This window comes from Hyaena hyaena, unplaced genomic scaffold, assembly GCF_003009895.1.
Source record: "Hyaena hyaena isolate Hyena2069 unplaced genomic scaffold, ASM300989v1 scaffold_376, whole genome shotgun sequence".
NCBI lineage: Eukaryota > Metazoa > Chordata > Mammalia > Carnivora > Hyaenidae > Hyaena > Hyaena hyaena.
In genome coordinates this window covers 425,683-490,824 of record NW_024081008.1, presented here as the reverse complement: position 1 = coordinate 490,824, position 65,142 = coordinate 425,683, and the positions used below count along the sequence as shown (strand labels likewise).

Genomic DNA, 65,142 nt, shown 5'->3' with positions numbered 1-65,142 from the left:
GATTTTACATTATCACTTTGTACTTTAGTTATTTATTAATGTATATGTTAATTCTTTTTGTAATACCTGGTATCTTTCTCATGTTCAAATTCTGAGAAAATCAGGTTAGGTATTTCTACAACTGCAGTTTTTGCTGGCATATGGAAAAGTAAGATTGAGGCCTTGCGGAGACTCAGGCTGCGTTACACATGCCCCGCCCAGCTCTGGAGAATATGCATAGTTGCAGAATACGTGGATACTTGGTTCTTGAAAGTAAAATTATAGATCCAAAGTCATTTATCCACCTAATTTTCTTAGTGCGTGGGGATTACGTGTTCTCAGTGAATTTTAACTATAAGGTCTAATTCTGTTTCCTTTCAAAGGTAATAATAGATAAGACAGTGACTGTAAATTTCCTTAGGAGACATGCAACCCCGCTGTGTCCCCCAGGGAAGCATCAGAGTTTCAGCGACCTTACCCCCTTGGGGAAGTAGTGCCCCCAGCTACCGCGCCCGCACACACAAGTACTTTTCTTCCTTTCCCTCATAGTGGGATGTGGGCTTTGCCATATGCTGTGCGAAATCACATCAGAAGTTTTGCTTCAGGTCCATGTGAGCCTTATTAATACGCAGTAACACATCTCATTGTATAAAATCATTGTTCATTTATTAAAATGTATCTCAGAAAAGAACGCATTCTGTGTGTATTTATTGTTACTGGAAATAAAAGCGTTACATAAAGGTGGATGCTAAGGTTCTCACCTTCTTGCCACCCCCTGCCCCTGATGGCCCTGATGAGTGCAGTGGTGGAAGTTTGAGGTGGGGGGAGCGTGTGTGCCAAGGGGCTTCTGTAGCTGCGAACACGCCCCACCTGTCCCTCGAGGCGGACACCCCAGTGCGCTAGAACAGAGTACAGCGAGACCTCAGATGCATCATAGGTTGGTGAGATACCTCCAGGCCCTAAGTGAGCTTAGAAAGAATAGACCAAGGGTCCACCCACAAGCCACAAATGACAGCAGCAGAAGCTGAATGTACAGGGCCAAGCACGTGGCTTTCCCTGCTCACTGGTCACAGGGACCAGCCAGCTTCCTGGAGCAAGCCTCCTCCCTGACCTCGTCAGCCCAAACGCTTGGGGGAAGCTGGTGAAGGGGTCCACAGCCTGAGAGACCACGTGGTACCGTGAAAAGACATGTTCACTATTGACATTCATTTCTAGTCCCTGTAAAGTTTCTTCATTCTGCACAGGCCCCTTCTCCATCATCTCTCTGGCTTTCATTTCCTGTGTGGTGGTTGTTTACTAACGACCTCGGCTCCCGGACCCCCTCTTCTGGGTCTACTATCCAGGTGAAAGCAGACAGAGTTCCTCCTAGGAAACCCAACCCTCGAAAAGCCAGCTCTGTCCCTGTCCCACAGTACTGCAGAAGGCCAGTGGCAGGTGAATTTCCAAGGCTCCCTGGTGCCCCCTGGCGAATCCTGGGTCCAGACTTCCTGCTCCAGACATGTTCTCATCTTTCCAACTCCCCATCTGCCACCGGCTCCCCGCAGTTCACTCTGCTCTCAAATCTGGATTCATCCCCTTCTAATCCCCTAGATGCAAGACTTAAAAGTTTAACACAAAGGTGTCCTAGGGATTTGGCCCGTTGCCAGGTGTTGGGTTTGCTGCCATCAAATTAGAGGTCTCCCCCTCTTGGTCAATATTTTAATACTTGAAGGGCCTCCAGGGACACTTTGCTCTTAAGTCATGGACCATATTGCTTAATAGTCGCAGTCCGATGTATTGGCATTTGAAATACTTTCCCTAAATTTTGAACCTGCTTCAATTTGCTCTTTCCCCTCCCCTCACATAGGAGAAAAAATGAGAAAAGCCCCTCAATGACAAAATTTAATCTCCATACTTAGAGAAAATAAATTGCAAAGAACTTTTAAACGAGCAGTTTGTCTCCTTTCCAATCACCAAGGGTCACTTAATGCTGTGCCATAGCCTCTCATGCATTTACGATAATTGATACGGAATATGTTCCATCAAGAACTACTCGTAGCAATTTAGCCAATGCACAGATTTTAATTGACTTATATATTTTCCAAAAAAATAATTCTAAAAAGTAATCCTAAAAGTAATATGACCGTAGAGTCAAAATAATGTTTATAAAGTGTTTTGAAGTTTTTGAAACTATAAAATATTGAATTTTTAGCAATGTGGCACTAAACCAGTTTACTTAATGAAGCCTAATGAATTAAAACTGCAGGCTATATTTTTAAATGCTTGTATAAAACCCATGTTTCCAGGATAAAATTTCTTGCACATACTAAATTTTATAATTTTAAAGACATCTATAAAACTTGATGAAACTAGAGCCAAGATAGTGAACTTAATAATATTCATGAAAAAACTTAAGAAATCTGTGAGAGCCGTCTTAAAATAGAATTTAGGCATTAATATTAAAGAGATCACTCTAGTATTTATGGTGTTCGTTTCCACTGCACCTGATAAATATTTTTGCAGTTCCTCCAAGTTCAGGGCTTGTATAGCCTGATTTTGCGGTCGTGTTAATTAGTGAATCTTCCCTGGGAAGTTAATTACCCTTCCCTAACCCTGACCAAAATGTATGCTGTAAACTGAGTTAAATTTTTTAATCAAGAAAAGGCTTTCCCTGTGGGCTTTTCAGATTTGAAAATCCAATTAGCCTTAATATTTTCCTTTTAGAGATTAACCACCCTTTATGTTATGAAACATTAATTGGAATTCAAACTATTTATAGCTCTTTTTAAACAAAGTTTTAACAAATCAATAAATTTTTTTGTTTCTTTACAAATAGTATTGACCTTGTATCTATTCCTGAAGGAATAAAATGTTACTATAGTATTCTTCCATTTAAATATAGTTCATGTTTCTCTTACAAGCACAAACTAACAAACACTCTTATTTCCAGGAAGTTTTACCAAAAAAATTATTCAATAGTTTAAAGTATCTAAAATTCTTCCATGGATAAGTGAAATACTGGCACTCCCACCAATCATTTTTGTAAAGGGGTATCTGCCAGCAATATACAGTGTCAGTCAGTGTTCTTCAAACTTGCTTCCAGAAATGTACCATCTAGGGTGCCAGGTAGAGATAACAGATTCCAGGACCTCATTCTTGGATATTTGGATCTAATAAGTTCTAGATTCGGGTCCTGGGAACACCTATTTTCAGCAAGCACTGCAAATAATTCTTATCAGTGAGCAAGTCAGGAAGCACACTGGGGTAGAGGTGGAGAAGCCAGCTCTCGGTTCTACTACGGAGAGTGGTTTAAAAGCTGTACAAGCTTGGGACGGGCAGGTGTCTCGGCTGGTTAAGTGTCTGACTCTTGATTTCGACTCAGGTCATGATCTCTTGGTCATGACCTCAAGGTTGTGAGATCAAGCCCCGCATTGAGCCCCACGTCAGGCTCTGTGCTGAGGGTGGAACCTGCTTAAGATTCTCTCCCTCCCTCTCCCTCCCCCGCTGCCCTTTTCCCTCACTTGTGTGGTCTGTAAAATATAAAAATATAAAATTTTTTTAAAAAAGCTGCTTAAGCTTGACAAAAGTTCTTAAACATTCTGTGCCCCAGTTTCCTTGTCAATAAAATTGGGCTACTAGCTGTACCTCCCACAAAATGTTGTGATGATTACATAAAACAATGCACGTGACATGCGTGACATAGTGCTTGTGAATAGGAAATGTCCAATAAACCTCTGGTCTCCTTTCTCTGTTTTCTTGCTTGATTTCAGCAGAACCACCTTCCCCCAACTCCTGAACATGCTGCCGCACTCTCACATCCTACAGTTAGAGATAAGGTTTTAAATCTGAAAAGTACCACTTGTATGTCGGCAGAAGGAATGGACGGCACGACACACAGGTTACCTTTGACTTGGCCATAAATACTCCCTCTTGCTTCAACCAAGAGTTTCTCACTGACTGTTTCACCCCACAAGCACTTCCTGGGCCGCTGCTGTGCGTCACCGCCACGCGGGGCGCATGGGCTTGGGGGGTGCGATAAAGAGCAAGAAAGTCACGTGTTCCCTGTTCTCCTTGAGCTCACGGAGTGTCCTCCAGCTTCTACTAGTTTTTCCAGACTTGATTTTTGGCCCCATTTTCATTTCTCTTTCTCCTCTTCTCCCTTCTCTCGCCCTCTCTCTGCCCTGAGCCTCACTGAGTTCCTTGGTTTCCTTATCACCCTGCGCAGATGAGAATTCCCTTTTGCTCCCAGACCCACAGCAGTCAAGTTCAATCCCGGCCCCCAGGGCTGACACCAGACAGAGAGTGATGCCCACTCGCCTGCACACGCGTGAGCAGAGGGTCCGACAGCCCAGATCACAGAACCCCAGGGTAGGCGTCACATGGGTAAGGGCTCTCAGCAGTCCACAGGGGGTCTCAAATCTACTATTTTATTTGCACAAATGCAATGTAGAAAAATGTGTAAATTCTTTGGATGAACAAAATGAAAGTTTTTCTCAATAACTTCCTACCCTGGGATATGTATCCAGCCCTCTATAACCCGTCACAGACCACACTCAGTACAACTTTAATGTTTCTTCACCTGGCAAACAGAGAGTGTATCGTCTGTTCCCCAAGTATACATCCTCACCAAAGTAACAGGGAGCATGCAGAGGTCGGCTTACAGACATTTAGAGACACAGCATGAGCACGGCCAGTCAGGAAACTTCCACTCAGGTACAGTGATCCCTTTCATCAATAATTTACGAGCCCTCCTTGATCCCACAGAGGTAATTAGTGCAGCATCAGGCAGTAAAGGAAAGCAGAGGCGAGCAGTATCAACCCCACAGGATCCAGGACGCCAGGAGTCTACACCAGCAGGGTCTGCAGCTGGCGGGAGGGAAGGAGGGGTCCCACCAGCAGCTGCTGCGAACTACCCCTCCCCAGTCCCCGCTGGGCAGCCACCCACCCCTCTGGCCCTAAGGGGGCCACATGGCAAAATGCGGCCAGGGGTTGACACCTATGTCTCTGGGGGAGAGAACCGGAAGGAACAGGAGGGTACCCTGTGGGGAGGAAGCTGGACTCCCTTCTGTCCAGTCCGCAGAAGACACCCTCAGCTCCAAGTGGGGACCCACGCTGCTTCTCTGCTGTTACACAGGGACTTTCTGGAGCAGGAAGACCCTGATTCTTAACGAAGACTGCTTCTTCCTGCCCCTTCTCCTTGGAGCACCTTCCTTCCTTCAGCTGGGCCCAGGGGCCCTCGGCGCTTCTGCACAGCAGCAGCTTCAGGATCTGAACGGAAAGGCACCGGGTATGAAAGAGTCACCCCCGAAAGGCCCCTCGCTGGGGCCTCTGCGCCTGTAACCATGACCTGCGGCCACCTAACAGGCTAATTTCACGGCTTAACACCACCCCACCGCCCCCGATTCTGCGGGCCGGGGGTGCGGGCCTAACACCACCTGACACCCCCCCCGATTCTGCGGGCCGGGGGTGCGGGCCTAACACCACCTGACACACACACACCCCGGTTCTGCGGGCCGGGGGTGCGGGCCTAACACCACCTGACACACCCCCCGATTCTGCGGGCCGGGGGTGCGGGCCTAACACCACCTGACACACACCCCGATTCTGCGGGCCGGGGGTGCGGGCCTAACGCCCCCCACCCCGCGGGCTCTGCGGTGCTCCACACGGCGGTGGCCGGAGAGGCTCCCCCGGCTTCAGGCCGCACAGGCAGTGCGTGGGGCCTGCTGCCGGAGGCCGCCTCCATCCTCGGCCTGCGACCTCTCCCCGCCGCCGTGCTGTCCCCTGCGGGAGCGCCTCCCCCGTGTGACCACACTGAAAACGATACTGATCCAAACTCTTAGAAATTGCCCACCCAGCTTCTCGGCGTCACATCGAGCCCGGGGCAGTCACGTGCACTGCCCCCCCCCCCCCGCCCCAGGCCTGACTCTCCCGAGCGACAGCAGAGTGACCCGGCCTCGGCCGCCCCACACGCCACTTGTCACATGGGTCGAGGCAGCTCACAGAACCGCAGATTCGAGGGCCGGGATGTGAACTCCAAAGCGAAGAGCAGAGAGGCGCTGGAAAGGGTGCAGAAGCCGAGAACGCTTCCCGGGCGGCGGGGTCGGCAACTGCCGCCCCAGCAAGTCCGACTGGGAGCTGTCAGGGGGGAAGCCCTTGCCCGCGAGGACGCGGCCTCCGGCCAGGCCCCTGCCCCCGGCGGCCACGCTGCCTCACGCCCCTGCCCGCGTACCCGCTTCCCGCACCCGCGCGAGGCAGGGACGGCCGTTCGCGCCGACCCCGTCCGCCTCTCGCTTGGCCACGCTTCGCAACGTCAAAACCGGCCAAAAGTGACCTGATGACGACATCCCCAAATTGCCACCGCCGACCACACCTGCCCACCTGCCGGCAGCTTATCTGCACTCCGCCTCCCCTCCTCGCGGTGGAGCCCCCGCCGCGGAATGCCCTCCAAGGCCCCAGGCCCCCAGGGCGCGGCCTCCTCAACACGCTCACCCGCGGCGACGCTTACGTCACACGCCAGGCAGAGTAAGGGCCAGGCCAGAGTGATTATAAACAGGAGAGACGGTAGTAAGTGTTAGGGAAATGTGGTCTCCGGGCTTCTCAAAACAGTACTCGCCCTTCTTCCCGTGGTGATGGGAGGTGATAAAGTGGCTGCAGGAGGCGCGAAGGACCAGGAGGGCAGCCGCCTCTGGACCGCGGGGGCCGAGGGGAATGGAGCGTGCAGGTGAGGGTCTCCTGTAGGTGCGTGTTCTTGGTCCCCTCCCCCTGTGAGATCACACGCCCGTCACCGGTGGTCCTTCCTCCTTCCATTTCCCCACGTCTGTGGATCATTCCTGTCAGCGCACAAAGTGGCACCATTTACCTTCCAGCAACTGGCCCGTTTCTCTGTATGCATCCATTTCTTATCTTTCCTCTCTCAGGCTTTTGCCAATTATTTCACCAAAACTGCTTTTGTCAAGACCCCCGGCAGCCTCTGGATACTTCTCTCACTTGACCTGTAAGTACCTTTCTTACCCAGTTCTTCACTCACTCCTTGCTAATACAGTTTCCTAGTGGGGCTTCCAGAAGGTCACCCTCTTCTGGCTTTCCCTCCGCCTCGCCCTGGCTCAGTCTGCCCTGCCTGCCCCCCTTCTCTCGACCATCTGCTGTGCCAGTGCCCCAGGGATCTGCTCCTACGACTTCTCATCTTCTCCCTCCATGCTAACTCGCCGGGTGATCTCATCCAAGGTCAATACCATCCATTTGCTGATGGCTTCCAAACAAACAGTTCTAAGCCACGCCTCTTCCAAAGTTCATATACTAAAGTTCCTGTGTATTTTCTTCTTGCATATTATATTAAGCTTTCCAAAGCTAAACCCCCACTTTCTTACAACCCAGACCCTTGGTGATAGCATCTCTATCTTTCCATTTTCTCAGGCCAAAGGTTTTGCAGACACCCTAAACTCTCCTTGCTCACACCTTATGTTCCATCCGTCAGGAATTCCTATAGGCTCTCCCTTCAGAAAACAACCAGAACCATCATTTCCTTTGTCTCCACCTGGGCCACCACCATCTCTGATGTGGATTATTAGAACAGCCTTTCAACTAGTCTCTCTGCTTCCAATCTTACACCCCTACAGCCTGTTCTCAACACAATGGCCAGGTGATACTATTAAGATCTATGTAGATCACATTTTTCACTCTTCTGTCCCAAACCTTCCAATGGCTCCAAATTTCTCTAAGAAAACCAAAGTCCATGCAGTGGACCCACTCCCTGTTCTCTCTCTGACCTCCACTCTTACTAGTTTCTCCCCTCCACTTACTCAGCACGGGCGGCTCTTCCTCATGGCTTTTACAAGGCAGCTTCCTTTGCTGGAAGGCTCTTCCCCCAGCCTCTCCCCCGTTCCCCTTCAAAGCGCAGCGCAAATGTCTCCTTCTCAATGATGCTTGCCCTAATACTCTATTTTAAACCTGCAACCACACGCCTTCTCCCAGAGCCCCTGACCCCTGACAGTCTTCTGCTCTTCTTTTACCCCATGGCACTGTTCACCTTCTGATACACATACAGTTCTATTTCAGGTCTTTGCTTAAGTTCCGCTGAGGCAGGGATCTTTGTCTATTTTCTTCATTGCTTTATCTCTTTATCTACTCTACTGGGTACATAATATGTGCCTAATAAATATTTGTCGAGAGGTGCCTGGCTGGCTAGGTCAATGAAGCATATGATTCCAGGGTTATGAGTTCAAGCCCCATATTGGGTGTAGAGCTTAAAGAAAGAAAGAAAGGAAAGAAAGGAAAGAAAGAAACAAAGAAAGACCAAAACAGTTGAATAACTAAATGAGGTATTGGAACTATGCATATATTGTCTGTACCCGTACCAGAACCAATGCCAAAATAAACTCAAATACATCACAGAGCAGTTTGATAACCAACATTAACTATTCTGACATGACAACAAAGATAAATCATATCTTTCCTACAACCAGTTTCAGGTCAAAGTGTCAAATTATCAAAAGTCATAGTCTTTTTAAACCAAAATTTTTGTCTTATACTTTTACTTGTCCTGTATTTGTGAATATCTGAGAGGTTTAAAAATGAGTTTTGCACTATGAAAACTGAACAGGTCCTTCCTCTTTCACCCCTAATTCCCTTCAGTAGGAATGTGGTGTGTGGAGCGAGGCGCTGTCATGAAGCTATTCGGCATCTTACTGACTGTCCACCTCTGAGAAATGGGGGTGATAGTCATGTCTTCACCACAGACCGCTCTGAGAGCTGGGTCAGCAGATGCAGAGGCCTTGTGGCAGGGTCAGCCCATCACAGCAGCATGTAAGGGTTAGCTTTTAGTACTGAAACTCTAATTTTGAAATTTATTGTCAAATATACTTCTATGGGTTTTTAACTTGGAGTGCAGATTCAAAGATAGGGGGAAGGGTATGAAGTAACATAATTTTTCAATAGTAGCTAAGTAAGCTAATAAATTATATACTTAATATTAAAGAAACCAATATATTTGTATTATACCTAATGTTTATTTCATTCTAAACCTTCTGAGGGGGAGAACCGCTCTATTAAAAATACAGTGGCCCCAAGTCACAAATAGAGCTCAGTCCGTCTCAGGGATATGCAGTAAACACTTAATGGTAACACTTCAGAATTCTCAAAAAGGGTATTCAGTGTTTTGTTCTGGTATCTCTTGGCAAAGGAAACCGTGTTTTTGGCCATCATGTCTTCCAGTAGTGGAGGCTGCGTATACAACTGCTATTTGCAAGGTTAAATCTATTTAAAGCCAAGGACTCATTTAGCCTCTCCTATGAACATTTTATCCCTTGACTAAATGCATTCATCAAAAACAGCATAGATTTGTAGCTCTGCTATTTCATAGCTTAATGGATTTTTGTTTGATTACTGTATTGATTTTTTAAAGATGTAAATATGCGTGGCCTACTTGCTGAAATGCTTTTTCTTAAATGGAATAAAATTCAGAGCACTGTTTTCTGTTTTCCCCTTTTTTGTCCTTGTTCCTTTTTCACCACGTTAGAAAGACAAATCAAAGAAACATCTGATACGCAGGCTGAGTCGGCACAGCCACGTGACACTCTCGAGGCAAGCAGAGCCCCAGGTGTGACCTCTGACTTGATACAGAAGGTGATTTTGCAGTCAGAGACTAGCAGGTGCTGGACAAGGAAGTGCCACATACAAAGTCATCTACCTGGAATCTTTAGATGCGCCATCCCTAGGCTGCCAGAGAGAGGTTGTACCCACTGGGAAGTCCATCATAAGGAAAGGGCAAGTCATTAGAGGTCCTGTTCACAAGAGTTATGGACTCTGCAGCCACCCAATAAGAGACACCAGAATTAAGAGTGTGCACAGAGTGGGGTGCGTGCTTGTAGCGTGAGGCTGGGGAAGCAGCAATGGCCACCCTGGCCTCTGTGAACTCGTCTGTCACCTGACCAACTGTGGGCAGGTGTGGGAGTGGATAGGGACTGGATATGGGTGTCCATCAGCCAAACTCAAGGAAAGCTGATCTAGACCAAAGGGACCATCAGAAAAGTTACAATAGAGGTTGCCCTTCACCTGGATAGCTCAGTCATTAGAGTGTTGGACTCGACTTCAGCTCAGGTCATGATCTCATGGTTCATGAGTTCAAGCCCCATGCTGGGCTCTGTGCTGACAGCGAGCAGTCTGCTTGGGATTCTCTCTCTCTCTCTCTCTCTCTCTCTCTGCCCAACCCCTGTCTGCACTCATGCTTGTGCGCTCTCTCTCAAAATAAATAAATAAGCTTTAAAAAGATGTAGGTTGCCTTTTTTGGGAGCCTCTGGTGAAGAAAGGGTTGGGCTCTGACCCATCAGAAGCCCTAAGAAGCAGTGGCAGTAAGACTGGTGATAGTGGTTACTGAAGGGCAAGGTTGATGTTCGTGATGAAAGCAGCAAAATGACCAGCCAGGAGATCCAAGGCAGACGTCGAAGCTACACATTCCAGTGAGAGCCGCGGTACACAGGGCACGGTGACAGGTACCTTAGGTCTACTTCTCGGCGGCCATACCACACTCTCCTCTAGGAGTGAAGAGGGGAGCAGTCTGAGGCAGGGTGGTCACCACGCTGTCTGAAGATGTACAACCAGTAAGATGACCCCACGACAGAGCCTACAACCATCTCCCTGGGACCACACTGCCTCTCTGCAGATTTGTATTAACCAGATTATCAAACTGATCACAACGCCCACTTTAAGGAAACCACATTTGGTCAATGTTTTCTATCTTATTAATGGAACAAATTTAGCCATGGTTCAACATTACAAGGTTATCATCTGTGAGAATTATTATTGAAAAGGGAGCCCTTCATTAACCAGAATGTCTCAAAGCTTGAGAATGATTGAACTACATTATCGATCAATTCTGCAGATGAAGAGTCTACTAGCTGACTGTAAATTAAAAATACGCTTGCTCCAGAGAGATAAAAACAGCCAATACAACTTTACTGCTGTTTTGATTTCTCCTTTGCTTTTCTATTATTTAGAGAAGCACAATTGATTTTTATTTCCTCTTTCAAATTACCTTAGTCAAGAAACAATGAGAGATAGGATCCCTGTAAGGGTTTTTGATTTGTTCACATGACTGGAAAATCAGTTTGCTGATTTGCAAAATGTAGGAATGCTTTCCAGTCATATGAGGTCAAGATATAAAATACACTTGGAGGAAAAATGCTAGTAATTGCTAATAGGACTGTTATTAAAATAACATAATAGGATAATTTCTACGTTTTGTAAAAGCTACCCTGCCTAAACTGAAAGCTATCACAAAGGGCCGTGAAGGGAACACGTGACCCGTCACGAGGTCATGGCGGGCGCACACATCAGTGTTAGGACCCGGAGGCGTGCTCACGCGGCGGCAACGCGGGGCCTCCGCGACCCTCTCGCCTCCCCGCCCTCCCCTCGCGAGCGGCACGTGCGGGCTGGGGCTGGCCGGGAGCAGCGCCCGGGCTACCGAAGAGCAGAAGAGGAAGAGCAGCCCGCGCGCGCTCCCTGCCGCTGGGCAACGGCGCGCCCCGAATCCGGGGGTCCCCGCCAACCACGCGGTGCGCCAGGAGCGCGGCAGGGCGGCCCGCTTCCCACCTTGCTGCCCCGCCAGGCGGCGCCCGGCCTGAGGCTGGGAGGGCGGCGTTCTGCTGCTCTGCTGCTGGCGGAGGCTGGCGTTTCGCCTCCGTGTCCTGTCGGGACAGTCGCAAGACCTGCCCAGACTCAAGGAGGACAAACAGCCTCCTTCTACTGACGGGGCAGCGCAAGGTCACACGGGGACAGCGGGGCGGTGGGGAGGGGAGGCTGCGGCGTCTTCGGAACATCTAATCTTCCACGATCTCACACCTCTTTTGATCTGTATCCAGGGGTGTCCCCACCACACCAAACTGCCCCACAGGGACAGTAACAAGGAAGAATCACACAGCGCGTGACTTTAAACCCTCTTGTTCAAGGCTGGATTCTGTGCATCTGAGGAAACGTCTCATACAGCCATGTTGTAGGGAATCTGTGCTGCTTTTCCTAAGCATGCGGATTTAATTATGCTCAGAAAACTGGCCCAACCTCCTTCTTTTTTAAGAGAGAAAGTTGACAGAGTATTAAATCAGACCATGATGTGCATCTCAGGCCATCTGCAAAGACGTGATAGACCCAGACACTTCTAACGCGGACGCTGCTAGAAATTTGTGTTGCTCAGTCCTGACAGCCGCTCGGCCGTCAGGCCCGGCTTCCCACCACCCAGTAGGCGACTCCACTGTCCTCACCAACTTCCAGCGCTGGCCCACATACTCCAACCCACCTTCCTGCCAGACAGGAGCCGCTCATTCCTCAGAACGTGGCACAACCTAAAAACACCCAGACCCCTCACCTTCCCTCACCACCCTCCTTCTCCGCTAAGCAAACAATACAAATGGACAAAAGTCCCCACATGTATAAAAGCCCAGAGAAAAGGTGTAAGCGGGAGCAGAGAACTCGGCTGGGTGAGCAAACAAAAGAACACCGCCTTGTAAGACTCAGAAGCTGTAAATGAGACGCTGGAATGGAAAAGAACAAAAGGCAGCTGGACGATAGGCAGAGGTTCCTGAGGAAGAGGGTGAGAGGGCGGGGTTCATCCTCCAGATGGGCATCTTGAAGCAGCGAAGAGGAGGGGCCGGGGGAGGGGGTGACACGGGTACCAGTCCTTTCTATGGCCAAAAGATGTCAAGAACCAGGGCTCGGCGGAAATGGAATGGAACAGTGTGGAGAAAACACTAAAGAAAGAAAATTGAAAAGACTGATGAGATTTGGGGCTAGGGGAGAAGCAGGCCATCTGCGTCGGAGCGTCCCGCGGAGCCTTTCTGTGGGAGCTGTAAGCAGCTCCCTGTGCGTGAGCTTAGGTCGAATCAAATGACCTTCGATGTCCTTGCCTCCCTGAGAAAGTTGTGCCTCATGCTTGTGAAGAGTGCCTTGAAATAATAGTTATTACTTTAGTCAGTGATGCTGCAAAACCATTTTGTTCTCTGCATAAAACAAAACTCACGTTTGGCTTTCTTTATGGCATAATTTAAAATACTGTCCGAAGTGCACATGCATGAGTGGAAACAAGTGTAATCGAATGGCCAACACAGAGAATGCCGGGTGACACCCGTCTTCCTGACTGTCCCTACAGTGCTCTGCTGTCATGCTGGCAATGAACTACAAGGCAATCACTAGGTTTCTGCATCTGCGCAGGAAAGAATCTTCTTCTTTTCATTACTCTCAGTGCTGAGGCTGTGTCTTTTGGGTTTTCATTGTCGCTTTGTTTTCTAAGGTTCCTTACCTGACTTCTGCTCATTTTCATTTGATATTACTGTTTTCAGGAAAAAAGGAAATAGTAAATAATTGTGACTTAGTTGACAAACTAAGTGTAAAAAGTGGCTAAAAATGTTTTCATGTAGAGCTCGGTTCCTGTGAAAGAACGGCAGCTCTTACACACAGTAAGCACGACACCTTTAAACACAAAACAGAGCAGAAGTGAACACCTCACCTCGCCGACAAGGGGCCATTTCAAGGGGGTATGATGCTGGCAGGACCCTCACTGAGCAAATTTTTTAAAAATTCAAAACAAATTTAGGACTTATTCAATCATAAGTCATTGATACAGGCCATAAAGTCCACATGGTAGAGCCTCAAATTTTTGTTGAATAAACAATGGTAATTAAAACAGATAAACAACAGACTTCATGCCCAGAAGGAGGAAAATGATACTCCAGTTATTGTGTCATGGGGAGATCTCATTTCATACCTACAACACTGCAGATCACAACTGGGAAGACAGGAAATTCTCAGGGATGCTGACATTCCAGTGTTTGAACTGCATCTCCCGTACAGACCTTCCACTCTGTGGGTCACCCTGGCTCCTGTCATAATATTTGGAACACTGGGTATCAGTTTTCCACAGAGCTCTTCGAAAACACAACACAGCATCAGGGCCACGGTATTTCTACCTGGTGGGGTAACTCTATTACCTACATTAGATTGTAACACGATTGTAAACTGTGGTAAGACCATACTCCCTGTCTTCCAGAAATACACTTTGAAGCAGATAGAGATAAATGAAAAATAAAGTTCAAAGTGTTCCAAGAAAAACAGTCAAATTGTAACGACCTATGTGACGGATGGGATCATCTCTCAGGAATCAAACTTTCAAATTCTTTTCTTTTGCATCCCCTCGACCCCTCTTCAGAGCTCCTCATCCGCACATGATGGGCATTTCCTCTCCAATCCATTTGATGAAACTTCCAGGAAGAATGACTGTCCACCATCTCTCAAACTTGGGTCTCCTGTTTGTCTCAGAAGCGTTCCAAAGCCAAGGGCTGTGTTCTGGTTTTAAGGTTCAAAGGCTTTAAGTTTTCATATGGACAAGCGCTGATTCTGAGTAACCTACCTAGTGAGTTATGAAGGATTAATAAAATTCGATGTTCATAAACCAAAATTAGCACATCATGAGTTCACGGAGCATCTTGACTTCACACAATACTTAGAAACTGCAGACTTCCTCAATGTGTATGTGCATACGCTCATCACTGGAATGCCCAAAATTAGAGGAAAAATTGTTACTTTTTAAGTTATTTTGTGAGAGACAGAGACACCATAAGCAGGGAGGGGCAAAGAGAGAGGGAGAGAGAATCCCAAGCAGGCTCTGTGCTGTCAATAGAGCTAGATGCGGGGCTCTAACTCAAGAAACTCTGAGATCATGACCTGAGCTGAAACCAAGGTCGGATGCTCAACCGACTGAGCCACCCCAGCCCCCCAAATTGTTACTGTTGAATCGTATGTGTTGGTTTGACCTGGCTATAGTTTTTGACTGCCGTTAACTTACTATCTGTAAAAATTTCACTTTTAATGTTGTTTTTATCCTTTAGTGATTGATAGTTCCTTTTTTTGTTGTTATTTTGTTCACTTTCACTGTGGAACTCTCTTGCTCACTAGGGAGCACGGGGAGAGCTGTGAGTCAGGGAAGGGTTTTAAATGGAAGTGAAGTGGCTCCGAATCAACAGCACCTCAGAACCACTGCCCCTGGAGAGCTCACTTCCTGCTCGTAGATGTGAAGCTGCATTGGTGCCCTGTGTCTGCTCTGACGACACAAACGTCGTGGCTTACAACCACACAGATCTATTCTCTTATGGTTCTGGAGTTCAGAATTCCAAAGCCAGAGTCTGGGGGTTAAAATTCATTTCCTTGGTTTTCCAGTTTCTAGAGGGCTCCTTGGTGCATGGCTCCCTTCTCCCCTTCAAAGTCAGCAGGGAATGGTCTTCTGCTCACACTGAATCACCCTGATAGTCTCCTCCTCCCTCCTTGACTTATGAGGACAACCGTAATTAAAGTGGGCCCACCAGAGAGTCCAGAACAATCACCCCATCTCAAGATCTGAGATCCCGAATCGCACATGGGAGTCCATTCTGCCATGGAGTAGGGTAACATGTTCACATGCTCTGAGAATTCGGATATTCTCCCGCCTACTACGGAAATACAGTTAGCCAGCATATTCCTGGTACCTAAGAATATTTTCTGTTGCCAGAACTATCATTATGGCTGGTGGAGATGAGCTCCCGAAATCCTGAAAGGGCAGTTAATTTGGAACAAGTGAAACAAATTTATGAAAGAGACTAGAAAGCGTGCAAGTGGTACTATTATTTTCACAGTCCAGGTGCAACTGGCATTGGAGGCATTTCCTGGTCAACCGGAAACTTAACTGCCATCCAGCACGTGGCTTCTGGAGAAGAAATGCATCTTGGCCTTCCAAAGCCACCTCCTAAATGAACCTGCAGATACTAGTCATTTCTAAAGCAGACGGTACTGGGAGAAAAGTGACCCATGAGGCCACTGTGCCTACTTACACAGGACTCCGAATCGCGTAATTCCTGATGGTGCCTCAGGAAGACTTAAACGAAGGGTGCTGTGGTACAGAGGCTCATTCCATTACAACTTATTCTATCCTACTGTAAGCCAACCTCCATTTTAGGAACCACACTTCCAAAGGTGAAAGCGAGCATGGCCTCTCACTCTCCACACTAGTCCAGCAGGAGTAACAATGGGAAGTCAAGGTCATTCATCAGTTGTGGGACTGAGGCCGCCTGGATGAGTTACTATAATGACAATGCTCTGTTGGCGAGGGGAGAAGGCTGATGAAAGAAAAAGGCAGATAATCAAAGGGGCTGGAATAAATTATTGCCTGCTTTAATGATTTCGCCTCAAGCAGGCAGTGCCCTCAAGGGCTATTGCTTAAAAATAGTAATAACAACAAAATAACAAGTTTTCCATTTCAATGTGGCAAAATTCCCTATTTTCAGCAGCTCAGAAAAAATGGCTTGAAACAGCATGAAATGACATGCCTGAAACGCCAGGCGTCAGTCTCCCTGACCGCGAAAGGAGGGACACTTATTTGAACAGAAATGAGAATTTCTATTTCCCTTGCAGCCTTTTTTGCAGACGCTGCATATTTCTTCTTAAATAATGGACAGTAAAGCAAATTGCTTTCATCTCTTGAAGGGATTCTTTCTTTCTTAAATGACTTTGAACGTTTTCTCCCGTTTATGAGCATTCATACAGATAAGCATATTTTAAAAACTGACCAGAATGGAACCGTAAACCTATTTGGGAAAGCAACTGATTGTCACTATGGCAACAATGAATGGGTCTGACATTTAGTCCTTCCATTATTCTCTGTTGCTATGGTAATGAAACCTTGTATTCTGACACCATTTCCAAATTCTATTAAAATAAAGCCCCTCTCACCTCAGAGAAGGAGGAAGGGCCAGAACTATCAATGCACAAGATGTATGAGAATGTTTTCTGGTACTGGGACACAGATGATGTGAGACACACTTTGTTGCACTTTAATCAAACTGGGAAAAACATGCTTAAAAGGTGGAAAAAGTACAGAGGCAAAAACTCATTAAGTACAACAAAAGTAAAGCAAATTTTTGTTATTAAAAATCAGCTTTTGGGACACCTGGGTGGCTCAGTCATTTGGGTGTCCGACTTTGGCTCACGTCATGATCTCGTGGTTTGTGGGTTCAAGCCCTGCATTGGACTCTGTGCTGACAGCTCAGAGCCTGGGGCTGCTTCAGATTCTGTGTCTCCCTTTCTCTCTGCCCCTCCCCTCCTCACACTCTGTCTCTCTCTCAAAAGTAAACATTAAAATTTTTTTTTAAAGTCAGCTTTTTGGGGCACCTGGTTGGCTCAGTCAATAGAGTCTGAGATTTTTGATCCTAGGATTGTGAATTTGATTTAAGTAATTGAGAGATTACTTAAAAAGAAAAATAAATAAAACCTTCAGGAGAACTGCAAGATGGCAGAGAAGTAGGGAGCGCCATGCGTTTCACTTGCACCCATCTCTCAAACAGAGAAGGCCTGAAGTCATAGGACACTGAGCCACAGGAGTGTGGGAAGACAAAGAGACAGAATACACTGGGAAGGAAACCCCGTAAGTGCGTGAGTGCGAACTGGGGAAGATACGGAACCGGCCTGCGTGCAGCTGCGGGGAGTGATGAGCCCGGCGAGTCCAGGGGAAAGGAAAGAGAAGCTGAGATTGCTCATAGAACCGTCTCTGGAGAAGAGAAACAGCTCGGCTTGGAAAGAGAGTGTTTTTTAGCTCTGGCTGGGGGGCTGACTTTGAACTAGGTGCCCCCCGTCCCAGAAGGCGCCAGGAAAAACTGCTCTGCAGCGCTCCCGGCACCGGCCCCGCCAGCGGCGCGGACTCTGCGGACCTGAAGCCGCTACCTTCCCCGCACGCTCATGAAACACACCGAGGCCTCGGATCTCAGGTTGTATCCCTACTTGACCCTGCAGATCTGAGGCTACGACACTTCCCCCACCCCCCACTCAACCCCTGGCAGCAGGGAAGCAGCGACCTGCGGGACTGTTTTGGGCGGTATAAACAACGCCCACGGACTGGAACCTGGAAATGAGGCCAGGCGTGGGGCATAGAACTCAGCCCACCTTGGCTACGTCCTCAGCACAGGGAGATCGGACCCGAAGAAGTGATTTGCAACGCTTGGTTGAGAAGGGACTGGAGCGACGCCATTCTTCTCCCCACAACACCAAGGGGGGCCTCAGGGAGCAGCCAGCAGGTCATAGTGGAGGTGAGACTAGCCTACACCAACCACGCCCAGCCCTCCAGAGAGCTGTTTTGTTGTTGTTTTTACCTGAGCCTGGGGTTGCCTGTTTGTTGGTTTTGTCTGTGCATTTGTGTACCTTTGTTCCCTCTGTGCTTGTCTGTTTTCTTTTTCCAGGGCTACCTCAAGAAACAAGCCAAGGTACACATGGTGGAGAGTCCCAAATACCTCTACTAGTAGAGAAACAAAATAACCAAACTCTCAACAAGAGAAACCAAGAGACACCATTCGAAGAACACTTTCTGAACAGACAGGCCCTGAACAGTCAAAGAGCTCTCTTTAATACAGCAAAATTCCCATGGGCAGAGTGTACAACAAGCTTTTAAAATTAACAAGAGATAGAAAGCTAACCAAAATGACGAAACGGAATAACTCTCTTCCAAAGAAATTCCAGGAATAAATGACAGCTAAAGAACTGCTCAAAGCAGATAATAAGCAATATAACTGAACAAGAATTTAGAACAATAATCATAAAATTAATCGCTGGGCTTGAAAAAAGCATGGAAGACATCAGAGAAACGATTGCTACAAACACTATGGAGGTCAAAAATAGTTATAACGAATTTAAAAATGCTATAAATGAGATACATAATAAAATGGAGGTGTCCAATGCACGGGCTGAAGAGGCAGAAGGGAGAATAAGTGATTTAGAAGACACAATTATAGAAAAAGAGGAAACTGAGAAAAAGAGAGATAAACTGATCCAGGAACATGAAAGAAGAGTTCGAGAGTTCAGCGATACAATCAAAGGGAACAATATCCATATCATAGGAATCCCAGAAGAGAAAGGGAGAGGGAAAGGTGCTGAAGGAGTCCTTGAACAAATTATAGCAGAGAACTTCCCCAACCTGGGGAGAGAAGTAGATGTTGAAATCCAAGAGGCACAGAGAACTCCCCTCAGACGTAACTTGAATTGATCTTCTGCACAACATATCGTAGTGAAACTGGCAAAATATAAGGACAAAGAGAGAATGTTGAAAGCAGCTAGGGAGAAAAGGGCCCTCACATACAAAGGGAGACCTATCAGAGTGGCGACAGACTTATCTACTAAAACTTGGCAGGCCAGAAAGGAATGGCAGGAAATCTTCAATATGATGAACAGAAAAAATATGCAGCCTAGAATCCTCTATCCAGCAAGCTTGTCATTCAGAATAGAAGGAGAGATAAAAGTCTTTCCAAATAAACAAAAATTGAAAGAATTCGTCACCAATAAACCAGCTCTACAAGAAATCCTGAGGGGGACTCTCTGAGGGAAATATTTAAGGAACGCAAGATACCAGACACCATCACAAGCATAAATCCCACAAAGGACAAGATGACTCTAAACCCATATTTTTCAATAATAACACTGAATGTAAATGGACTAAATGCCCCAATCAAAAGACATAGGTTAGCAGAATGGATAAAAATACAATATCCATTTATTTGCTGTCTTTTAGAAACTCATTTTAGACCTGAGGACACCTTCAGATTGAAAGTAAGGGGATGGAGAAAAATCTATCATGCTACTGGAAGTAAAAAAAAAAGCTGGAGTAGCTCTACTTCTATCAAACAAACTGGACTTTAAAGTAAATACAGTAACAAGGGATGAAGAAGGGCATTATATAATAATTACCGGGTCTATCCATCAGGAAGAACTAACAATTATAAATGTCTATGCACCAAGTATGAAAGCACCGAAATATTTAAAACAATCACAAACAGAAACACTCTTATGGATAAGAATGGGCTAATAGCAGGGGACTTTAATACTCCACTTACAGCAATGGATGGATTAACTAGACAGAAAATCACTAACCTTCATACTTTTTTTCAGAGGGGCTAGAAAACCATCAAAACAACCTCCTTGAACTCAACCACAGCAATTTCTTACTTGACCCATCCCCAAAGGCAAGGGAATCAAGAGCAAAAATGAACTATTGGGGCCTCATCAAGATTAAAAGCTTGTGCACAGCAAAGGAAACAATCCATAAAACTAACAGGCAACCGATGGAATGGGAAAAGATAGTTGCAAATGACATATCAGATAAAGGGCTAGTATCCAAAATCTATAAGGAACTCAACAAACTCCACACTCAAAAAAACAATCCAGTGAAGAAATGGGCAGAAGATATGAACAGACACTTCTCCAAAGATTACATCCAGATTGCCAACAGACACATGAAACGATGCTCAGCATCCCTCCTCATCAGGGAATTACAAATCAAAATCACACTGAGATACCACCTCATGCCGGTCAGAGTGGCTAAAATGAGCAAATCGGAGGATTCTAGATGCTGGCGAAGGCGTGGAGAAACGGGCACCCTCCTACACTGTTGGTGGGAATGTAAACTGGTACAGCCCCTCTGGAAAACAGTGTGGAGGTTCCTCAAAAACTTAACAATAGAACTCCCCTTGGACCCAGCAATAGTACTGCTAGGAATTTACCCAAGGGATGCAGGAGTGCTGATGCATAGGGGCACATGTACCCCAAGGTTCATAGCAACATTCTCAACAATAGCCAAAACATGGAAAGAGCCTAAGTGTCCATCAATGGATGAATGGATCAAGAAGATGTGGTTTATCTATACCATGGAATACTACATGGCAATGAGAAAGAATGAAATCTGGCCATGTGTAGCAACATGGATGGACCTTGAGGGTGTTATGCTGAGCGAAATAAGTCAGGCAGAGAAGGACAGATACCATATGTTTGCACGTATAGGAGGATTAGGAGGAACTTAACGGAGGACCGTGGGGGAGAAGAAGGGGAAAAATAGTGGGGGAGAGGGAGGGAGGCAAACCATGAGAGACTCTTGAATGCTGAGAACAATGCTGAGAACAATGCTGAGGACCGTGGGGGAGAAGAAGGGGAAAAATAGTGGGGGAGAGGGAGGGAGGCAAACCATGAGAGACTCTTGAATGCTGAGAACCAACTGAGAACTGATCCCCTGTGAAAAGGGGATGATGGGCATGGAGGAGGGCACTTGTGGGGATGAGCACTGGGTGTTACATGGAAACCAACTTGACAATAAACTATTAAAAAAATTTACAATACATACATACAATAAAATCTTAATAAAATCATTTCAGAAATGAATGAATAAATAAAACCTTCAAAAAATCAGCCTTTTGTCTTAAACACATTTATAAGATTTATAAGATTCTGAAATTTCTAATATATTGAAATTCAACATCGAATATTAATGGATAAAGAGAATTTTTAGAAGAAATACATAGTAAGATAATGGCAACTGAGGGTCACAAAAGTTAGTAGAGAAATTACTTGGGGTTTTGAGGGGTTTCTGTGTTTAAGAAGAAAATATTATCTGAGGTCACCTGGGTGGCTCTATTGTTTAAACCTCCAAGTTCAGCTCAGGTCATGGTCTTGTGGTCTGTGAGTTTGAGCCCTGTGTCAGGCTCTATGCTGACATCTCAAAGCCTGGAGCCTGCTTCAAAGTCTGTCTCTCTTTCTCTGCCCCTCCCTTGCTCACAATCTGTTTCAGTCTCTCTCTCTCTCAAATATAAACTTTTTTTTTTTTAAATTAAAAAGACATTATCTGATCTATTATACATCAACTTTGAAATCTAGTATTAGGAACCAGTATATTATTAGATTGTTAAGTTATTATATGCAACAGTGGAAACATGCTTCAGCTACACAGTTTTGATACAAGAGAAAAGAGTAGGGAGGGATATGGAAGGAAAAGTGGGGGAGGGAGGAGCGCGTGAGAATGCCATGTAGGAGAAGGGGGGTAATAAAAGGGAAAGGGAGTGATCACGTAACAGAGCTAAGGGTAGTATAAGAACCAAAACCAGGAAGAGGTAGAGGATCTGGAGACGGCAAAGATCCTGAGAGGGTTACAGGCACATTATCAGCAGCTCTGTACGTTGCCACTGACTTCTGAAAGGATTTTCAGCTCTACGGTAACTCAGAAAAGTTGCTCACTGCTCACAGGGGATACTTCCTCTGTATCCCTACCGGCTCAGTAAGGCTTTGGCTGGGGCTGGCGCCAGCGGAGGCGCCCCCGTGGCAGCCCTCCCTTGCTGTGTGACCTGGCAGAAGCTTCCTCACTGTTCTGAGCCTCAGCTTCCTTTTCCATAAAAGGATATGTGGGGTGCCTGGATGGCTCAGCCAGTAGAGCGTCCAACTTTTGATTTCTGCTCAGGTCATGATCTCAGGGTTGTAGGACTGAGCCCCCATGTCAGGCTCTGCACTGAGCACGGAGCCTGCTTGAGATTCTCCCCCCCCCCCACTTCCTCTGGCCCTCTCCCCACTCGTTCTCTCTCTAAAAAAAAAAAATAGAATAAAATAAAATGAAATGGTATGTCCTGAATTCCATGCCTTAGTTTCCCTAATTGTAAGCCCCTTCAAAGAGATGATATGTGCAAAATACTTCACACTGTCAAGCAGCAGCTGCTACATTTCCTGCTGGGAATTAAAGGAATGGGCAGGGGCAGAGTCTGCGAAAGACACAACATGAGTGTATTCTGTCTTAGGTTTTTTTGTCTTTTGTTTTCCAAGTCATGAAGGGTTTGAGAAATCAAGTAATTTGATAGAGAAGAACATGCTCTCTGGAGTAGCCACAGGGAGGGGGCTTGGGCTGGAGTCCCCCGTCCCCTCCGCCCCCCCACCTCCACTGACCATGGGCCTGGCCTCAGGTGGCCAGAGGAGTCATATAGCATTCTGCTGCCTGTTTTTTGTAAGATGGTGATAAAAAGGTAACGCCCTGAGGCCAGAAATGAAGGGCAGAGCTTATAAATGAAAGTATGATAATTAAGAGTCTTCTGGACCCATGTCTTTATGAAGTCAGAGATTACTCTGAAACATGATCGATCCCCCCATACGGACGCCCCATATCCATCCTGTTAACTGTGGTTTCAATTTCTATTTTCACTTCTTGGCCTTGCAGATGTAGTGTGGTGCACTGAAGGGCATTAAGAAGTGTGTTTGGGAATAGGGGACAGGCTAAAATCTGAGGTGCTCTCTGTTCCTGGATCTTGTGAAATGTTTTTTTTTTTTTTCTGTGCCCCTTCTGACCTTTGTTCTTGCTTGTATATGAACCCAAAAAGTCTGGCCAAGAATCACAGCTCCTGTCTTTTAAAAATTTAAATGAGGGGCGCCTGGCTGCCTCAGTCTGTAGAGAATGTGACTCTTGATCTCAGGGTCAGGAGTTCAAGCCCTGAATTGCACACAGAGATTATTTAAAATTAGAAAATAAATGAGCTGAGTAACTGAAAGCAAGTTTTCTAGGCCCACCCAGCATCCTATTTACATTTGTGTCATCGTTATTGTGTATTGAGCACAGACAAGTAATGTGAACAGGAAAAAAGTCAAGACAAGACTTAAGTCTGCCTGTGGACAGCACAGCGGTGGTGTTTGGAAGGCATTCGGTGGACAGTGGTGAAGTGAGGTCAAAGCAGTGCACCACGTGGCCCGTCCAGAGCAGGTCCCGGGCAGCTCCCGACCACTGACAAATGCCCTAAGGCCACTGCTCAGAGGAACTACATGACCTCGGTCCATTCCACAAGCCCAAATCCAGATAGGTTTGGGAGCGAACAGTAAATCCATGGTCCGTGTGAGGTGCTGGGGTAAGAGTCACATGACACGACCCTAGCCTTTGAGGAGCTTCTAGCACAGTCCAAACACGTTAGGAAAAGAAAGTATCCTGTGGGTGAGTGAGTGTTATCCCGACTGCACAAAAATCTTTCCAAATGTTTTGGCCACCTTCAAATCTCCTGGCCGGTTGCAGGAACAGCCACTTTGGGGGGTGGGTTACAGGATGGGGTTTGAGTGTAGACTACCTGGGTTTACACTGAGGTCGGCTACTGACTATCCGTGCAGCTTTGGAAAGATACCTAACATCACTTGTACTTAGTTTCCTCATCTAAAAAGTGTGACGAAGCGTAGCCACAAAGGGTCGTTAACTAGATTCATGTCAGTTAACTAGATTCATGTCTATGAAGCCCTTAGAACAGTGATTGGCACAGAATAGTATTCGGTACTTATTTCTGAAGTGAAATGAGGAAAGAGACCTGGTCAGTGGATGAAAAGTCCCCACCCTCAAAACTCTGTGTAATTCTTACCAAAGCAACTCAAGAATGAGTGTGCATAAACTGGTGCAGCCCCTCTGGAAAAGAGTATGAAGGTTCCCCAAACGATTAAAAATACAACCACCATGTGACTCAGCAATTGTACTACTAGGTATTTATCCAAGGGATGCAGGTGTGCTGTTTCAAAGGGCACATGCACCCTAATGTTTATAGCAGCGCTATCAACAATAGCCAAAGTATGGAAAGAGCCCACATCTCCATCGATGGATGAATGGATAAAGAAAATGTGGTGTGTATGTATTAGTCATCAAATAGAATGAAATCCCGCCATTTGCAACAACGTGGATCGAACCAGAGGGTGTTATGCTAAGTGAAGTTAGTCAGAGAAAGACAAATATATGACTTCACTCATATGAGGACTTTAAGATACAAAACAGATGAACATAAGGGAAGAGAAGCAAAAATAATATAAAAAACAGGGAAGGGGACGAAACATAAAAGACTCTTAAATACGGAGAACACACTGAGAGTTGTTGGAGGGGTTGTGGGTGGGGAGATGGGCTAAATGGGCAAAGGGCATTGAGGAGGACACGTGTTGGGATGAGCCCTGGGTGTTCTATAGGGAATGAACACCTGGACTCTACTTCTGAAATCATCACTGCACTGTATGCTAGCTAACTTGGATGTAAATTAAAAATGAAAGTAAATAGGGGCACCTGGGTGACTCAGTCGGTTAAGCGTCCGACTTCGGCTCAGGTCATGATCTCATGGTTCGTGGGTTCAAGCCCCACGTCGGGCTCTGTGCTGACAGCTAGCTCAGAGCCTGGAGCCTGTTTCAGATTCTGTATCTCCCCCTCTCTCTCTCTGAACCCCCCCGTTCGTGCTGTCTCTCTCCCTCTCAGAAATAAATAAAACATAAAAAAAATTTAAAAAACTAAGGTAAATAAATAAAAAAATTAAAATTAAAAAAGAATTGCATGCATAAAAATGAACCAAGAGGTTACAAAAACTGAGTCATTTCTTAAAGTGAGAATGCAATATGATTCATCTTTACTACTAAAATGAAATTTTTGCACGCGAAAAGGGCTAGATCAGCTTCACTAAACATTCAGTATACAAATACATATATACTAAACATTCAGTATATGTTTGGAATGGGGTGATTTAAAATATAAGCTATTTTGCATGAATAAAGCTCATTCTGCAGGGGATTCGAAGATACAGATGCTCATCCCACAAAACTGTTACAGCTGTCTTCAACAAGAGGGCTCTCTGACTGCCAAACAGAAAGAGAAACCACAAGTGTATGTATATACACCAGAAGTGAATTTCTTAAAAGGGCTCCAAACAGAAAGTCACCAGGGCACACATTTCAACTTGCAAAAATAGATTTGTAATTAATCTGTTTCTCCCCTGGGCAACTCCATGTCCACGAGCACAGGGATGAAAGCTGGGATGATCTTCAGAAAAAGTACCGTGAGTGATTTCCTACCAAGCACTGACCTGCACTATTTCATCGGCTACGCAGGAGAGACCAAACCTCCCACCAGAAACAAAACTGGCAACGGACCCACAGGTGATGCTGGTTGGAATGCTGGGACCCATCTGACATCTGGAGATTTGATACCAGACTGATCTTGGAAATGAAAATCTGCCATCCCTACCTCTTCAAATAGCTTGAGTTCTAACAATTCCTATTTTCCACCATTATGAAAAACAAAATCCATAGGAACTATTGGCTTTCCATTCAATGTAAAGTTTTTAGAAGCACAAAATTTGCCAGTGAAAAGCTTTCAATGTCATTTTAGAAACCATTATAATTTAACTGATAGATGATGAGAATTGCAAGCAATTGGGCGACACCACAGAGGACAGAACAGAGTGAGCTTTATTGTGTTGGTGTTCAGTTCGAATCAGCAAACACGTGTTCGCCAACCTAAATAACAGGTGGTGTTAGGTGCTACAGATAAAAGGGAAGAAGGTAATAGCAATTCAGTGGAAATCTAAATCAGACTATTTATATTCATAAAACGCCTGTAAAAAATGACAAGTTGATCTGTTCTAAGGTTGTCAAGGAAGAGCAGGTGTTGAAGAACAAGACCATGTCACAAGGACAGGACAGGAGGAAGACATGTGCAAAGGCAAAAATGGGGAGTAAAAACAGCACAACACAGTCCCCGCTGATATAAAACGTAGGTTAGAACACGTCCGCTGGATTACTTTTATGTTAACTAAACTGCATTCACAGGAGAGACAGCACAAATGATTTTCTTCTTTCCCTTTGATTAAACAACAAGCAACGAAATAGAAATATTTTAAGTACTATATTCTCATTCTCAGACCTTTAATAAGCTGTGGCCAAGCACAGCCTACAATACTCTTGTCTAATAGAAATATAAACGCATGGGGCACCTGGGTGGCTCAGCCAGTTAAGTATCGGACTTTGGCTCAGGTCATGATCTCGCGGCTTGTGGGTTCGAGCCCCACATCGGGTGCTGTGCTGGCAGCTCAGAGCCTGGAGTCTGTTTCAGATTCTGTCTCTCTCTCTCTCTCTCTCTCTTTCTGCCCGTCCCCTGCTCATGTTCTGTCTCTGTCTGTCTCAAAAATAAATAAAAACTATAAAAAGTTTTTCTAAAAAGAAATAATGCAAACACATATAGAAGATTAAATTTTCTATTAACCTCATTCTAAAAAGAAAGAAAGAAATCAATTATTAAAATTAATTTTAATAATATAGTTTCCTTAACCCAATTATGAAAACTGTTATAATTTAACTTATAATCAATATGACAATTGTTGATTAGACACGGTACATTTTTGTACTAAATCTTTGAAATCCTGTATATATTTTAGTGTTACAGTACATCTCAATTCAGATGCTATTTTTTTTATTGGAAATACTCCATCTGCATAGAGATTTCAAAAAATTTATAATTGAAAAAGGAAATTCACATAACTCAAGTTTTCCAAACGAACTTAGAAGTTATCCAGTCACTGGATTGACTAAATTCCATTTTTAAAGGAAAGTTATTTAAGTAAGAACTAATTCAGGTATTCAGTTGCCCTAGCCACATTTCAGGTGCTGATCTGGCTAGTGGCTACTACAGTTGGACAGCTCAGTTCTAGAAGAAGTGTGTAAGAACCTGGTGTCAAATCTCTAGCCTGAAGTTAATATTAGCTAAAATCAAATCAGTAAACAGACTATCAGGTCCAGAATGGGGCATTGGTATTAGGAGTCTGGGATTACCCCCGCATCTCTCCCTTGTTGGCCCACATGTACTCACGCAAGTGACAGCTGAGAAAAAACAGTGAGTGCCTAGAAAAGGCCTTTCAATCAGCATGAGACTGAGGTTTAATTGCAGGAACGTGAAAGAGTTCCTATGAAAGCAGAAGGTTCTTGGTACTTACGGACACATTCTAGGTGTATCTCTGCTACTGAAGGAAACATAATGGACTCAACAGGTGGACATACTCTGAAAGGGAGCACAGAGAAAGCATCTGGTTATAATTGGAATGGAGTGTTCGCTTACTTTCCCACTGCACTCACCTGAGAAACATCCACCACGAACAAAACCCAAAATCATAAAATCTAAGTTCTCCTATTTAAAAAACAAAACAAAACCCAAAAGAAAACAAAACAACAAAAGAACTCACACTTGCCTGTTCTCATTAGACAAAAGTACAGGCAGGCTTCTTATGCAAACTCTTAAGTGCAATCTGGAAGACTAAACCCATCACGACATTTCAAAAAACCTATTTCATAAGCATTTCCTATATTGTGAACTGGAGCTCCTCCAGGAACATCCAGGAAGCATCACCATTCATCCAGAATGTTCCATTACTTATTCACCAAATCTCTTGTGAGTGCCTCTTAGATTCTAGGGCCACTGTGCTGGGCAGAGAAAGTACACGAGCGAACAAGAAAGATCACCCACACACAACAGGTGAGAAGAGCGGACAGACATAAGGTGCCCCCTCCCGAGGTGAAGGGTCGGAGTAGAACAGGACACCAGGTGGGGCCTTGGACCACACTTAGGCTGACACTGGTTATTCATCTGAACCTCAGACGTGAGCGCCCGTTTAACGGGAGACACCTACGTCAGACAGGCGGCCTGGAAGGAGAGGGAGGCAGGTGCGGGGAAAGGAGGCTTCCCTCAGAAAGAACTCGTGAACCGAGCCCCGAGGCTGGCAGGGAGGTCAGGGGACAGAAATTACAGGTGGGTGCCAGGCGACACAGAGACCCCAAGCCACGGTGGCGGCGGGAACATACCACCGGCAGGCGGGGAGGGGTGGCGATGTTGCTGGAAGACCAAGCAACCCTTGGAAAAGCGCTGCACTACTCGTCAGAGCCGTGGCCGCACAGCTGCACACCCCCAGCCCTGGCCACATGGGAAGCACAGGTCACACGGCCACAACCACCAGTGACATCAGGACTGGGGGCGGCGGCGCACCAGGCGACTGCCAAGGGCCACTGAGGTGTGGACAGCGAGTGAAGACAGCACGCGTTGCGGAAAACTGGGAAGAAGCGGTCAACAGGTCAACGTTTCTGGAGGCGTCAAGTGACACCAGGACACTACGCGACACGCGGGCGGAGCTGCACGGAGACCCCCGGCTGTGGCACCGGCGGTCTCGGAGGCCCGGCCGAGGCCACGCGGACCACACTCCGCACAGCGGAGGGGAGGGGGGCCAGGACGCCGGGGGGCCACGCCGAGGCCGCACTTCCTCTCTGCCCTTTCAGCAGCTGCGGGTCAAGGACAGGGCAAGCGTTTGGAGGCGGGGCGGCCAGGGCTCCAATCAGAAGGAAAAGCGCTACAGGCTGATCGCTAGCGACCAATCCGCTTCTAGAGCCCACTTGACTGACAGAGCCGCGCGCCAACGCGCGCGCGCAGAGCGGGAGGCCGCGAATCACAGGGGGGCGGAACTCCAGGGCACTAACCCGGAACCGGTTGGGGACCCGCTTCCCATTGTGAGGCCAGACCTGGGGCGGGCCCTCAGCCAGAATGGCTCTACCCTCTGGACCAATGGAGGAGACGTCTCTCACGGGTGGCAGCCGTGTCACCCAACGGGTGGCGGCAGGAGGCGGGCGAAGCTGGTGGGCGGGGAGTCAGGGAGGCATCTTTTTTTCCTCCCCTCTAGTCCCGTGAGAGGAGACCGGGTGGAGGTGCCGCTGGGGTCGCAGGTGAGCGGTTCTGCCCCGGAGGCGGCGGCGGCGCCGCGCACGGTGGGTGCCCTGGTGACGGGGAGGAGCCCGGCGGCAGGTGGCCGTCCCTGCGCGGCTGGCTTCGCCCTGGGGTGCGCTGTAGCGGGGCGCGGGGAGCACCAGTGCGGGCGGAGCGTGGGGAGGGCCGTGTCCGCCGCGTCGGCGCGCTAGTCGGGGCTCCGACGTCCACACGCAGGTGGCAGGTGCGGCGGCGGGGCCCGGCCACCTCCCCCGGGTGGGCCTCCTCCCGCCCCGCGCCCGCCCCGAGTCCTGGCCCCCCCACCCGAGAGCGCGGCGGGGACACCGAGAAGCGCGTGTACCCGCTCGGAGAACAGGTGGCCCTCAAGACACCCGCAGGTGCCCACTGCCCAGCACGACTCTGAGACGGGAGCGTCAGCTCAGCCGGGAAGGGAATTTCCCAGAAGACTTTGTGGGCGCGGGGAGCCGGGGAACTTGGGGGAGTTGATGTAGTTTGTGATGTTTTCTTCTTTTCCCTTGAACCACCTAATGAATTTACCAAAAAAAAAAGTTTGTACCTAGAATTGACTGCCTGAATGTCCTCAGAGCTCTTAGTTTTGCCTTCTCGCGTAGTGTTAGTAACTTCTTTCTCGAGTGTCCTTGAAGAAAAAAAAACCCGTTTTAATATGCTTTTGGCGGTACGTCATCCCCCCAGGTATGAGGGAAGCGAACCGCTGTAGCTTTCCCGCCGGCCGGAGAGACGGTGAGCTGCCGCTTCAGGAAGACGGCTCTCCGCGCCAGGGCTTGGAAGAGCTGCCGCTTTTCCCTTCTGCAAAGACAGGGAACAGAACCAGTCTAACAGATGCCGGCCACCTGAAATGGCATCTCTGCACGTTTTAGGAAGTGGTTCTCTCTCCCCAGCACCAAGAGTTGGTGCCTGGCACATAGTGGGAACTCAGTAAATGTTTGAGTACATTATTAGGTAGCACATGATAGAAATCCAAGCTGTGAGAATCAAAATGCAAAGGAGAACAGAAAAAAAAATCCTGGAAACACAGCTTAGTTTTTATCCATGCAAAGGTACCTACCACATTTCAACTCAGGTGCAAATTTCAACTGATTTTGGTACTTTCTTACATTAATCAGAGGTGTCAGAGGTTTTCACACAATTAAGCTGTGTCTGGAGATCTAAGCTACACTTCCACAGGAATATTGTGCTAAGTCATATTCCTACTCTTATATAGCTTTTATTCTAAACACCCCATTATGCGGCTGTGATCCGGTTTATTCATCTAATCTATTGATGGATATTTGTGTTTTTACAATGCTTTACCCTTAAAAATGTGATAGCATTTTTAAAATGGTTGAAGAACGTATTTAAATGGTCTGAAACATTATCTTTTGAAACAAAAAGTCCTATCAATATATTGTATTTAACATGATAGGGAATTTGATATTATTTTAGCACTCTGTTGTGTTTTTAAGAATATCTAACTTCCTGATTCCATATCAAAAATGTGTCTTTGATAACCTACTCAGACTATAGTAGCAAAATAGCACTTTTACCTAAAATTTTCTTTTTTACCGTTTTGTAGACCTTGTTAGGTTTTTGTGTTTTCCGCATAGAGAGAGAATGAGTAGTTTATCGAAAGGCTTCACTTAATTTTACAAACTGCTGCTTGCCCATATTGACTAGGGCTGCCTTTTTCTTTTCAATATACTCTTTGCCCGTAGAAGTGTTTCAGCTTTGGCTGAAGGTAAGTTTTAGCTTACCTTCCTTGAGTTACTTTTTCTTTCCCTTTGTAACCTTTCCCATCCCCTAATCACCTTATTTTAAGTTGTGTTTGTGCCTTCTGTTTGTGAGCACAGTGTTAGGTGTTGAAGATAACGGCCTTTGGAGCCAACGGGCTCCAGACCCTTCTCCCAGATCCTCCTGGTGCTGGACCAATGGTACAGGAAGGCAAAAAGCCAAGTTTTCACTGGAGTAATTCTCTGAAGTGTGTGCTGCAACATAGGTACTAAGGAGAAGCATCTTTGGGCTGGCTTAATGTGTAAATCAGTTTGCTTCAGTTCTTTTTTATAAGCATATAAAAAATAAGGTGTATATGAAGGTAGGTTTTATATATATATAAGCAAAAATATTACATCACTTGTAAAAAGGCATATAAAAGTATTTTTAGAAATAAACCTAGTTTATAAATCTAGTACCTGGTAAGTCGCCTCTAGAGGAAAGCTGAGTACTGGGGCAGTGCATGTGATGGCTTTAATTACATAAGGAATGTTGGGCCTGAGTGCTAATTAAATGTGATCCATTATCATTACAAGTGTTCTAAAATGTTCACTAAACTGACCTGGGATCGAATGTGCAAACATGCGCGTAATTTTTGTCAGGTACCCATTTCCTAGGCCGCGGGGACCGCGTGTGCAGACGCTCCGAGTGGGGGGCGGGGTGACTGAAAGGCCATTGTGGTCGGAGAAAGAAGTAACCGGGGGTGGAGGAGAGCGAGTGAGCCAAGAGTGTGAGCCGGCAGTGAGGAGGCCAAGGAGTGGCCCGGGGGCGAGCGGCCAGGGACAGGGGGACACCCCCAGAGGCAGACGACTGGGCAGCTTTAAGCTGTGTTTCCAGGTGTGTGTCCAGCTTCCTGGGTCGAGGTACGTTGCACAGTTGGCAGTTGATTGTTTACTTTTTTCTCTTCAGTCATTGTCCAGCCTGCCTGTGCTAGCAGATGAGTGGGAGAACGCGGATTTAAACCAAGTGCCAAGAAGGGACTGCCCTTGAGTTTTGTACTTTGCAGCATTTCTCAGCCTTTCCCACCTTCTCTTCCTGTGAGAACGCCACGCTTAGGTTACGAAAATGAAGCAGCTGAAAAGGAAGCGAAAAAGCAATTTCAGTGTTCAAGAAACTCAGACCCTCTTGAAAGAAATTACAAAACGCAAAGAAGTCATTTTTTCCAAGCAGCTCAACACAACCATCAACGTGATGAAGCGGATGGCGTGGGAGGAGATTGCGCAGTGTGTGAACGCCGTGGGGGAAGGGGAGCAGAGGACAGGGACGGAGGTGAAGAGAAGGTACCTGGACTGGCGGGCGCTTATGAAGAGAAAGCGGATGAAGGCAAACCTTAAGCTGGTCGGCTCGGGGTTTCCCCTTCCCACCTCTGATTTAGACGACTCGCTCACCGAGGAGATGGATGACAAGATTGCATTCCGGAATGAGCCCAACTTTGACTGGCAGAATGTGGCAGATTTCAGGGATGCAGGCGGATCCTTAACTGAGGTCAAAGTGGAAGAGGAGGAAAGAGACCCCCAGAGCCCTGAAGTAAGTACTGGCCTCCTGTGAACCCTCTTTGTCCTTTTAGTCCCTCAGTTCTGATGTGGGAGGTTAGCACAGCCCAGGAACGGTAGAGATCCCGGCTTTCAAGCTAACTCACAAGTTTGACGTAACCAAGTCATTCCGGGTCTCCTTTGTTCAGGTCGTGAATCTCTCTTTTAACCCACATATCCTTCTCTTAATTACACACATGCCTGAAGAACGAGGGCGGGTAGGGGTGCTGGCTCTCCGCACAATCCACCATCCCTGCAGCAGCTGTGACTCCCCAGAATTAACTGCTGACAGCCTGCTGTTGATCGGGAGGCTTATCAGTAACCTAACAGTCGATTAACGTGTCATCTGTATGTTATATGTATTGTATGTGGTATTCTTAACACGAAGGAAGCTATAGAAAATAGTAAGAAAGTTGTGAGAGAAGATTCATTTCCAGCACACACCGTACTGAGCGAGGAAACATACGTGTGAGTGGACCCACACAGCTCAAGCCCACGTCGGTGAAGGGTCACCTGTATTAGTGACAACAGGCAGGTCTTTGTAAATATCTTTGAAAACCCCGGTGGTTGTCTGCGCTCACACGGTGCAGAAAGCTTTAAAGAAGCGTTTAGACGCATTGGGAGCGTGAAGCAGAAATGCATCCTGAAAAGTGCTCTGTCCTTCTAGTTCGAGATCGAGGAAGAGGAAGAGATGCTGTCCTCGGTCATCCCGGACTCCAGGAGGGAGAGCGACCTGCCCGACTTCCCCCACATCGAGGAGTTCTTCACCCTGAACTCCACGCCGGCGCGGCCTGCCTACGACGAGCCGCACGTGCTGGTCACCCTGGAGAAGCAGAAGCTGGAGCTGGAGCAGCGGCGCCTGGACTTGGAGGCTGAGAGGCTGCGGCTGGAGCGCGAGCGGCTGCAGCTGGAGCGCGAGCGGCTGCACGTCGACAGGGAGAGGCTGAGGCTGCAGATCGTGAGCTCTGAGAAGCCGCCCGCGGACGGCGAGCCAGGCCTGGGCGAGAAGCCCGGGCCGCAGCCACAGGACCTGGAGACGGAGAGGCTGAAGCTCGAGAGGGAGCGGCTGCAGCTCGAGAAGGAGCGGCTGCAGTTCTTGAAATTTGAGTCGGAGAAGCTGCAGATCGAGAAGGAGCGCTTACAGGTGGAGAAGGAGAGACTGCGGATCCAGAAGGAGGGACACTTGCAGTGACTGAGCACGGTCCCCGCTCAGCAGAGGCCTGTGAACCGTAGGTTTCCTTCTAACTTGGATGAACTGTTTTTCCCTCTTGAACGTCCGTGTTTCCAAGAGGCCAGAGGTGGGTCCGTGCGGGTGACTGTAGGCGCCAGCTGTCCATCATCTGTGCTGTGAGCCGCGTGCCCGGCACACACAGCAGGGCAGGGGCCGTCATCTGCCGTATCTGCTGAGGAAAATTCCATGGCGTCCTGTGTGATCTGTGCACGCGGGTTTAGTTATGTCTGTGAGGTTCTAGGTCCGTGCTTCTCCACATCGGGGTGGGGGTGGATCCAGACCTTGACCCCCCGGAGACGTTTGGTTGGTGGGTTGGGGGCCAGGGTGCCCTCCTCCTCCTGCCGTGCATAGGACGGGCGCCCAGAAACCCAGAAAAGACTTCTCCAACACGAAATGTCAGTGTTGCTGAGGCTGACGAGCACCTCTCTAGCTTTGGTTACAGTTCCAGAATATTAGGACCTCACATATTTAAGTGGGTAGTTACTTAAATGGCCACAGACTTTAACTATGTGACATAACTGTGTGGTGTATGGAACACGGGAAGTGACGACAATTATTAGTGTTTCTTCCCGGGTTTCCGTCTATCACCTGAGACTCCCAACATGCTACAGGGAGCCTCAGTTCATTCATCTGGCTGTTGACGCTTTAGAAGCAGCACACACTGTTTAAGGCTTAGTTCCCTTTTTTCTTTGAATTCGTGATTTTAGTTTAGATAGAAAAATTGTGATTTCAACCATGTACTGAAATTTTAATATAAGTGAATGGTTGAAGCTAGTAAAAACGGTACCGATACATAAAAATGGTACTAGTAGTCCACGAGCTTGAAATCAATAAGGGTTATTTTTTAAATAAGTACTCGCAGCTGTGGGGGAGTGGGGGTGGGGAGAGAGAGTCGTCTGTCTCCGATGGGGTGCTGGTGACGGTCGTAGCTGTGTGTGAACGAACCAGGGAAGCCCTTGCACCCACTGTCTGACCTGGTCTCTACAGGTCGTGAGAGCATCCATGGCTCTTCCTGAATCGGGGGCTCCGAGAAGGAGCAGGGCGTGAGAGTCTGGTCTCGTCCTGTGGTGAGCCTGGTCTGCGCCCCTCCCGCGGGAGCAGATTGCATCTCTTCTGAGACCAAGGGCCGGCGTAGCCTGGTGACTTGCCTTCAGTCTCCTGAAGGTTCTTTTCCCACCATGCGGGTGATTCTAACGCACACCAACGCTGAGAATCACTGCACGAGATCACTTTGTATTTTCTGGTTTCCAGGGCTGATAATGTAGCTTTAACACATGTCTTCTGTTGACAGGTACTATCTTGATTCTGCCTTTGTTCCCTGTTAATTTCAGAATGTCTTGAAACGCTATGTGATGTTACAGTAAGGACACAGAAGGAAAAAATACACTTCTGCTTCGTTACCTTGACTTCGAAATACTGTTATTTTTCTATAGCCAGAATAAACGCTTCTACCGTAGAAATAAAATTTGCCTGTGCCCACTCTCTGAAAGTTTATCATTTCCTGTGGCCATTGGTACTGGGAGGATTGAGGTTCTTACGCATGGAACAGCATGGGCCCGGGGCCTCACATCTGTTAGGCATCGAGCTGGCTGCTTTTCGTGCATTATTTTGTTTGCTCTCCAAAACAACCCTTGAGCTAAGTCACGCTGTCCCTACTTTTACGAGAAAGGAAATAGTGCCTCATTGATTCATTTAAATACCTGACAAATGATACAGCAGTAATGACCCAAGATTTCACACCGTGAACCGGGGGGGGAAAGCGTGGAAATATGCAGGTGTGGCTGTAAGCAGAGCGTGTGCGGGAGCTGTGCCACACAGCACCGTGACAAGCCTGAGACATGCCCTGTGATTTGATCTCATTTGTCTAAGGCCCACAAGGCCTGCCTGAGCTTCATGTTGATATATATTTTTTTTAATAAAATGGTATGTAAACCATAAAATGGTGTTTAGGTTTAAGATCAGAAGATTTTAATTTCCTAGAAGCATGAAGATAGCCAATATTATTTTGGGGTGAGCCCTCCTAAGTTCCTGGAAGGAAGAAACTTAAAAACAACAGACAAAAGCAGCAGCTTTTTATCTCACAGGGCTTTGGTTGAAGACCTTTGGGTATCTTCTTTTTTCTTTTTTTTTTTTTTTTTTTTAATGTTTTATTTATTTCTAGGAGAGAGAGAGAGAGAGACAGCGTGAGCAGGGGAGGGTCAGAGAGAGAGGGAGACACAGACNCAGGCTCCAGGCTCTGAGCTGACAGTCAGCACAGAGCCCGACGCGGGGCTCGAACCCACGAACCGTGAGATCATGACCTAAGCGAAAGTCGGACGCTTAACCGACTAAGCCACCCAGGCGCCCCTCTTTTTTTTCTTTAGAGAGCAGGAGCATGAGCAGGGGAGGGGCAGAGGGAGACGGGTACAGGCAGTGCAAAGCAGGATCTGAGCTGTCCGCACAGAGCCCGATGCGGGGCTCAAACCCACAACCCGTGAGATCATGACCTGAGCTGAAGTCAGACGTTCAACCGGCCGAGCCGCCCAGGCGCCCCAAGACCTTTGGGTGTGTTATCCCTCCCCCAGCTGTGGACGGACCGGGTGGGTTCTCGCCAGTGGGAAACGTGATGTGTGGGCACCACATAGGAGTCCTGTCAGTCATGAACACACCGATACTCGATACTCGGCGTGTTGCTCGTGGTTTTACAGGAAATTAGACCGAGCTCATGTGGGTGGTTGGGATCCTGGCTGGGTACGCGCGGTCTGCAGGCCGACTAGGCGCTCGGCTTCTGCAGGGCGGGGGTAATGAGACTGGGGGGAGGCAAGTCCGCTCTCTTCCTGGTATTGGATCCTCTAGCAAAATAGCGCAGGCTTGTTTCGGGGGGGGGGGGGGGGGGGGGGGGGGGGGGTGGCCGGAAGCTCAAACAGGAAAGCAAAGATGCCCATGGTGTCTTGAGACCAAGGATCAGAGCTGGCACTTCATGCCTGCTGCACCCTATTTGCCAAAGCAACACACAGGGCCAGACCGGAGGCAGGAGGAGAGGACAGAGCCCACCTCTTGACAGGAGGTGACGGGATGTTCACAGGGAGGGCCGAGGAACGGTGGCCATTGTTACCAGTCACGTACACAACATCCTGGTTTGCTGGGGAGGCTCCTGGGAGCCTCTGTGGTTTAGCAGGTACCTAAAGTACCTTTATATGGATATTAAATTACATGGTCATCCCGCTCATAAGGACGCCCTGTTGTAAAGATGCTGAGTTAAAGGGGTGCCTGGGTGGCTCAGTACGGTAAGCGTCTGACTTCAGCTCAGGTGATCTCACAGCTCGTGGGTTCGAGCCCTGCATCAGGCTCTGTGCTGACAGCTCAGAGCCAGAGGCCTGCTTCACATTCTGTCTCCCTCTCTCTCTGACCCTCCCCTGGTCACACATACACACTCTCTTAAAAACATTTAAAAAAAAAAAAGAGGGGGGGGAGCTTACAATATATGGCTTACGAGCCAAAGACCTATATTCTTGGGGAAAAAATGCTCAATTGTTTGATTCACACTGTATACAGAGGCATCACAACCATGCTGTCTGAACGGAGGTCAGAAAGAAATGACCAGGATTATAAAATTTGAGTTGTGATCAGTAAGTTCTGAGAGCTTTCTCAAGGAATTTTGTCAAGAAATACCCTTTATTTTTTACCATTTTTTCCCTCAAGGTGACCCACTCATCTTTAAAAAGAATTTAGGGGCACCTGGGTGGCTCAGTTGGTTAGGTGTCCGACTTTGGCTCAGGTCCTGATGTCATGGCTCGTGGGTTTGAGCCCCTTGTCAGGTTCTGTGCTGACAGCTCAGAGCCTAAAACCTGCTTCGGATTCTCTGTCTCCCTCTCTCTCTGCCCCTCCCCTGCTCGTGCTCTCGGTCTCCCAAGAATAAATAAAACATTGAAAAATAAAATAAAAATTTAGTAAGTTGAAATACTAAGTCCATCTATTCTAATGTCAATTCCTCTCTAATCTAAATTTCCAGTTCCAACCTTCGACTGAAGGTTGCCATTGATGTACAAAGTATCAAAATTAATGTTAATCAAGATGAAAATTTAAAAAATGAATACATTGGGATTCACAAATGGCACTGTGCAAACGCTGTTTCAGCAAGCTGGAGCTAGTTATAAATTATGGAAGACACGTACTTAGAGAAGAAAAGCTGTCAAAAAATGTCAGTTCTCTCCATTGAAAAGATGAAGAAGGGGATTTTGAAAGTGTTACTGAGTCTGGTTCCATGAACCCCAAGAAAGTAGAAAGATGATACATTTAGTTTTAGGGGCCCCTGGGTGGCTCAGTCGGTTAAGCTCAAGCATCCAACTTTAAGTTTCGGCTCAGGTCACGACCTCAGGGTTTGTGGGACCCAGCCCCGTGTCTCACTCCACAAAGTCAGTGGATTGGAATTCTCTCTCTGCCCCTCCCCTGCTCATGCTCGCTTTCTCTCTCAATAAATAAACTTAAAAAAATTAAATACATAAATTTTGTTTTAATATAAAAAATTCAAACCTAGAAAAATATCGTGGGGTTTTAGTACATCGTACATCTATTTTGCAAATGTTTAATATTTTTTCTACTACCTTAATATTCTGCAATCAACCTAATCATTAAAATATATGAAACACGTATAAAGGGACACTTTTTTTCTTTCACCTTGGGTTCTCATATGGGTTAAGAGGCAACTCTCTATTTAAATTTTTGATATACTTTACAAAACTTTTGATATTTAAAAATATATTTAAAATATTATTTACCTTGATTATGGAGTTTTTTGGTTCCCTTTCAGATGTCGCTCTTGCAGCAAGTGTCTCACTGGCGGAAGAGAAAAGAGATGCGTTTAAAGAAATAATCTCTTCTTAGTGTTGACACCCAATCGCAATGCCGTTTGAACGAGGCAACGGTTAAGAAGAACTGCCCACCCCGGTCTAGAAACGTGCCCGGTGTGTTAGAGACATCCAGCAGTTTCCCTCCTGCGCGCCTCTCCACCCCTCACACGCAGCAGCCCACCTCGGACGCTTCTGGTTACCGAGCTGCGGGGTCTTTCTGAGGCGGGAAACAGGCCGGAACACCAGCCTCGGCCCCAGGCTGGGTGTCGGGGACGCGCGGGAGCGGCGCCCGCGGGGCCTCCTTACCTCAGGTGGTCGCAGGGCCACACGCGGGTCCGCGGGGCCCCCGGCCCCCCCGCCCCGCCCCGCCCCGCGCGTGCGCTGCAGAGGCCGCGGCTCCTCTGCCCACGGGGCCTGTCCCTCTGCTTTAATAAAGCCCCCTGTTTGCACCAAAGACGTCTCAGGAGCGCTCTCCTGGCCGCCTGCCGCGAGCCCGCTCCAGATCTCGGCCCCCCGCCCCCCGCAAGTCTCCATGACCCCAGGGGGCGTCCGGAGACGGCCCCCCGCTTCACCGCAAGCTAGGACGCAGCTCGCCCGCGAGCAGAAGGGCGGAGGGTGCGTGCAGCGCGGGCTGGGAGGCCCGTGTCCCTGGGGAGCCGGGTGCGTCACCCCTGACCCGGAAGCTCTCTGCCGCCCTCGCGTTCGGGACCTTTGCGAGGTCATGTGAGGTCAGCCCTCCAGGCCGTCGTTTGCCGCCGCTGCTCACGGCGTGGGGGCCTCGCCTCCAGCGCCGGCAGGTGCTGCTGCTGTAGGAGCAGAGGCTGGTGGGAGGCGCAAGCTAGCGTTTCCTTTTCTTTTTCTTAAATTCAACTTACTTAACACACAGTGTTGTCGTGGCTTCAGGAGTAGAACCCCGCGATTCACCTCGTACGTACGTGCAACACCCCGCGCTCGTCCCACCAACGTCTTCCTCACTGCCCGGCTCCCATTCGCCACCCCCCCCCAGCAACCCTCAGCTTAGTGTCTGTATTTAAAACGCTTATGGTTTCGGGGCGCCTGGGGGGCTCAGTCGGTTGGGCGTCCGACTTCGGCTCAGGTCATGGCCTCACGGTTCGCGGGTTCGAGCCCCGCGTCGGGCTCTGTGCTGACAGCTCAGAGCCTGGAGCTGCTTCACATTCTGTGACTCCCTCTCTCTGACCCTGCCCTGCTCATGCTGTCTCTCTCTCTCTCTCTCTCAAAAATAAATAAAATATTAAAAAAAACCTCTTACGGTTTGTCTCCCTATTTTTATCTTATTTCTCCTTCCCTTCCCCTATGTTCTTCTGTGGAGTTTCCCAAATTCCACATATGCGTGAAATCATACGGTATCTGTGTTTCTCTGACTGAAATTAGCCTTTTTCTTTGTGTCTTCGAAGCCCTGGGTCCTAGGCGGACACTCTTCCCTCAGCCCCACGGCCCTGAGGGGGACACGTTCTTCATCTTCCATCCTTCCATCTCCTCGGGGGAAACTCTGGTCCTTCTTGGGGGGAGAAATTCCTGCAGGGGAGGATGTCTTGCTTCAGTCCCTTCCGCAGAAGCAGTGATTTGCTTGTGCTGTGGAGACAGTAAGGTATGCGGGTCCTCCTCAGTACCTGTGACCTGTGCCTTGTATCTGGGAAGTCAGGCTGGACGTTGTGAGTGACACCCCCTCCCCATAGGCGTTGTTCATCTCGTGCACTTGCTCCACCCAGGGGGCCTCTGTCCGGCCCCCACCCTGCCCCCCAGCTTTCTTCAAAGCACTTGGTGAAGGAGCATGAGGAGCTTAGCAGTGAGCTCCGATTCTCTCGGTGCAGGGTCCTCGGCTATTTCCAACTGCATCACAGCCTCGCTCTGCCTTTAAGAACGTGTTAATACTTGGGCTCAAGTCTTCTTCCCCACCATGTCCCTGCCCTGGGACGGCCACCGCTCTGTGCTGAAGACGTGAAACTGCGTTTCCCATTTGTCCTGCAGGGGACTTGCAGCTTCCTCAGTCACACAAGAAAAGTCATGATTTTGTAAATTATTTGGCTTTTTGAGAAAAGTACTTTTCCCCCCTAGCTGTTTATTTCCTAGGCAGAAGCAAAAAGCCCAAGGCTACAGAGATGAAATAAATATAGTTTTGTTTACCGGGCGCTGTGATTAGCAATCCATAAACATTCCTTTTCAATTTCACAGTAACGTCAAATGCTGGGTATTCTCGATCCCATTTTACATACGAAACAATAGGCTTTTTCCAGAGGCCAAAGAGTAATTGCCAGAGCAAGGATTCACACCTAGTTCTGTCTGACTCTACAGCTCAGAATCTGTGCTTTCCACTGCTCACTGTTGCGTCTGTAATCAATGAGTCTGGAGAGATCAAGTGGAGACATTTATAAAAATAATCACGACACAGCGGTAGAAGTCCACATAGGGGTAAGCACAAGACACAGAGACCTTGCAAAGAGTGATCTCCAGACTTACAGGATCAGGGATGTGTGACCAGAGATGATTTCTAGAACGCTTCTTGATGGATGAGTAGGCATCCATTATAAAGAAACAGGTGACATAGGCCACATATTGTGCCCATTCAGCTTCTTTAGGATTATCTTCCTGTATTTATTTCCCAGTGGTGCTTCCCCTAAGGTGGAGGCCAGTACTTGGTGCCCATGTCTCCCGGCTGCCGAGTCACAGGTAACTGAGCACCACAAGTTAGATATTCTTGCCTAAGGTTCGAATCGGAAAGAGGCGATGCATGGAGCCCATTTCCTGAGGAGGAGATAGAGAGCTCAGGGACTGTGCAGTGGAAGCTTCTACTCTCTGGGTTCCTGGGGGGCTCAGTCAGTTAAGCATCTGACTCTTGATCTCGGCTCAGGTCATGAGCTCATGGTTTGTGGGATCGAGCCCTGTGTCAGGCTCTGCGCTGACAGTGTGGAGCCTGCCTGAGATTCTCCCCTTCCCTCTCTCTCTGCTCTCTCTCCCTCTCTCTCAAAATACACAAGTAAACTTAAACAAAAAAAGGAGTGCCTTGCTCAGTGTCCTTGCTCTTACGCATGTGTCCACTGGGAGCTGGTCACTTGGGGGCAGATCGGTGACATATTTTTGGCATTGTTCTCACCTGCCTTGCCTTCAGCCAGGTGCTCTGCCTTTCCCACAGAGTCTGCAAACTATCTAGTGTGTGTTCATGAATTCACCTGTGGCTTGGCTGAGCTAGAGTAGGCTCTGTTGGTTATACCTGGGACCCCTGTCTGAAACCGAGCAGTGCAGGGAGAGGTAATTATTAGCAGGGAAAGATCAGGAAGCACTCTGAAAACCGTAGCTGTGAGTAGTAACTGGGTGTTGCTGGAGCGGCAGGTGAGTGAGAGAAGATAGCGCAAATCTTGACAGGTGTCGCATAACACACACACTGAGTTATTTTTGTCAGGAAGGGCCACGACAGGGCCATGTGCGTGGTTTAGGAAAATCGCCCCAACAGCCGTGTAAAGAACAGACTTAAGGGAGATACAAGTGAGACAGGCAGCAAGGGGACCTTTCGGGAGCATTGTAGTAACCGCACGGAGAAATCATGAGTCACTGAAATGTCACTCTCAGAACGGATGAAGAGCATGGGGTGCGGGAGGAAGATGTTTGGGAGACATAAGAAACGGGATGTTAGTTGGCTGGATGTGAGAATTATAAAGGAAGGGGGTTCTAGAATGACATTCATGCTTCTCAGCTGCGAGATTAGGTAAATGGTAGGACCGCTCACCAACACAGGGAATCGAAGAGGAGGGAGGAAGGCAGAGGAAAAGATGAGGAACCGGATGTGTTTCAGTTGAGAAGTCAAAAAGGAATAACCCGTATGAGATTGGATATGTGGGATTGGAGTGAAAAATAGCGACTTCTGAGTTATTGGTGCACGGGTGATTGTAGACATCTTGATGGTGGTAAGATCAACCAGGTGGAATATGTCCTACGAGACGAGAAAGAGGCAGAGGGTACAACCCTGGGTAATATCAGTAAGTTGTTTGGAGGAAATGGGGAACATGAAGTAAGAGGGAAAAGAATAAATAAACAGATAACTGGGAGGGAACTAAAGAATAAAGAGATCGATTGGGTTAGTTCCATATTGAAAATAATCAGCTAATATGGCCACAAGATGTTTATTGGTGACCTTGGTATGGACATTTTGACAAAGTGATGGAGCCAAATAGAGGAGTAAAATAGAGGATGAAAGGTCACTCTTTGCAGTGACCAGGGTGTGAAAGGAAGGAGAGGTGAGTCATCATCCGGAGTAAGATGAGCAGGTGAATGATCACAAGGTCACCTACATTTCTGTTGGTGTCGGTGACTTCAATCACACAGGCAAAGACTGATGGGAAGTCAAGCAGCCACAGGGCGAGGGCTCAAATGAAGTATCTCCACTGGCCTTGAAGTTACTTGAGATGATACTAGCACTCAGCGTTCAGTGGCAGAATGGGCCACATGCTATAATGTGACCTCGATGAATGTGAAGCAATGACAGACAATACAGCAGACACAGGGGACAAGTGGGTGATCCATTTGACAGCAGGGTTAGGTGACCTAGAGCTCAAAGAGGCAGGGTAACTGTAGGGATAGACATCCCTTTGCCTTCTAGGTTTGTGGGATGTGGAGTGATGGTGTCAGGGGCTTGGACAGTGTTCTGGGGGGGCCTGGGGGGGGCCTGACTTTGTGCTGAGGGCACCAGGGAGAGTGATGTCAAGGTCAGGGGGAGAAGGAGGCATTGGGAAGGTGAACGGGGAGAAGGATGAGAAGCACAGGAGTGGACTGAGAGAGAATTCAGGATGAGCGAGAGAGGTTGTAGGGACGATTTCCATGTGAGGCTGTGACCAAGGATGACATGGATGGAGGCCTCATGGACTGACCTCAGAGTTCCCGTGCGGGTCTGAGGCCCCACGATCCAGAAGCTGCTGCCTTGACGGTGGTCTTGGAATATGAATGGTGTCACCAGACTTTAACTGTGCTTAGATTTACGAACAATACTGGTGGGAGTCACGGCTCTGCGAAGTCTCAGGCAGATGGAACTAGTCAATTTCATCTTTCTATAAATTTGAAACAGCACCAGTTTCAGGTGACTGAAGAGTTAGGTAAATCTTCAGGAGGAGACAGCTACAGCCTAAATTGTTCCAAATCCCTTCTTTGTTAAAAAAAAAAAAAAAAAAAAAGGAGTCTGGGGCATCCGGGTGGGTCAGTCGGTTAAGTGTCTGACTTCGGCTCAGGTCATGATCTTACAGCTCGTGGGTTCTAGCCCCACGTCGGGCTCTGTGCTGACAGCTCAGAGTCTGCTTTGGATTATGTGCCTCCCTCTCTCTCTGCCCCTCCCCTGCTCACACTCTGTGTGTGTCTCTCTCTCTTTCAAAAATAAATAAACATAAAAAAATTTTTTTTCTTTCTTTCTTTCTTTCTTTCTTTCTTTCTTTCTTTCTTTCTTTCTTTCTTTCTTTCTTTCTTTCTTTCTTTCTTTCTTTCTTTCTTTCGACAGAGAGGAACAGAGAGAGACAGAGAGAGAGAGAGAAAATCCCAAGCACCCTCCACACTCAGTGCAGAGCCCGACATGGGACTCAGTCCCACACGTCTGGGATCATGACCTGAGCTGAAATCAAGAGATACACGCTTCACCGACTGAGCCACCCAGGTGGTCCTCATTTCTTCATTCACTGAGCCAGTGAGTTCATTCAATCACATGTGGGAACTCTGATGGCCAGGGACTATAGACCTTTTCATCTTGAGCAGTACCTCTCTGCACAGTATACAGCTGGAGCTAAATGTTTAGGAACTGCACAAGTGTTGGTCAAACGTACAGACTTGGAGAAAGGAATCATACTAATCTACTTGAGCAGGCTCCCATTGTGTTTGGGATTACATGAATACAAATCTCCTCAATCACCCCCTCACCCGAGCCGTGGATTAGGCATTATAATTTACTGGAATATTTAGGTCTGTGTTCTAGAGGTCCTCTCACACCTACCTCTTCTCCACGTCCAGGAAACACTGAATGAGACTTTGCACTTTGCCATGAGGAAGCACAGGTCCGATTCTAGACTTCTGCACATTTCGGTGCGAACGAGACATGTAATTAGGGTTATTTCTGGCCTAGCATGAACCCAAACATGGGACTTAGAATTTTCTCCTTGACTCTCTTTAATCCAACCGCAAATACCAGCCTGTGGTTCATAGAAAAATTTGTCTGCAGGTCGTGGGAAGCGGCATCGATTGAACATTAACACACCTGACGGTGAAAAAATCATTTGTTAAGAATTCCTTTTCTCCCAGGTTCTTTTGACCACCCACGGCTGCCCTACGGCCTTTTACCCAGCTTTCTGCTTTCTTAACATCTCCTTTGCCTTATCTTTTGTTTCCCTCGTTCTTCTGCCTGCCTCTTCCTCCAAAGAAAATAAAATCAAAGCAAGATTAACAGGTTATTCTATTTCACGGGAAATAATTAAGTTCTCTGGGTTTTTTTGAGATACAATTTCCAAATTTCATCTTTGCTATTCCTAACTTGTCAAAATCATTTCTTAAAGAATGGCTCTAGTTTGGCAAGACCCCTGCTGCTAGCTGTTTAGAAAATATGTAAACAGGGGCTCCTGAGTGGCTCCGTCAGTTAAGCGTCTGACTTCAGGTCAAGCCGTGATCTCACGGTTTGTGAGTTCGAGCCTCGCATTGGGCTCTGTGCTGACAGCTCAGAGCCTGGATCCTGTTTCAGATTCTGTGTCTCCTTCTTTCTCTGCCCCTCCCCAACTTGTGCTCTGTCTCTCTCTCTCTCAAAAATAAATAAACATAGAAGAAAATTAAAAAAAGAAAATGTGTAAACACACCACCTGTTGCATGTGCATGTAGGCTCACAAATGCTAAGTACTGTAGCTGCTAGACCGTCTGGAATGAAACACTCTCTAGGGATGAGCATGAGAGTGCACACGCTTCACGCAGCACCACGTAGATAATTCCAATGAATCTGCATGACTCCAATTTGTCTTTCCAGAAACTCCCCTGATGTCACTTTCGTTCAGTTCTTTTCTATTTGCACTTCCTTCGTGTTGCAAATTGGAATATTCTGTTTTCTGGGAAAATTATTAGAGCACGTTTTCTTTTTCACTGATACCAACGTGATATATGAATGTGTGCTTATGCGCTGACAAATACATATTTTACACTTACTGTGTGCTCTGCCTTCGGGAAATGGATGAGTTCACAGCCAGCAGGTCGGGAGCAGCTCGAAGCCAGAGCTGTAACAGGGGGAGCTGGCGTTTTTAATTAGTAGCTACGGGATTGAGTGTAGCCAAGTGGTTCTCCTTTGCAGCCTTCACACGTGGTCATTTTGTACAGTTAACCAGCTGATGTAGCTGCAGAATTCGTTTTGCCTGATGTATTCGGGAGCTTGCACACTAGATGGTGAGCTCGCTTGCTTGGTAACTGAGCTCTTTGTGGAACTAAATGCTTTCACTTAAATGTTTTTAACTCAAAATTTTTTTAATGTTTTATTTATTTCTGAGAGAGAGAGAGAGAGAGAGAGAGAGAGACAGCATGAGCAGGGGAGGGTCAGAGAGAGAGGGAGACACAGAATCTGAAACAGGCTCCAGGCTCTGAGCTGTCAGCACAGGGCCCGACGCGGGGCTCAAACCCACAAACCATGAGATCTGACCTGAGCTTAACCGACAGAGCCAACCAGGTGTCCCTAAATGTTTTTAACTTAAACATCAATGTTTAAAAAAAATTTTTATGTCTTTTATTATTATTATTTTTTTTAAAATTTTTTTTTGTTTTATTTATTTATTTCTAGGAGAGAGAAACAGCGTGAGCAGGGGAGGGTCAGAGAGAGAGGGAGGCACAGAATCTGAAACAGGCTCCAGGCTCTGAGCTGGCAGTCAGCACAGAGCCCGACGCGGGGCTCGAACCCACGAACCGCGAGATCATGACCTAAGCGAAAGTCGGACGCTTAACCGACTAAGCCACCCAGGCGCCCCTCTATTATTTTTATTTTGAGAGACAGAGAGCAAGTGGGAGAGGGGCAGAGAGTGAGGGAGACACAGAAGCTGAGGCAGGCTCCAGGCTCTGAGCTGTCAGCACAGAGCCCGACTTGGGGCTCGAACCCAGAGACTGTGAAATCACGACCTAAGCCGAAGTCGGACGCTTAACCGACTGAGCTGCCCAGGCGCCCCAAACATCAATGTTTTAAAATCACATTACCTAGCTCTATAGCATTTCCTCAGATTGGAGTCCAGGTTTATACCCATGGCAGATTTAAAATTTGGTTTTTGGCAAAATTATTCCATAAGAAATAAAGAAATTTAACTACAGAATGCTATTATTAATATAGAAATGAAAGAAAACAAAGACATAAAAGTATAAAAAAATACAACTTTTAAACTTTCCATCATTAATTCACTCAGACTTCACGAGATTTTTAGAAGAATGGGTGAAACCAAACCAAAACCCTGGTTTGGGTTATTTAGTTACCTTATGACAATTTCTCTAGCTAAACAAATTATTCCACAGGTAGGTACGTGGACTACCTTCTCCTCTGATCAGAAAATGCATCAGATCATCTTGTTGTCGGTTTTTTGTTTCTTTCTGTTCTGTTTTGCCTTTCCTTCCTTCCTTCCAGTGAGATGGGCAAGGTCATGAAATCAGCCAACCTTCTGCCTTCCTCTGACTTGCTATCTGCTTCACACACACTCTCGGGACTGTTCTGAGGAGAGATGTCTTTCTGCTTCCACTTAATGAAATTAAGTCAATTCCAAGTCATTCATTCAACAAATATTTATTAAGCACCTACAATATGCCAGGCACTGTGCTGGGTGCTGGGGACACAACTGTGGACAAGACAGACACAGTCCCTGCCCTCAAGGGGCTTACAGTCTAGAAGTTACACAGACAAGTACGCGGGCAGTTACAAGGCGGTGCGGCAAGGGCTGTGACGGGGAGAGGACACCGAGAGGGCACCTAACTCAGTCTCATAGGCAGCGGGGGGTGGACAGCCATGGACGGCGTCCTGGGGGAGGTGCAGATTTGGTGCTGAAGGATAAGGACAGGTTAGTCAGGTAAAGAGACAAGGGGCACTCACAGCTCCAAGAAATAGTATATGCAGTGTCCTGTGTGCCGCTCTTGAGGTTTGTGGGTGGGCGGGGCTGGGGAGGGGGAGAGAGATCATGGAAGAGAGAAGTGAACACCGGGTCGTGAAGGGACTCATTTGCTCTCGTAAGAGCTTGGGATTTTTCCTGAGGGAACGGTGCGTGTGAGTGTGTCCTCAGACCTGCGCTGGCAGAGACTGAACGGGGGGGCGGAAACCCTGCGTGGAAGCCAGGTGCTCCGCCCTCCACCTGTCCCTAAGTCCTCGGCCATGACGCCACACCCTGGGCTCCCTCCAGCCCAGTCTGGCTGCACACGCTCCTTCAACAGGCTGCTGAGGAGCACGCGTCGGGGCCCTGCTCGCCCCTGAGGCTCACCTCCTCCACCTGTGAAAACTCGACTCCTCCTTCAAGGCCACACCTCCGAAGTCATCCTAACTTGTGCTTTCTGCTGAGATCTCTACGCGTTGTGGTGTTTATCTGGACCACACGGCTTATTTATTACTTTGAATGATCCAAACCTTCCCGTGAGCCATATTAATTTCACCCATACAGAGAGTGGGTTTTGGAAATCAACATGGGTATAATTTTCTTCACCATTTCCGGTTGAAAACAAGGAGCAATTCTTCATGTTTCTGGTCTACCATAAACGCCCCTTGGTGCCTTTGAGTGTTTTGAATGGAACGAGGGGAACGGGGGGCTGGGGGGTGAAGCCCAGGAGACACGTTATTTTGTGCAGCAGAGTGTACGGTCAAGTACAATTTGAACACACAATTACAGAGTATGTTGCTTTTATGACAATGGATCGCTCCCCGATTCAGACACTCCGCCCGTGACAATGTCACGGCTCACAAGGCAAACGTCTGTAAAAGAGGGCGGCTTATTATTTGAAGGCGGTAAGGGCTAAGGACACGCTCCAACGTGGCCCACACTTGACTTCTACAAATCCCCTCCTACATAGTCTTAGAATTTCTCAGGCAACTTTTAGAATGGGAAGAAAAAAACCCTTAAGCTCTGTGGATATCATAAGAATGTCCGTTGTTTTATTCTTTTTGGCGGGTACAAAAACCACAATTTTGTACACAGAAGGAGATTATAAATAATACTGATAACATGAGTGACCCGTAGTCTCTCTCGCTTCCACACTGCAGACTGATGACTTCCCAGGACGTCGTTTTCGTGTTGCCTGAGTTCCCGGTACCGAGACAAATGTGACCTGTGGACACCGACTCATGTGACAGAGGGGGAGTTACGGCAACGAGGAGGTGACCAACAACATTTGTAAAAAAAAAACTCAAAAAACTCTCTAAAGTTGATTGCAGTGATGGCATTTATATCAATTATTGCAATGTACTGTTCCCTAAGATGGTTAGAAAAAGGAATCGTGTTGTCCTCTACTGAACTGACGTTGGTTAAAAAGCAAGCATGTTTCAGTATGTTTTCTCCAAAGTGAGTGTAAATACTTCCTTTAAATGTTTTTCACAGGATTTACATGTGTTTATTTTCTTCTTATCACAGTTGAGTGACGTGTTTTCTCAGCTGGAGAGTCCTCCACGGAACACGTGGGTGCTCTGGAGACAGGTTAGCAGGTTCATGGACTTCTCTAACTACTTGGCCCCTTGCGGTGAAGACGGAGGCCTTTCTGAGCAAGAACTTCACAGTTTGATGCGCTAACTCGCAAGTCTGATTAGTTTTTAAGTCCACTCGAGTGAAATTTGTTGCTGTTAATACGCCCATCCCAGCTCCCCTCCCCCCACCCCACTCCCCGAGAAAACCTAAATTGTGAGTTTTCCTGATATAAAATCTGAGTTTGGGTTTCCGAGCTGAGCTCATGCACGCGTTGCTGCTGGGCCGGCGGGAGCATCGGGAGGCGCCGCCCGCTCCGGCCCAGAGGCCTGGTCCGCAGCACCTGCACAGTGCGCGGGCTGCGCTCCCGTCCGTCACCAGCACAAGTTTGATTAAGGCACTCAATTATGTTTTTGGTTTTCATGGTAGGTCCGATGCAATGACAGCCAATCCCGAACTCTGTCTAATCGTCGTTCCCGCGTGCACCGCCTTGGGGCAGTCGGGCGTCAAAACGCGGCCATTCTCACCCACGCTCCCAGTGATGGATAGTCTGGCTTTGTTTCTTATGGCTTCAGAAAAGGTCAGCTGGGTGCATGGAAAGGAAACAGAGAGAGTGTGCAGTGTTACGATGCTTCTGTTCCTTCGGCAACGTGAGACACAACAAACACCAAGATATCAATAATTAGACATCTGCATTTTTTCCAATATTCTCTGTGCTCGTAGGAGAACTGTGCGTGCCAGGAAAGGAAAGCTCAGCCACCCCGAGAATGAATCGGCCTCCAATTTGGGCTTCTACCTGTTTCGGAACTAAATTTGAAACCGGAACTAATTTTGGGTTGGCACATCTGGGCAGGACGCGGGTTTCGCCTCGTGGCCCCCTAGGGCCCGGGACGCCTGGTCCCGTCGATAATCTCGCCTATGCTCACCATTGGCAATCGATCCCGCTCTCGTTGGAAAACGTCTTTACGGTGCCGGCAGTACCCTCCAAACCGTGATGAGCTAAGAAACGGCACCTACATTCTTGACAGGTGTTCCTGTCTGGGGAACACAGATCTATCCCCAGACACCTTCATTCATTCGCACCAGGTGTACACATGACCCGGAACAGCACGATTCGTGCCTTATTAGCGTCTTCTGGAAGCAAATTCGTATTTTAGGGAGCTCTGAGTGCTTGAGTGGGGGCGGGGGAGGTGCACGGAAAGGGGGTGTGTTTCAATTCCTCACAAACTGTCCTTGATGGGGAACCTCGTAGCCTGAAGCTACGGGTCAGGATTCTGAAATCCTCATGAAATTCCTACTCTCTGTCACAATGAGTCAGTAGCAGGTAACAAAATTATGCAGAGGAGAGACAGGCAGTGTTATATAAATCTAATGGCTGCTCATTCATTGTCTTTAACTTTTTTCTAGTAGCTGAATTTTAGCGTTAAGTCCAGAGGAAAATAAGGTAAACCAGATGTTCCCTAAGTTTGTTATGGCTCATTATTTATTTTTCATAACTTATGATATTTCTTAATTCCCTGCTGTGAACACAAGCTTACCTAATTCCTTAGGGATTCTATCCCTGGAACTTAAATATCAGACTAATTATATATGAAATTGTGAAATTAATAATGGGAGCAGAAAATGGTGTAATGTAAAGGTTTAGGGATCAGATACCCTGATAAAGTCACACTGTTAGTCAGTAGCTTATCGATGATAAAAACCAAGGTCATTATCATAGTTCTGTAGCACACAGGCTGAGCAGTTAATTTTTATTTTCGAAATCAGAAGTCGGGATACAATCTCTACAGAAACTACTTATAACTAAATTAAAATAAACCAGGACCAGAGTTTGAATTTGTTTCCTCAGATTCCCTTTCAATATTCAATATTAAGTAAAATAATTATTTTTTAAAAATCTAGTGGTTTAATCTGTTTTCATGTTTTTTGAAGAGGAAATATAATTAATAAAAGCGTTAATTTTTTTTGAAAGGACTTTTTTTTTTTTTTCCCAGAAGGCTTTTGCTGTTAAATCTATTTTGGTTTCCTTTCTGTTCTTGATTGGCTTTGTGAAGAAAGGAACATATCCAAATGGAAAATATTCCATACACAGATTCAAGTAATCTTCTATAGATTACTTCTCTATAGAGTAGTGCAATTTTGTCTTTAAATCTTAGCATTCTTAGTTAAAATTAGTTTTTAATGTTCATTTATTTTCAAGAGGGGGGAGGGGCAGCGAAAGAGGGAGACAGAGTTCCGAGCAGGCTCCAGGCTCCGAGCTGTCAGCACAGAGCCTGACGTAGGGCTTGAAGTCACGAACTGTGAGATCATGACCCGAGCCAAAGTCGGATGCCTAACTGACTGAGCCACCCCAGGCGCCCCTTAGTATTCTTAGCTTTTAGCATTATTCTGTCTTACACTACGTCTCCTGCTTCTTCCATAAAATGTCATTTCTATTCAGCTTGCTGCGAACCTATCAGGGCTGCTCAAATTGGAAAACTTTTCCTATGAACTTATACATGGTCTGGGTTATCTTACATTGTTGAGACTAAAGGCAATGACGTTAAGTGTATGTGTTCCTGTGTAGGATAATCACTTTTAGAGTAAATATTTTACATATTGAAGGCTTCAGGTTTTGTTTTTGAGATTCTAGAATATTAAATTATCAAAAAAATTGCGTAATTGTGGATAATAGAGTTTTTGGAAAGAAAAATGTACAGTCTTCTTCGTGCAAATCATTTCACTTACCCTGAACGCCATTAAGTCTTTTTAAAAATCATGGACACGAATGGAGGTGAATCATTTGTTAAGTTGTAGTGCCTGGTTCTGACTCCAAAAACACTATTACATGTAAGTTGTATGCATACAAGCTGGGAATTTATATCTCTTTAGCAACTTCCCAGAATTCTGTAATGAACTGGCATCCGTGTTTGTTTCTAGAATTTTCTAAGGTTCTTTTTCTTTTCCTTGCAACCCTGCCCTTGGACCTTGTTGATGGGTGGAATGTTGGTGCTATGCCAAAGAAAAGTCAGTTGTAATGAACCGGTAATAAAAAACCAAACCAAACCAACCAACCAACCAAACAAACAAAAAAAAACACCCTCCAAAAAGATCTTCATTTTAAGACATAAAAGTCATTCCAGAATTAAATCCAAGTAATTATCTCTGAAAACTTGTCAGATATTGTTTCTCTCAGTTTGGGAAAATCTCTCCTCATCTGTGAAACTATTAAGATACAAGCATTTCTATAATAGCCAAGAGACCTTGACGTTATCATTGTTCGTTGTTTTGCGATCGGGAGATGAGCTGAAAACATTCTGATCTGAGTGAACTGAGAGTTTGTTCTTAATTCTTATACCACAAAATTGGGAAAGAACCATTTGGGGCTTATCTGTGTGCACTTATCCTCAGGCATCCATTGATTTCTAGATTCTAGACAAAAGCAGTTAGATCTTGGTAAAAGAGAGCGGCTTTGTTCTCTGTTTTAATATACTAGCAAAGTGTTTCAATAGCCTTTTATATAAACAAATATCAAAATTAAGCATATTTATCTGGCAGTACCTCAGGTGTACATCTTGGGAAAATTATCTTGGGTTTTTGAGTCTCGGTTCCATCAAGCACTGAATGTCTCTTGTGGGCTCAAAGGCTCATATGTCATTGTAAACAGAATGAGCAGCGTATTTAGGTGAGTATTATGTATAATTTTAGAAAATGGGTCTTACAGACCTGATTTTAGGAAGAGCAGTAACAAATGCTTTCTGATCTTGTTTTAAAAACCACTTTCTCTCATTAGAGGAAAAATGGAGTGGACACTTGATTGTTAAAAATATTATCCCCATCGCCTACATTTCACTGAATGTTTACGACTGTTTACTGTGGCCCAATGAGAGCATGTGAGGAAGTGGGTGGACCTGGTGTACTTAAAAGCAACGGAAACGGGAGGAAAAAGACGCCATCATAATTCACTGTGATTTTTATCTTTTGCTGTCTCCTCCCAAAGAACATGTACATTGCTGACATCGTTGATGGAGAAATTGCTGTCTTGCCTAAAATGTACACTGTGAACATAAAAGCTGAATTTTGTCGAATACATATGAAATTGTGGTCAACAGGACGACCACTCGTACCTAAAGGTCTGGCTCAAGGTACTGTCAGATGAACAAAGAGCAGGGTTGCACTCTTAAAAAATACAGAATGATGGTTAATGCAAAACGGATCAGAATAGGAGCTAAAATTTTTTGAGCACTTACTGTGTGTTTGGAGTTGTTTCTAAAAAAAACTATATAATCACATTGAAACAGGCAACTGTCTAAGCACTGATCATGTGAAGCAGTTTTAGGCTTATTTTGTTAGCAATTCTCCTAAAATTGGATTGTTCCGCAGTAAACCCCAGAACTGATTTCCATTTTCTCCCAAATTTGGGGGCGGGAACGCTGTTGCGATCATTTTACTGAGCAATCCTGGAGGCCTCTGTTTGTCTTTGTGACCCTTTCAATGCAGATGTCTATTGGCAACATAAAGTTTCGAACAGTGCATCTGCAGCCAAAGAAAACCGAACCACTTCGCACTTGAAGTTTTCAAAAATATAAAGCTCTACTCGGAAGCAAGCACTATCACCACTGGACAGAGAGGTCACAACACTGCGTTTACAGGATGCATCGCCCACTCACTGTAGAAGCCCTAAGTCCTACCCCTAAATTTTAATACTTTCGGTTCCATATACGTTGTAACCTTCTCTATAGGTTGCTAAATTCTGGGTATTCTGCGAGGAAGTTGGGTTAAAAGTCTGTGCACTCTTTGCCACCTTCATTCTCTTCGCTTCTGCCCTGGACTTGTAACAGAACTCTACCAAAGCCACCAGCATCGCCAAGCCCAGGCCGCCGACCAGAATGTAGAAAACGCCCGCCACATTGCTCAGGCTCAAGGCGCTCGTCTTGTCCTGGGGGGAGGGGGGGGAAATAAAGACATTGCAGTTAACCGCGGAAGTGTCACACCCGGAAGGCATAACAACGCACGAAATCCAGACAACTAGTTAAAGCAAGTGCCCAGCTGAACCTGAAATTATTTACGTGCGTAATTATTTACTGATGTAGGTTTACAGACTTAAGCATAAAGCTTATATAGCTCTCAGGAGAAGTGAAATTAGGATGATTACTGATAAATTTGTGTGTAATTACAGTCAATAAAAGTTGTGACATTTTATCATTACTAAATATGCAGGCAAAAACCACCCCACTCAGCCAGAGAGCAGCGTTTATGTATTTACGTAGCGAGGCAGAAGTGGGCTTGTTACGAAGTTTGAAAACGGCATGTTCAAAACCCAGTTACACGGGAAGGAGATGCCTCCTAGTTTTCCCGCCACTACGCATGCTTAGGGTGTTTGAAATTTCTCTTGAATAAATCTCACTTCAGGTTTCCTACTTAAGGAACTCCGGTTTTTCAAGGTACCAGTTTCACATTTTCTCATTGTTGCCCTACCAAATATTTGGTCTTAATGTGCTAGGTCCACGTGATTTGTTCCCTCAGTCACGTGTGCATGGGAATCTTAAATATTATATGGCCTTTGGGAATAATGATGTATTCATCACACTTCGGTAGCTTTTAAAAAAAATAACCTCAAAAAATACACAAATTACCATGGCTAATCGAGACATAAATTATTTTTGTATGGATTAGTTGATGACTATTTTTTTTTTTTTGGCTGAAAAGTCAGATTCCACTCCCACTTAAAAATACTTAATCAGTTAATACTTTAGGCATATTATTCTACAGAGCCTTCATATACATATATTATCTCGTAAGAAATTTGGAGATAGTCAAGCATATGATTGGAAGATACTAAAATTGTAAAAATAATTTAGAATTTTTTCATAATTTGTAAAAACAGACGTCTATTACGTCACCTCGTTTGAGGACGTACTTTGGGCAGACTACGTGCACGAGGCCCTGTGGCCGTCGTCGCCAGCCGTCTGTTCTGTGCGAGACGTGAGTCAGACACTTGAATAGTTTTATTAGGGGAGTATTTAAATCAAAAGATATACTATGTACCCAGTCGGCTTAGCCGTAATATTAGCTGACTGGGCCAAAAATTTAGGGTAACTTCACTTTTAAAATAGTCGCTCATTAAGTATTTATGCTTTTCTGACTCTGCGTCAGGATCTGAGAGAACGACTTCCGTGTTTGGCCAAGCGGGTCTCATTCCGCTCTGGTTCAAAGGCAGGAAAAAAGTGACAAAAACGGAGGGGTCAGCTCTGAAAAGCGATCATCAGTTAACAGTACTTAGTCTCTTCCTTAAATTAACGGAGGCTCTCCATTTACTTGTTTAATGTCTTAGAAGAACCAGTATTTTTTTCTTTGTAAAAGAAGATGAAAAATTTCAAGAGTCTCCAGCCATGGCCTTCGGCCCCCGCTATTAGTCTATTTTGCTGTGCAGGTAACTCGGTTTCCTGACAAGCGGTTATACGATTTCCTCTAGGAGGAAGCATCTCCTTCAGAACGTAAGCCGGTTCCCATCCGCGCGCGGCTGAGTCGGGGGCGCACCCGCTGCGACAGGAACGCACAGCCGAGAGGCCGTAGCTGGGGCCGCCGCTCCCGGACACCGGCTCCCCGGGCCACGCGGACGGGCTCCCGGCCGGTCGCCGCGAGGCGCCGAAGCGAGGGCGGAACCGGACGCCGCGCAGCGCCGCGTCGCGCGCCGGCCTGCGGGGCGGGGCGGGGCGGGGCTCGGTCCCTCCCCGGAGGGCGGCCGGGAGCTTCCCGCTTCCCGTGTGGGGGACCCGGGGGTTCCGCGGCGCCGGCCTGCGCGCACGGGAGGCCCCGGCACCGCGGGACCCGGAGGCCGAGCGGGGGCGTGTGGGGGCGTGTTCGGGGCGGCCCCGCCGGCGTGGCCGCGGCGGCGCGGGGCCGCGTCTACAGGGCCCAGCGCCCCGTTCCGGGCCGCGCGCGCCCCTGGGGGCCGGGCTGCGGGACTGACCTTGCTTCCGGAGTCCTTGGCTCCACATTCACCTTTATCGTACCACCATCTGTTTTTCAGCTTGTCTAAGACGCCTGCCTCACTGAGTTTCAAAACGGCAAGGTTTACAGGAGTTCTTCACGTGGAAAATAACATAAATAACATCATACATGTTATTTTATGTTATTCAAGGCAAACCGCATCAGAGCCGCACGGCGAAGCGACGGGGCGGCGGCCGCGGCGGCGGGGAGCCGGGCCGGGCGCCCCGGCGCTTCCGTAACAGGCACATGCTGCGAAGGGAGCATCTGTAAATAACGGGTGTGCAATTACTGTGAACCCAAAACTATTGGCCTGGCTCGGCGTGCGACCAGCCCGAGCCCCCCCCCCCCCGGGGCGCCCCCTCCCCCCCCGCCCCCCGAGGTCACCGGCGGTGGCTGCAGACGCGGAGCCCTGGTGGCTGCTCCCCACGCGGCGCCCCGGTTCGCGGGCCGGGTCCACGCCGCCCGCGCAGAAGGGCCTGGAAGCCGGCGCGCACGTGGCTGCGGCGCGGGGGGGGGGCCCCCCCCCGGCCTCGGTGCTGAACCCACATGATACCGCCGGCAGCGGGTCCGTCTGCGAGTCTATCGCACGCACACACTGTCCGTGCAAAGGCCGCGCTCCGCGAACAGCGTGTGACCAGCCGACACCCGACGGCTCGGGTCGGGCGCCCGGGATCCTTGTGAACAAACTCCTGTCCCACAAAACCCCTCCTTCCTTCCGGGGCACGTCTGAGCCCTTCCTGCCGGGTGTCCCCTAAGGGTCTCGGGGGAGCAGCTCGGGCATCGTCACTCAGGACCCACGGCCCAGGGATCCAAGAGTCGCCCCGGGGCTCACCGCCCTGCTAACACGTGTGTGTGTGTGCGCGCGCGCGTGCGTGTGTGAGAAATAGAGGACGGAAGGGGGGCGGCAACTCCCTGCATCTCCCTTGTCATTGTCTGTTTCTCCTCGCTTTCGCGAACGTTCAGAGACCCCTTGAGTCTCCCCTGACACTCCCCAGGCTGCCATGGCCACTCTGGCTCCGGCTCCTCACGCCCCACTTCCAGGAGACACTGAGCGCACCGGGGCAGGCGTGCGGGGATTGATTACAGGGGATTAAGTCCATCAACTTTTCTGCCCAACCAGGCACTGCACACGTAACGACGGTGATCACGCTGGCTGGCCCTGAAGGGGCCCTTACGAGGTGCCAGGAGCTGTCGGAAGCATTTTACATGTTCACATACTATGATCACCTGCATTTCACGAATGAGGAAACCAAGGCACAGAGAGATTAAATCATTTAGTCACACAGCCAGGAAGGAGCTGGATCAGGTGACTTCATAGCTTGTGCAATGAGAAACATGAATAGCAGGAAATGGAGTTTCTGGTTAATCGAGTTTTCTGATTAACAGTTATGCCCAAACTCTGTTTTTTTACTGTTCTGAAAAAAGTTTCTAAAATGTCTTTTTACCTGTTTTCTGAATATGATTTCATTTTTGTATCGATGTTGCAACATCTTACAAGGTTCATTGTTCCATTTAAGAAGTAATATGCATTTGCCATGTTCCTCGAAATTTATATTGTGTTTTCGATTAAAATCTATAATAGGCGTGATTCAACACTTTCTGCTAAAGGCTGAGTTTAGGGGTGGGGCCAGATGAAGACTTTGGTAGACGGGGGTGCTTGGTAATTTGGCCTCAATCTAGGGTTTCTATTTATACCCTCCGACTCCTATTTATGATGATTACAAAACCCCACGCCAGGTTGGCTGCTGAGCTGTGAACTCCAGAAGCCACATCTCATTCATCTTTGTAAGACAGTATTTATCTGACTCAGAGCAGAATTGCTATATTTAAAGTATTTTGAATCGAGAGCAAGCTTTTCCATTTAACTGATACGATAAGAGTTTTGGGGCCCCAGGCTGTTCACCAAAGCGGTTTTAACACCTGCACAGGTATGACCTGTGCTACGCTTCGAGAATGGGGTTCTCTGGGAAGAGGAGGACTTCATGCTGAAAAGGGAAGGAACACAGAAGCAGAGTTTCCTTCCAGGGTCTTCTAGAAGGGACGTCCTGGAGGTACTGCTTTCCATCCTCCCTTAACTTTCCCTCTTGCCATTTTATTCCTTTTGCTATTCACTCCAGGAGCCTGGTTTTATACACAGTATGAGTAGCCTGGAATTGTGAACTTAAGATACTTAGTATGTGAGCCAAGCTTAATGGTCAGCTGGTGGAATTTTGGACACTGACCAAGGCTTTCACTATTGGGAGATCCCTATGGTTTTTGTTTGCCACAACCTTTTTTTTTCTGCTTACAAATTCATATTTCTAGTAATAATCCCTTTAATGCTGCACTGGTTTCTATGGCTATGGCGAGGCGGAGAAGGCCGCTTATGTCATACTTTAAAGACAGGAATGGGCCACAGTCTCCCAAGTGCCAAATTAAAAACGGGTCTTGTGTGATCGAACACAATTTCTAAAGAAGACATCAGGTGCTGATCACATTTACAAGATGATTTTTATAGGAATATCCACATCCATGGCTTACCTATTTTATATACACAGAGGAGAATAAGGTATAAAACAAACAGAAAAAATCAATAACTTGATAGGTCATGAATGATTACAGGCATTGCCAAAACTTTCAATTAGAACCAGGGTTAAGTAACTCGCTTCAAAACTGGAATAAAATTCTATGCATGGTTTGTACTCAGACAGAACCATATCAGGTTAATCGAAGAGGACAAGGAGTTTTAGACATTGATGTTTTTAAATTAGTTCATTGCTAATTAGTAACTTCTGTTATTTTATTTGCAAGAATAAGGATGAATTTCTTATGATCATAAAAAAAAGACCACATTGCAAAAATAAATACATTTTCAGACAAATGTATTTGTGCCTCCCATATCATGCCTTCCTGCTTTAATATTTTTTTTAAGATGCAGAACCTTTTTTCTCATTTCTTTTCTTAAATTTTTACATTGCAGTTGAAGCCTCTTGGTTGAGGCTGCAGGGTCAGGACGCCATGCTGTGGGAACGGCATCAGGTGAGTGGGGATGCTAATTATTTCACAGCCACGGGGTGCGACAAGGCGCCACAGCGACTCTAACTGGTCCGGGTGTCGGTTATATTAAACCCTAAGTTCCTTGAGAGAAAAGACAGTGCTAATTCTCTTTTTTCCCCAGAGCTACTGGCACAGGGCCCAGTGAAAGCAGAAGGTTAGTAATTTCCTCCCGAATGGAAGGCTGGAGATGCGCTCCACGGTAATAATCCTGCAAAGGACAGGTGGGTCACTTATCTCCCCCAAGGAACCTGTTCGTTGGGGATTCTCGGTGCAAATTTAAATCCTTTTCTCTGCATGGGGAGGGGGTGGGAGCTTTCTGTGGTTTTCCTCCTTCAGGCGAGGGAGTCTTCTCCTATCACGGGTCTGCATTTGAGAATCAGGGAGCAGCGGATTTCGGCATACCTGTGCCGAGCACCTGAATGCGCAGCTTCCCTCCTACTCTGAAGGGGCCTCATTTAATGGTCTCTTCTGCGGTGGCTCGGCCCGCGGCCCAGGCCTCAGAACCAGCCGGGTCCCCACCTGGGCACTTCTCCCGATTTTACCTCCTGGAGGAAGATCAGGCCACTGGGGAGGGGCGAGGCAACTCTGAAAAGGAAACCAGTCACCAGGAGAAGGTACAGAACAAAAGCAAAAAAGCAACTGCCTCCTGGCAATTTGCTTTGGCCCAAGTTAGGTCGGGGCATTTAAAATATCACCTTCTATTTCACATTCACCGTAGGGCATCATTAACATTTAGATTGCAACCACCTACTCGCTTGGGGATAAATGTTACATCAATATACAGCCTACTAGGAATGTTTTTTAGCGTGAGAACAAACTTCCTGAGGGAAAATAAAACATACTGTGATAGCATTTGGGGGGAACGTTTTAAGTTTTACAGCACTTCGTTAAGATTTGAAGTAACGTTTTAGAATATCACTTGGCAGTTCGTGTTTGGTAAAAGGCAAGTATTGCGTACCCGTGGGAGCAACAGTTTGATTTTTGAGAAGACAGCAAACATTTACTTAGTGTCCATTATATAGCAAACAATATGTGGGATACAGGCATGAAAAGCCCACTGCCTTCTCCAAACTCTTCTTTAAATGAACCAATATAACTTTCACTACACAGAGTTTTCCATTATGCACACGTGTCTGCTCTGCGAGACTTTTTCATGGACACTAAAATAGGACTTTTAGTAGAGAGTTTTATCTGTTAAGCAGGGAGACACTTCTATTGGTGATAAAAATAATCATTTGGGGGCAAAATTGTTCTGATGGACTAGAATATCTTTGCTTTTTTGGGTGCCATTAGAGCACATTTTCTTATATTTCTAATTTGCATGGAAAAGTAGATTCTCGGTGCAAATTTAAATATTTTCTCTGCACTTATTTATTTATTTACTAAGGTTTTTATGGAAGCTATCAATTTGGGCCCCAAATATAAACAGGGTTAAGTTCCTCAAGTAAACATATGGCCGATGCCTCACACGGAGAGACCTTGCAGGTCAACCAGCCCAGAGGTGGCCCTCGGGATCCTTGCCACCCTCTCTCTGCTCTTTCCCTCCACAGTGATTCTTTCTGAGGACCAGGAAGTGGGCGGTCAGGGTTGGGTCCAGATTGCTCTGTGGCTCCTTTGTCATGCCTCTCTCTGGCTAGAATGTTCCCTTCACAAGGTTTATCCTTCCTCTTCCTGCTACAGAGCTGGTGATTAGACAGGCAGAGACCAAGGAGCTAGATCTAAAGGTCTTTTTGGACCGGGAAAGAGGGGGAAGTTAGCGGCGTTGGCAGAGAATGGGGTTCACAGCCACGCCAAGAGGCACATGGTTCCATGGGTTCGGTGGCCAAGCAAGAGAATTTATATCCTAATCAAGAAACCGAAGACAAGCAAGATTTCCTGTTTTGGGCAATTTGTAGATTTTAAAAGAACAGCAAGAGTGCATACTTTAAAATCTGTGAGATTCTTATGTGCCAGTTGAAAGTACATAAGAGAAAATTCAGTCAGAATAGTCCCACCTCTGGGGTGTTTAAGCCATTACACAGTGAAGAAGGGTTCTGGGACAGAAGTTGATAATTTCCGTTGCTTGTATACCTTTTTCACCTGTCGATGCTGCTTAGGGAAAAAAAAATCTGGGAATATGTCACGGATGTAGTAAGACATTGCTGAGTGGGACTTGTTTTTGTAGCCGGATCATTTTGTAATTTGATCTACGTATGGGAGGCAAAATATGTCTAGTTCACATGACTATCCTTGATTTTTCATGTCACTCAACATTTAATGGAAGCCCGAGGGTCCTGGGTGGAGATATGACCTCCTAGAAAGTATCCCCTGGAGTCAAGTTACTGCTATTACTTACAAACGCCACGTAGCAGCGCCAGCCTTGCGACGGCGAAGGAAACACACAGGCTTTCCGTGTTCGCCCTGCTCGCTTCACTAAACTGCTCTTTCAAAAACTGGGATCCCTCCCTGCTTTGTAAATTGAGACACACAGAACTACAGCGTCTGCTCCACAACCCCTTCAGGCCAGAGACGCGCGGTGACTGTTTCGGTGAGGCTGGTGAGCGTGTCCCCAAATTGGTCCCAGTTGCAAATATTTTTGCTTTGACAGTAATTGCACACTTTGGTTTCAAAGGGACGTGACTTGCCATTTCTGGTGTCCCAAACCCCGTCTCCCAGCAGATGCACCTGTTACTGTACATACTTTTTACCCGCTTGTGGTGACATTGAGGCTGACCTTGGAGTCACCGCCCCCGCTGCCACACTCTCCTTTGTCGTACCACCATTTGTTTTTCAATTTGTCCAACAGGCCTTGTTCATTCAGTTTTAAAACTGCCAGGTTAACAGCATTTCTTGAAACGATAAAACATATTTTGTAAGAAACTGCACAGCTGTTAAGATGTTAGCAGGAATGAGGACTTAAGCTCTTTTATAAGCTTCTCCCAGATGCTAAATAAACCTCTCATTTTGCCGTCTGCACCCCTCCCCCCTTCCACTGGAGTCCAAACCAAGGGCGATTGTAACTAATTTCAGAGGGGATCAAAATCACCTGCTGTTCAAAGTCAGGGTTCATTTGTTGTCGGATAACTGAGACCATCATCAATCGGTGACAGGGATTTCTTTTTTTTTTTTTTTTTCTTTTGCAAAACAGCAGTAAACTTGAATTTACTAGTAATTGAGAAAGAATTGTGCCTTAAATTCCTCTGCCTCTAAGAAGGTCAACAACCAAAAAGAGACTGAAATGAAAATTCATCCCCAGAAACATCACCGCATGAACAGACCAAAATGGTGGCCACTGATTTTTGTGAACTGGTGTCCTGACAACAAAGAAAATTCCCCTTATTGTCTGTGTGAGCTTAGTTTGTCCATTTGTTTGATTTCACTGGCCTCCGACTCTCGGATTTGCATGTTACCTGGACTACAAATCAGGGGATAATCAAGAAAAAGGGAGCAGGAGCCCTTTGGGAAAAGATCTTACATTTGAATTTTGTGTTGATTCTTAAAGGCTTTGGATGCTCTTTAGAAACCAGAATTGCACAGCCAATTTGCCTGTTAAAATTAAGTAATGAAAACCCCAGGAAGTCCTGCGGCATATGGTGTGGACTTTGCAAATAAACACTCGAGATGCGATTTCCTTCGTGTGTATCTCTATCGGGGAATGAGGGAGAAGACTGAAAGGATTCTCTAAAAGGATTACAGATATGTCACGGGCTTCTGCCTGCCAGATACTTGGTTTCCTACTTGCTTTCAAGTTACAGTTTTTAAATGAGCCATTAGCTCTTTCAAGAGGTTTTCCCACCATTTAATGCAATTTCTGTTAAAGTGAAGGAGTGGCTTTATAGACTGAGAATTTGAGTTATGCTTTTTGATGAATGCTGAGTTTGGTGATTACTTAATACCAGATGAATTATGAGTAAAATAAAACAACCACATATTGATGAACAGGATTTGAAAATTGATCTGCAAATGAAATATTGTTTTGTTGACTAGTATAAAGTATCACTATTTCACCACTATCAGCATACTGAAGTGTTTATTTTCTTAAAAAGGGTTTATACTATTTCATGTTAAACAATGTTCATTTTCCAGGGTTGTGACAGTCTGATCCATCTGGAGAATAAACATGTCCCATGAGGAAACCATACACTTTGAGGGCACTCATTCTTCTTGAGAGCAGACTGCCATTTACAAAATGCAAATTAAATAATGTGCAGTTCCCACATTCCCCGGTAAGGGCCACACTAGTGTGAAGTAATTAATACATTTCCTCAAGTGAACACTATCATGTGGTCAGTTTAATCACCAAAGAGACCAGACTGAAATTTAAGAATGAATGACTATTCAGTGAAGAAATAGAGACCTATTTAAAAAAAAAGTTTCTGGGAGAAAGTCCTTCTACTCTATTTTGGGTCCACAATACATTAAATTTGTCTTCCAATGATTTAAACTGAACTACTAAAATTTTTTGTTTTGGAGAAAATTCTTTTTATAATCCACGTTATTTTCGTCTTAAACATTCATATTACATTTGTTTTAGTGAAGTGGTAGCCCCAGAATCTTATATGTTGGTTTAGACCATTCCTTTGATAAAACTGAAGTCATTTCATGAGAGGGTTATTTAACAGGGTTCTATTAGCCATATCCAAAGACAGTTCCACAGCACAGGAGAAAACAAAAAGCAAAATAAAGGAATGGATAAGGAAAAAAAGCTTCATGTTGAGAAAACAGTTTGGAATAAAGTTTTTTACAAAATTATTCTACGACATTGTCTTTCTGATACTGTCTAACAGGCCATGTAAAACCAGTTTAGTTTCACACTGCTATCCACACCTGCGTGCAAGTATGTCTGTATTTGGTTAATATAATATACGTGACCAGTAGGAAAGTCACTGCCCAGTTCACAACCGATCCACATGTTTTCCTTCCAGAAACATGTGTTCTCTTGACAGAGTCCACTTGATACTATGATATGTAAATTTGCTTTTCTTTAATGATGCATAGGAGGTAACTTATAATTAATATTCAGAACGAAGTCTTTAGGTATTCAAGATTTCTTTGCCTGGTCGAACTCCCTGTTTTCTACAAGTGTCTGACTACAGATGCAATTTCTTCATATAACCAGTTAGGTCTCGCGGCCTCATGTCATTTAAACTGAAGCGTTAACCACACGTGTAAGGACCGTATGAACATCTCTCCTACCTAATTGATGGAACACATTGCCTTTATACATTATTAATACTGAGAATCATCAAATGACTTAAAAAATACATAAAATGACTTCACTCATTTTGCTAGGATAGATTTAAAGGCATTTTTGTTTATCTAGGCAAGAGAAAGAAGAAACCCCAAAGGAGTAACTGGAAGCAAGCTTAGGAAGTCCTAAGGAGTGGGGTGAATGAGCCCCCGAGAAAGCAGAGCCTTGCTGCAGCACGTTGTAGGGTTGCTTTGCAGCCGCCTTCATGTGTTTCGGGCATAGATTTCAAAATCAATGTCAGAAAGATATCAATGATAAGGGATATTCTTGTCCCTATTACACTTTAGAGAAGCTAAAATTGGGGTCTGCCAAGAAGATAAGAGATAGAAGAAAAATGTTGTCGGCTATTCCCGACATTAATTATTCCTTTGAATTAATAAACTGCTGTGAAATGCAGCTTTTACAAGTAAACTCAATTAAATGGATTGCTTCCATTTAAAAATGCAAGGAGAAGAAGAAACGGTAAGTGACCACATTCTTGCCGGATGTGTAAACCACAATCGTTAGCCCACGGGTGTTGGCAATGACCTGTTTATAGATTGAGTAACACTCAGGTAACTGACTTCTTGCCTTTGCCTTTGGTACCTGATGGGAATTCTA

At 46.5% G+C, this 65,142-nt stretch overlaps 3 protein-coding genes and 1 long non-coding RNA gene across 10 annotated transcripts in view; 2 read left to right on the top strand and 2 right to left on the bottom strand.

The window, feature by feature from the left end:
* Positions 1 to 10,323: 10,323 nt before the first annotated feature.
* On the bottom strand, positions 10,324 to 28,806 carry LOC120244235. 2 transcript variants are annotated; one of them, XR_005531508.1, is made up of 3 exons: positions 28,387 to 28,806; positions 27,525 to 27,589; positions 10,324 to 10,487 (listed from the first exon to the last, which is right to left on the bottom strand). It is a non-coding gene; the product is annotated as an uncharacterized LOC120244235 (long non-coding RNA). The 2 variants fall into 2 exon arrangements; XR_005531509.1 differs by lacking the exon at positions 10,324 to 10,487 and adding an exon at positions 26,668 to 26,706.
* A 332-nt stretch (positions 28,807 to 29,138) lies between these two features.
* MSANTD4 (Myb/SANT DNA binding domain containing 4 with coiled-coils) lies at positions 29,139 to 35,310 on the top strand. Of its 6 annotated transcripts, none has more exons than XM_039250634.1 (4): positions 29,139 to 29,337; positions 31,973 to 32,590; positions 33,263 to 33,824; positions 35,118 to 35,310. In XM_039250634.1, exons 2-3 carry the CDS (start codon positions 32,129 to 32,131, stop codon positions 33,785 to 33,787), a joined length of 987 nt encoding a protein of 328 aa, XP_039106565.1. In that variant the 5' UTR covers positions 29,139 to 29,337; positions 31,973 to 32,128; the 3' UTR covers positions 33,788 to 33,824; positions 35,118 to 35,310. The 6 variants fall into 6 exon arrangements, with proteins under 6 accessions (XP_039106565.1, XP_039106564.1, XP_039106561.1 ...); XM_039250633.1 differs by adding an exon at positions 31,144 to 31,289 and having other exon boundaries at positions 29,140 to 29,295; positions 33,263 to 35,310; XM_039250630.1 differs by having other exon boundaries at positions 29,140 to 29,295; positions 33,263 to 35,310.
* A 3,279-nt stretch (positions 35,311 to 38,589) lies between these two features.
* LOC120244230 (translation initiation factor IF-2-like) lies at positions 38,590 to 39,382 on the top strand. Its single transcript, XM_039250623.1, has 2 exons — positions 38,590 to 38,646; positions 38,832 to 39,382. Exons 1-2 carry the CDS (start codon positions 38,616 to 38,618, stop codon positions 39,380 to 39,382), a joined length of 582 nt encoding a protein of 193 aa, XP_039106554.1. The 5' UTR covers positions 38,590 to 38,615.
* An 8,090-nt stretch (positions 39,383 to 47,472) lies between these two features.
* GRIA4 (glutamate ionotropic receptor AMPA type subunit 4) overlaps positions 47,473 to 65,142 on the bottom strand; it is a 244,568-nt gene continuing 226,898 nt past the window's right edge. Inside the window, exons 13-15 of the mRNA XM_039250622.1 lie at positions 62,026 to 62,140; positions 54,088 to 54,222; positions 47,473 to 49,889 (exon numbers count right to left, since the gene is read on the bottom strand). Of these exons, the coding sequence (XP_039106553.1) occupies positions 49,725 to 49,889; positions 54,088 to 54,222; positions 62,026 to 62,140 (415 nt within the window). The 3' untranslated portion in view covers positions 47,473 to 49,724. The remainder of the gene's footprint in view (positions 49,890 to 54,087; positions 54,223 to 62,025; positions 62,141 to 65,142) is intronic.

Coding starts and splice junctions, on each gene's coding strand:
- MSANTD4 (XM_039250634.1), top strand. CDS start 32,129: ATGAAGCAGCTGAAAAGGAAGCGAAAAAGCAATTTCAGTGTTCAAGAA. Junction 32,591..33,262: donor GAGACCCCCAGAGCCCTGAA/GTAAGTACTGGC, acceptor CTGTCCTTCTAG/TTCGAGATCGAGGAAGAGGA.
- LOC120244230 (XM_039250623.1), top strand. CDS start 38,616: ATGTCGCTCTTGCAGCAAGTGTCTCACTGGC. Junction 38,647..38,831: donor GCAGCAAGTGTCTCACTGGC/GGAAGAGAAAAG, acceptor CACACGCAGCAG/CCCACCTCGGACGCTTCTGG.